Genomic DNA, 72,089 nt, shown 5'->3' with positions numbered 1-72,089 from the left:
ATAGTTTAGGAGATATGAGCAAAACAAGTTTTTCATATAAAAATTTAAATTTTTCAGGATTTGGATGGAATTTTCGATTTTTTGGGGGTGGTCATGGATTAAGCTCCTTTTCGCTCTAGGGCGCATAGTTTAGGAGATATGAGCAAAACAAGTTTTTCATATAAAAATTTCAATTTTTTCAGGATTTGGATGGAATTTTCGATTTTTTGGGGGTGGACATGAATTAAGCTCCTTTTCGCTCTAGGACGCATAGTTTAGGAGATATGAGCAAAACAAGTTTTTCATATAAAAATTTCAATTTTTTCAGGATTTGGATGGAATTTTCGATTTTTTGGGGGTGGTCATGAATTAAGCTCCTTTTTGCTCTAGGACGCATAGTTTAGGAGATATGAGCAAAACAATTTTTTCATAAAAAAATTTCAATTTTTTTACGATTTGGATGGAATTTTCGAATTTTTGGGGGTGGTCATGAATTAAGCTTCTATTCGCTCTAGGACGCATAGTTTAGGAGATATGAGCAAAACAAGTTTTTCATATAAAAATTTCAATTTTTTCAGGATTTGGATGGAATTTTCGATTTTTTGGGGGTGGTCATGAGTTAAGCTCCTTTTCCCTCTAGGACGCATAGTTTAGGAGATATGAGCAAAACAAGTTTTTCATAAAAAAATTCCAACTTTTTAAAGGATTTGGATGGAATTTTCGATTTTTTGGGGGTGGTCATGAATTAAGCTCCTTTTCGCTCTAGGACGCATAGTTTAGGAGATATGAGCAAAACAAGTTTTTCATATAAAAATTTATATTTTTTACGATTTTCATGAAATTTTCGATTTTTTGGGGGTGGTCATGAATTAAGCTTCTTTTCGCTCTAGGACGCATAGTTTAGGAGATATGAGCAAAACAAGTTTTTCATATAAAAATTTAAATTTTTTCAGTATTTGGATGGAATTTTCGATTTTTTGGGGGTGGTCATGAGTTAAGCTCCTTTTCGCTCTAGGACGCATAGTTTAGGAGATATGACCAAAACAAGTTTTTCATATAAAAATTTAAATTTTTTTACGATTTTCATGAAATTTTCTAGGACGCATAGTTTAGGAGATATGATCAAAACAAGTTTTTCATATAAAAATTTAAATTTTTTCAGGATTTGGATGGAATTTTCGATTTTTTGTGGGTGGTCATGAATTAAGCTCCTTTTCGCTCTAGGACGCATAGTTTAGGAGATATGAGCAAAACAAGTTTTTCATATAAAAATTTAAATTTTTTTACGATTTTGATGAAATTTTCGATTTTTTGGGGGTGGTCGTGAATTAAGCTTCTTTTCGCTCTAGGACGCATAGTTTAGGAGATATGAGCAAAACAAGTTTTTCATATAAAAATTTCAATATTTTCAGGATTTGGATGGAATTTTCGATTTTTTGAGGGTGGTCATGAATTAAGCTCCTTTTCGCTCTAGGACGCATAGTTTAGGAGATATGAGCAAAACACGTTTTTCATATAAAAATTTAAATTTTTTTACGATTTTGATGAAATTTTCGATTTTTTGGGGGTGGTCATGAATTAAGCTCCTCTTCGCTCTAGGACGCATAGTTTAGGAGATATGAGCAAAACAAGTTTTTCATATAAAAATTTAAATTTTTTCAGTATTTGGATGGAATTTTCAATTTTTTGGGGGTGGTCATGAATTAAGCTCCTTTTCCCTCTAGGACGCATAGTTTAGGAGATATGAGCAAAATAAGTTTTTCATATAAAAATTCCAATTTTTTCAGGATTTGGATGGAATTTTCGATTTTTTGGGGGTGGTCATGAATTAAGCTTCTTTTCGCTCTAGGACGCATAGTTTAGGAGATATGAGCAAAACAAGTTTTTCATATAAAAATTTAAATTTTTTTACGATTTTGATGAAATTTTCGATTTTTTGGGGGTGGTCATGAATTAAGCTCCTTTTCGCTCTAGGACGCATAGTTTAGGAGATATGAGCAAAACAAGTCTTTCATATAAAAATTTAAATTTTTTTCAGGATGTGGATGGAATTTTCGATTTTTTGTGGGTGGTCATGAATTAAGCTTCTTTTCGCTCTAGGACGCATAGTTTAGGAAATATGAGCAAAACAAGTTTTTCATAAAAAAATTTAAATTTTTTCAGTATTTGGATGGAATTTTCGATTTTTTGGGGGAGGTCATGAATTAAGCTCCTTTTCCCTCTAGGACGCATAATTTAGGAGATATGAGCAAACCAAGTTTTTCATATAAAAATTCCAACTTTTTAAAGGATTTGGATGGAATTTTCGATTTTTTGGGGGTGGTCATGAATTAAGCTCCTTTTCGCTCTAGGACGCATAGTTTAGGAGATATGAGCAAAACAAGTTTTTCATATAAAAATTTAATTTTTTTACGATTTTGATGAAATTTTCGATTTTTTGGGGGTGGTCATGAATTAAGCTCCTTTTCGCTCTAGGACGCATAGTTTAGGAGATATGAGCAAAACAAGTTTTTCATATAAAAATTTCAATATTTTCAGGATTTGGATGGAATTTTCGATTTTTTGAGGGTGGTCATGAATTAAGTTTAGGAGATATGAGCAAAACACGTTTTTCATATAAAAATTTAAATTTTTTTACGATTTTGATGAAATTTTCGATTTTTTGGGGGTGGTCATGAATTAAGCTTCTTTTCGCTCTAGGACGCATAGTTTAGGAGATATGAGCAAAACAAGTTTTTCATATAAAAATTTCAATATTTTCAGGATTTGGATGGAATTTTCGATTTTTTGAGGGTGGTCATGAATTAAGTTTAGGAGATATGAGCAAAACACGTTTTTCATATAAAAATTTAAATTTTTTCAGTATTTGGATGGAATTTTCGATTTTTTGGGGGTGGTCATGAATTAAGCTCCTTTTCCCTCTAGGACGCATAGTTTAGGAGATATGAGCAAAACAAGTTTTTCATATAAAAATTCCAATTTTTTCAGGATTTGGATGGAATTTTCGATTTTTTGGGGGTGGTCATGAATTAAGCTCCTTTTCGCTCTAGGACGCATAGTTTAGGAGATATGAGCAAAACAAGGTTTTCATATAAAAATTTCAATATTTTCAGGATTTGGATGGAAATTTCGATTTTTTGGGGGTGGTCATGAATTAAGCTCCTTTTCGCTCTAGGACGCATAGTTTAGGAGATATGAGCAAAACAAGTAAAATTTAAATTTTTTTTACGATTTTGATGAAATTTTCGATTTTTTGGGGGTGGTCATGAATTAAGCTCCTTTTCGCTCTAGGACGCATAGTTTAGGAGATATGAGCAAAACAAGTTTTTCATATAAAAATTTCAATTTTTTCAGGATTTGGATGGAATTTTCGATTTTTTGGGGGTGGTCATGAATTAAGCTCCTTTTTGCCCTAGGACGCATAGTTTAGGAGATATGAGCAAAACAAGTTTTTCATATAAAAATTTAAATTTTTTCAGGATTTGGATGGAATTTTCGATTTTTTGGGGGTGGTCATGAATTAAGCTCCTTTTTGCCCTAGGACGCATAGTTTAGGAGATATGAGCAAAACAAGTTTTTCATATAAAAATTTCAATTTTTTCAGGATTTGGATGGAATTTTCGATTTTTTGTGGGTGGTCATGAATTAAGCTTATTTTCGCTCTAGGACGCATAGTTTAAGAGATATGAGCAAAACAAGTTTTTCATATAAAAATTTAAATTTTTTCAGTATTAGGATGGAATTTTCGTTTTTTGGGGGTGGTCATGAATTAAGCTCCTTTTCGCGGTAGGAAGCATAGTTTAGGAGATATGAGCAAAACAAGTTTTTCATAAAAAAATGTCAATTTTTTCAGGATTTGGATGGAATTTTCGATTTTTTGGGGGTGGTCATGAATTAAGCTTCTTTTCGCTCTAGGACGCATAGTTTAGGAGATATGAGCAAAACAAGTTTTTCATATAAAAATTTAAATTTTTTCAGTATTTGGATGGAATTTTCGATTTTTTGGGGGTGGTCATGAATTAGGCTCCTTTTCCCTCTAGGACGCATAGTTTAGGAGATATGAGCAAAACAAGTTTTTCATATAAAAATTTATATTTTTTTACGATTTTGATGGAATTTTCGATTTTTAGGGGGTGGTCATGAATTAAGCTTCTTTTCGCTCTAGGACGCATAGTTTAGGAGATATGAGCAAAACAAGTTTTTCATATAAAAATTTCAATTTTTTCAGGATTTGGATGAATTAAGCTCCTTTTCGCTCTAGGACGCATAGTTTAAGTTTTTCATATAAAAATTTAAATTTTTTAGGATTTAAATGGAATTTTCGATTTTTTGGAGGTGGATATGAATTAAGCTCCTTTTCGCTCTAGGACGCATAGTTTAGGAGATATGAGCAAAACAAGTTTTTCATATAAAAATTTCAATTTTTTCAGGATTTGGATGGAATTTTCGATTTTTTGGGGCTGGTCATGAATTAAGCTCCTTTTTGCTCTAGGACGCATAGTTTAGGAGATATGAGCAAAACAAGTTTTTCATATAAAAATTTCAATATTTTCAGGATTTGGATGGAATTTTCGATTTTTTGGGCGTGGTCATGAATTAAGCTTCTTTTCGCTCTAGGACGCATAGTTTAGGAGATATGAGCAAAACAAGTTTTTCATATAAAAATTTAAATTTTTTCAGTATTTGGATGGAATTTTCGATTTTTTGGGGGTAGTCATGAATTAAGCTTCTTTTCGCTCTAGGACGCATAGATTAGGAGATATGAGCAAAACAAGTTTTTCATATAAAAATTTAAATTTTTGTACGATTTTGATGAAATTTTCGATTTTTTGGGGGTGGTCATGAATTAAGCTCCTTTTCGCTCTAGGACGCATAGTTTAGGAGATATGAGCAAAACAAGTTTTTCATATAAAAATTTAAATTTTTTCAGGATTTGGATGGAATTTTCGATTTTTTGTGGGTGGTCATGAATTAAGCTTCTTTTCGCTCTAGGACGCATAGTTTAGGAGATATGAGCAAAACAAGTTTTTCATATAAAAATTTAAATTTTTTCAGTATTTGGATGGAATTTTCGATTTTTTGGGGGTGGTCATGAATTAAGCTTCTTTTCGCTCTAGGACGCATAGTTTAGTAGATATGATTTGTTTGGGGTGGTCACGAATTAAGCTCCTTTTCGCTCTAGGACGCATAGTTTAGGAGATATGAGCAAAACAAGTTTTTCATATAAAAATTTAAATTTTTTTTACGATTTTCATGAAATTTTCGATTTTTTGGGGGTGGTCATGAATTAAGCTCCTTTTCGCTCTAGGACGCATAGTTTAGGAGATATGAGCAAAACAAGTTTTTCATATAAAAATTTAAATTTTTTTACGATTTTGATGAAATTTTCGATTTTTTGGGGGTGGTCATGAATTAAGCTTCTTTTCGCTCTAGGACGCATAGTTTAGGAGATATGAGCAAAACAAGTTTTTCATATAAAAATTTAAATTTTTTCAGTATTTGGATGGAATTTTCGATTTTTTGGGGGTGGTCATGAGTTAAGCTCCTTTTCCCTCTAGGACGCATAGTTTAGGAGATATGAGCAAAACAAGTTTTTCATATAAAAATTTAAATTTTTTCAGGATTTGGATGGAATTTTCGATTTTTTGGGGGTGGTCATGAATTAAGCTCCTTTTCGCTCTAGGACGCATAGTTTAGGAGATATGAGCAAAACAAGTTTTTCATATAAAAATTTAAATTTTTTTACGATTTTGATGAAATTTTCGATTTTTTGGGGGTGGTCGTGAATTAAGCTTCTTTTCGCTCTAGGACGCATAGTTTAGGAGATATGAGCAAAACAAGTTTTTCATATAAAAATTTCAATATTTTCAGGATTTGGATGGAATTTTCGATTTTTTGAGGGTGGTCATGAATTAAGCTCCTTTTCGCTCTAGGACGCATAGTTTAGGAGATATGAGCAAAACAAGTTTTTCATATAAAAATTCCAATTTTTTCAGGATTTGGATGGAATTTTCGATTTTTTGGGTGTGGTCATGAATTAAGCTCCTTTTCGCTCTAGGACGCATAGTTTAGGAGATATGAGCAAAACAAGTTTTTCATATAAAAATTTAAATTTTTTTACGATTTTGATGAAATTTTCGATTTTTTGGGGGTGGTCATGAATTAAGCTTCTTTTCGCTCTAGGACGCATAGTTTAGGAGATATGAGCAAAACAAGTTTTTCATATAAAAATTTAAATTTTTTCAGTATTTGGATGGAATTTTCGATTTTTTGGGGGTGGTCATGAGTTAAGCTCCTTTTCCCTCTAGGACGCATAGTTTAGGAGATATGAGCAAAACAAGGTTTTCATATAAAAATTCCAACTTTTTAAAGGATTTGGATGGAATTTTCGATTTTTTGGGGGTGGTCATGAATTAAGCTCCTTTTCGCTCTAGGACGCATAGTTTAGGAGATATGAGCAAAACAAGTTTTTCATATAAAAATTTAAATTTTTTTACGATTTTCATGAAATTTTCGATTTTTTGGGGGTGGTCATGAATTAAGCTCCTTTTCGCTCTAGGACGCATAGTTTAGGAGATATGATCAAAACAAGTTTTTCATATAAAAATTTAAATTTTTTCAGGATTTGGATGGAATTTTCGATTTTTTGGGGGTGGTCATGAATTTAGCTCCTTTTCGCTCTAGGACGCATAGTTTAGGAGATATTAGCAAAACAAGTTTTTCATATAAAAATTTAAATTTTTTTACGATTTTGATGAAATTTTCGATTTTTTGGGGGTGGTCGTGAATTAAGCTTCTTTTCGCTCTAGGACGCATAGTTTAGGAGATATGAGCAAAACAAGTTTTTCATATAAAAATTTAAATTTTTTCAGTATTTGGATGGAATTTTCGATTTTTTGGGGGTGGTCATGAATTAAGCTCCTTTTCCCTCTAGGACGCATAGTTTAGGAGATATGAGCAAAACAAGTTTTTCATATAAAAATTCCAATTTTTTCAGGATTTGGATGGAATTTTCGATTTTTTGGGGGTGGTCATGAATTAAGCTCCTTTTCGCTCTAGGACGCATAGTTTAGGAGATATGAGCAAAACACGTTTTTCATATAAAAATTTAAATTTTTTCAGTATTTGGATGGAATTTTCGATTTTTTGGGGGTGGTCATGAATTAAGCTCCTTTTCCCTCTAGGACGCATAGTTTAGGAGATATGAGCAAAACAAGTTTTTCATATAAAAATTCCAATTTTTTCAGGATTTGGATGGAATTTTCGATTTTTTGGGGGTGGTCATGAATTAAGCTTCTTTTCGCTCTAGGACGCATAGTTTAGGAGATATGAGCAAAACAGTTTTTCATATAAAAATTTAAATTTTTTTACGATTTTGATGAAATTTTCGATTTTTTGGGGGTGGTCATGAATTAAGCTCCTTTTCGCTCTAGGACGCATAGTTTAGGAGATATGAGCAAAACAAGTCTTTCATATAAAAATTTAAATTTTTTCAGGATGTGGATGGAATTTTCGATTTTTTGTGGGTGGTCATGAATTAAGCTTCTTTTCGCTCTAGGACGCATAGTTTAGGAAATATGAGCAAAACAAGTTTTTCATAAAAAAATTTAAATTTTTTCAGTATTTGGATGGAATTTTCGATTTTTTGGGGGTGGTCATGAATTAAGCTCCTTTTCCCTCTAGGACGCATAGTTTAGGAGATATGAGCAAACCAAGTTTTTCATATAAAAATTCCAACTTTTTAAAGGATTTGGATGGAATTTTCGATTTTTTGGGGGTGGTCATGAATTAAGCTCCTTTTCGCTCTAGGACGCATAGTTTAGGAGATATGAGCAAAACAAGTTTTTCATATAAAAATTTAATTTTTTTTACGATTTTGATGAAATTTTCGATTTTTTGGGGGTGGTCATGAATTAAGCTCCTTTTCGCTCTAGGACGCATAGTTTAGGAGATATGAGCAAAACAAGTTTTTCATATAAAAATTTCAATATTTTCAGGATTTGGATGGAATTTTCGATTTTTTGAGGGTGGTCATGAATTAAGTTTAGGAGATATGAGCAAAACACGTTTTTCATATAAAAATTTAAATTTTTTTACGATTTTGATGAAATTTTCGATTTTTTGGGGGTGGTCATGAATTAAGCTCCTTTTCGCTCTAGGACGCATAGTTTAGGAGATATGAGCAAAACAAGTTTTTCATATAAAAATTCCAATTTTTTCAGGATTTGGATGGAATTTTCGATTTTTTGGGGGTGGTCATGAATTAAGCTCCTTTTCGCTCTAGGACGCATAGTTTAGGAGATATGAGCAAAACAAGGTTTTCATATAAAAATTTCAATATTTTCAGGATTTGGATGGAAATTTCGATTTTTTGGGGGTGGTCATGAATTAAGCTCCTTTTCGCTCTAGGACGCATAGTTTAGGAGATATGAGCAAAACAAGTAAAATTTAAATTTCTTTACGATTTTGATGAAATTTTCGATTTTTTGGGGGTGGTCATGAATTAAGCTCCTTTTCGCTCTAGGACGCATAGTTTAGGAGATATGAGCAAAACAAGTTTTTTATATAAAAATTTCAATTTTTTCAGGATTTGGATGGAATTTTCGATTTTTTGGGGGTGGTCATGAATTAAGCTCCTTTTTGCCCTAGGACGCATAGTTTAGGAGATATGAGCAAAACAAGTTTTTCATATAAAAATTTAAATTTTTTCAGGATTTGGATGGAATTTTCGATTTTTTGGGGGTGGTCATGAATTAAGCTCCTTTTTGCCCTAGGACGCATAGTTTAGGAGATATGAGCAAAACAAGTTTTTCATATAAAAATTTCAATTTTTTACGATTTGGATGGAATTTTCGATTTTTTGGGGGTGGTCATGAATTAAGCTTATTTTCGCTCTAGGACGCATAGTTTAAGAGATATGAGCAAAACAAGTTTTTCATATAAAAATTTAAATTTTTTCAGTATTAGGATGGAATTTTCGTTTTTTTGGGGGTGGTCATGAATTAAGCTCCTTTTCGCGGTAGGACGCATAGTTTAGGAGATATGAGCAAAACAAGTTTTTCATAAAAAAATGTCAATTTTTTCAGGATTTGGATGGAATTTTCGATTTTTTGGGGGTGGTCATGAATTAAGCTTCTTTTCGCTCTAGGACGCATAGTTTAGGAGATATGAGCAAAACAAGTTTTTCATATAAAAATTAAAATTTTTTCAGTATTTGGATGGAATTTTCGATTTTTTGGGGGTGGTCATGAATTAGGCTCCTTTTCCCTCTAGGACGCATAGTTGAGGAGATATGAGCAAAACAAGTTTTTCATATAAAAATTTATATTTTTTTACGATTTTGATGGAATTTTCGATTTTTAGGGGGTGGTCATGAATTAAGCTTCTTTTCGCTCTAGGACGCATAGTTTAGGAGATATGAGCAAAACAAGTTTTTCATATAAAAATTTCAATTTTTTCAGGATTTGGATGAATTAAGCTCCTTTTCGCTCTAGGACGCATAGTTTAAGTTTTTCATATAAAAATTTAAATTTTTTCAGGATTTAAATGGAATTTTCGATTTTTTGGAGGTGGACATGAATTAAGCTCCTTTTCGCTCTAGGACGCATAGTTTAGGAGATATGAGCAAAACAAGTTTTTCATATAAAAATTTAAATTTTTTCAGGAATTTTCGATTTTTTGGGGCTGGTCATGAATTAAGCTCCTTTTTGCTCTAGGACGCATAGTTTAGGAGATATGAGCAAAACAAGTTTTTCATATAAAAATTTCAATTTTTTTACGATTTTGATGGAATTTTCGATTTTTTGGGCGTGGTCATGAATTAAGCTTCTTTTCGCTCTAGGACGCATAGTTTAGGAGATATGAGCAAAACAAGTTTTTCATATAAAAATTTAAATTTTTTCAGTATTTGGATGGAATTTTCGATTTTTTGGGGGTAGTCATGAATTAAGCTTCTTTTCGCTCTAGGACGCATAGATTAGGAGATATGAGCAAAACAAGTTTTTCATATAAAAATTTAAATTTTTGTACGATTTTGATGAAATTTTCGATTTTTTGGGGGTGGTCATGAATTAAGCTCCTTTTCGCTCTAGGACGCATAGTTTAGGAGATATGAGCAAAACAAGTTTTTCATATAAAAATTTAAATTTTTTCAGGATTTGGATGGAATTTTCGATTTTTTGTGGGTGGTCATGAATTAAGCTTCTTTTCGCTCTAGGACGCATAGTTTAGGAGATATGAGCAAAACAAGTTTTTCATATAAAAATTTAAATTTTTTCAGTATTTGGATGGAATTTTCGATTTTTTGGGGGTGGTCATGAATTAAGCTTCTTTTCGCTCTAGGACGCATAGTTTAGGAGATATGATTTTTTTGGGGTGGTCACAAATTAAGCTCCTTTTCGCTCTAGGACGCATAGTTTAGGAGATAAGAGCAAAACAAGTTTTTCATATAAAAATTTCAATTTTTCCAGGATTTGGATGGAATTTTCGATTTTTTGGGGGTGGTCATGAATTAAGCTCCTTTTCGCTCTAGGACGCATAGTTTAGGAGATATGAGCAAAACAAGTTTTTCATATAAAAATTTCAATTTTTTTAGGATTTGGATGGAATTTTCGTTTTTTTGGGGGTGGTCATGAATTAAGCTCCTTTTTGCCCTAGGACGCATAGTTTAGGAGATATGAGCAAAACAAGTTTTTCATATAAAAATTTCAATTTTTTCAGGATTTGGATGGAATTTTCGATTTTTTGGGGGTGGACATGAATTAAGCTCCTTTTCGCTCTAGGACGCATAGTTTAGGAGATATGAGCAAAACAAGTTTTTCATATAAAAATTTAAATTTTTTTACGATTTTGATGGAATTTTCGATTTTTTGGGGGTGGTCATGAATTAAGCTTCTTTTCGCTCTAGGACGCATAGTTTAGGAGATAAGAGCAAAACAAGTTTTTCATATAAAAATTAAAATTTTTTCAGTATTTGGATGGAATTTTCAATTTTTTGGGGGTGGTCATGAATTAAGCTCCTTTTCGCTCTAGAACGCATAGTTTAGGAGATATGAGCAAAACAAGTTTTTCATATAAAAATTTCAATTTTTTCAGGATTTGGATGGAATTTTCGATTTTTTGGGGGTGGACATGAATTAAGCTCCTTTTCGCTCTAGGACGTCCCATAGTTTAGGAGATATGAGCAAAACAAGTTTTTCATATAAAAATTTCAATTTTTTCAGGATTTGGATGGAATTTTCGATTTTTTGGGGGTGGTTGTGAATTAAGCTCCTTTTTGCTCTAGGACGCATAGTTTAGGAGATATGAGCAAAACAAGTTTTTCATAAAAAAATTTCAATTTTTTTACGATTTGGATGGAATTTTCGAATTTTTGGGGGTGGTCATGAATTAAGCTTCTATTCGCTCTAGGACGCATAGTTTAGGAGATATGAGCAAAACAAGTTTTTCATATAAAAATTTAAATTTTTTCAGGATGTGGATGGAATTTTCGATTTTTTGTGGGTGGTCATGAATTAAGCTTCTTTTCGCTCTAGGACGCATAGTTTAGGAGATATGAGCAAAACAAGTTTTTCATATAAAAATTTAAATTTTTTCAGTATTTGGATGGAATTTTCGATTTTTTTGGGGGTGGTCATGAATTAAGCTTCTTTTCGCTCTAGGACGCATAGTTTAGGAGATATGAGCAAAATAAGTTTTTCATATAAAAATTTAAATTTTTTTACGATTTTGATGAAATTTTCGATTTTTTGGGGGTGGTCTTGAATTAAGCTCCTTTTCGCTATAGGACGCATAGTTTAGGAGATATGAGCAAAACAAGTTTTTCATATAAAAATTAAAATTTTTTCAGGATTTGGATGGAATTTTCGATTTTTTGGGGGTGGTCATGAATTAAGCTCCTTTTCGCTCTAGGACGCATAGTTTAGGAGATATGAGCAAAACAAGTTTTTCATATAAAAATTTAAATTTTTTTACGATTTTGATGAAATTTTCGATTTTTTGGGGGTGGTCATGAATTAAGCTCCTTTTCGCTCTAGGACGCATAGTTTAGGAGATATGAGCAAAACAAGTTTTTCATATAAAAATTTAAATTTTTTCAGGATTTGGATGGAATTTTCGATTTTTTGTGGGTGGTCATGAATTAAGCTTCTTTTCGCTCTAGGACGCATAGTTTAGGAGATATGAGCAAAACAAGTTTTTCATATAAAAATTTAAATTTTTTCAGTATTTGGATGGAATTTTCGATTTTTTGGGGGTGGTCATGAATTAAGCTTCTTTTCGCTCTAGGACGCATAGTTTAGGAGATATGAGCAAAATAAGGTTTTCATATAAAAATTTAAATTTTTTTACGATTTTGATGAAATTTTCGATTTTTTGGGGGTGGTCTTGAATTAAGCTCCTTTTCGCTATAGGACGCATAGTTTAGGAGATATGAGCAAAACAAGTTTTTCATATAAAAATTAAAATTTTTTCAGGATTTGGATGGAATTTTCGATTTTTTGGGGGTGGTCATGAATTAAGCTCCTTTTCGCTCTAGGACGCATAGTTTAGGAGATATGAGCAAAACAAGTTTTTCATATAAAAATTTAAATTTTTTCAGTATTTCGATGGAATTTTCGGTTTTTTGTGGGTGGTCATGAATTAAGCTTCTTTTCGCTCTAGGACGCATAGTTTAGGAGATATGATTTTTTTGGGGTGGTCACGAATTAAGCTCCTTTTCGCTCTAGGACGCATAGTTTAGGAGATAAGAGCAAAACAAGTTTTTCATATAAAAATTTCAATTTTTCCAGGATTTGGATGGAATTTTCGATTTTTTGTGGGTGGTCATGAATTAAGCTCCTTTTCGCTCTAGGACGCATAGTTTAGGAGATATGAGCAAAACAAGTTTTTCATATAAAAATTTCAATATTTTCAGGATTTGGATGGAATTTTCGATTTTTTGGGGGTGGTCATGAATTAAGCTTCTTTTCGCTCTAGGACGCATAGTTTAGGAGATATGAGCAAAACAAGTTTTTCATATAAAAATTTCAATTTTTTCAGGATTTGGATGGAATTTTCGATTGTTTGTGGGTGGTCATGAATTAAGCTCATTTTCGCTCTAGGACGCATAGTTTAGGGGATATGAGCAAAACAAGTTTTTCATATAAAAATTTCAATTTTTTTAGGATTTGGATGGAATTTTCGTTTTTTTGGGGGTGGTCATGAATTAAGCTCCTTTTTGCCCTAGGACGCATAGTTTAGGAGATATGAGCAAAACAAGTTTTTCATATAAAAATTTCAATTTTTTCAGGATTTGGATGGAATTTTCGATTTTTTGGGGGTGGACATGAATTAAGCTCCTTTTCGCTCTAGGACGCATAGTTTAGGAGATATGAGCAAACAAGTTTTTCATATAAAAATTTAAATTTTTTTACGATTTTGATGGAATTTTCGATTTTTTGGGGGTGGTCATGAATTAAGCTTCTTTTCGCTCTAGGACGCATAGTTTAGGAGATAAGAGCAAAACAAGTTTTTCATATAAAAATTAAAATTTTTTCAGTATTTGGATGGAATTTTCGATTTTTTGGGGGTGGTCGTGAATTAAGCTCCTTTTCGCTCTAGGACGCATAGTTTAGGAGATATGAGCAAAACAAGTTTTTCATATAAAAATTTCAATTTTTTCAGGATTTGGATGGAATTTTCGATTTTTTGGGGTGGACATGAATTAAGCTCGTTTCCGCTCTTGGACGCATAGTTTAGGAGATATGAGCAAAACAAGTTTTTCATATAAAAATTTCAATTTTTTCAGGATTTGGATGGAATTTTCGATTTTTTGGGGTGGACATGAATTAAGCTCCTTTCCGCTCTTGGACGCATAGTTTAGGAGATATGAGCAAAACAAGTTTTTCATATAAAAATTTCAATTTTTCCAGGATTTGGATGGAATTTTCGATTTTATGTGGGTGGTCATGAATTAAGCTCCTTTTCGCTCTAGGACGCATAGTTTAGGAGATATGAGCAAAACAAGTTTTTCATATAAAAATTTCAATTTTTCCAGGATTTGGATGGAATTTTCGATTTTTTGTGGGTGGTCATGAATTAAGCTCCTTTTCGCTCTAGGACGCATAGTTTAGGAGATAAGAGCAAAACAAGTTTTTCATATAAAAATTTCAATTTTTCCAGGATTTGGATGGAATTTCCGATTTTTTGTGGGTGGTCATGAATTAAGCTCCTTTTCGCTCTAGGACGCATAGTTTAGGAGATATGAGCAAAACAAGTTTTTCATATAAAAATTTCAATTTTTTCAGGATTTGGATGGAATTTTCGATTTTTTGGGGTGGACATGAATTAAGCTCCTTTCCGCTCTTGGACGCATAGTTTAGGAGATATGAGCAAAACAAGTTTTTCATATAAAAATTTCAATTTTTTCAGGATTTGGATGGAATTTTCGATTTTTTGGGGGTGGTCGTGAATTAAGCTCCTTTTTGCTCTAGGACGCATAGTTTAGGAGATATGAGCAAAACAAGTTTTTCATAAAAAAATTTCAATTTTTTTGCGATTTGGATGGAATTTTCGAATTTTTGGGGGTGGTCATGAATTAAGCTTCTATTCGCTCTAGGACGCATAGTTTAGGAGATATGAGCAAAACAAGTTTTTCATATAAAAATTTCAATTTTTTCAGGATTTGGATGGAATTTTCGATTTTTTGTGGGTGGTCATGAATTAAGCTTCTTTTCGGTCTAGGACGCATAGTTTAGGAGATATGAGCAAAACAAGTTTTTCATATAAAAATTTAAATTTTTTCAGGATTTGGATGGAATTTTCGATTTTTTGGGGGTGGTCATGAATTAAGCTTCTTTTCGCTCTAGGACGCATAGTTTAGGAGATATGAGCAAAACAAGTTTTTCATATAAAAATTTAAATTTTTTTACGATTTTGATGAAATTTTCGATTTTTTGTGGGTGGTCATGAATTAAGCTCCTTTTCGCTCTAGGACGCATAGTTTAGGAGATATGAGCAAAACAAGTCTTTCATATAAAAATTTAAATTTTTTCAGGATGTGGATGAAATTTTCGATTTTTTGTGGGTGGTCATGAATTAAGTTTCTTTTCGCTCTAGGACGCATAGTTTAGGAGATATGAGCAAAACAAGTTTTTCATATAAAAATTTAAATTTTTTCAGTATTTGGATGGAATTTTCGATTTTTTGGGGGTGGTCATGAATTAAGCTCCTTTTTGCTCTAGGACGCATAGTTTAGGAGATATGAGCAAAACAAGTTTTTCATATAAAAATTTAAAATTTTCGATTTTTTGGGGGTGGTCATGAATTAAGCTCCTTTTCGCTCTAGGACGCATAGTTTAGGAGATATGAGCAAAACAAGTTTTTCATATAAAAATTTAAATTTTTTCAGTATTTGGATGGAATCTTCGATTTTTTGGGGGCGGTCATGAATTCAGCTCCTTTTCCCTCTAGGACGCATAGTTTAGGAGATATGAGCAAAACAAGTTTTTCATATAAAAATTTAATTTTTTTCAGGATTTGGATGGAATTTTCGATTTTTTGGGGGTGGTCATGAATTAAGCTTCTTTTCGCTCTAGGACGCATAGTTTAGTAGATATGATTTGTTTGGGGTGGTCACGAATTAAGCTCCTTTTCGCTCTAGGACGCATAGTTTAGGAGATATGAGCAAAACAAGTTTTTCATATAAAAATTTAAATTTTTTTACGATTTGGATGGAATTTTCGATTTTTTGGGGGTGGTCATGAATTAAGCTCCTTTTCGCTCTAGGACGCATAGTTTAGTAAGCTCCTTTTCGCTCTAGGACGTATAGTTTAGGAGATATGAACAAAACAAGTTTTTCATATAAAAATTTCAATTTTTCCAGGATTTGGATGGAATTTTCGTTTTTTTGGGGGTGGTCATGAATTAAGCTCCTTTTTGCCCTAGGACGCATAGTTTAGGAGATATGAGCAAAACAAGTTTTTCATATAAAAATTTCAATTTTTTCAGGATTTGGATGGAATTTTCGATTTTTTGGGGGTGGACATGAATTAAGCTCCTTTTCGCTCTAGGACGCATAGTTTAGGAGATATGAGCAAAACAAGTTTTTCATATAAAAATTTAAATTTTTTTACGATTTTGATGGAATTTTCGATTTTTTGGGGGTGGTCATGAATTAAGCTTCTTTTCGCTCTAGGACGCATAGTTTAGGAGATAAGAGCAAAACAAGTTTTTCATATAAAAATTAAAATTTTTTCAGTATTTGGATGGAATTTTCAATTTTTTGGGGGTGGTCATGAATTAAGCTCCTTTTCGCTCTAGAACGCATAGTTTAGGAGATATGAGCAAAACAAGTTTTTCATATAAAAATTTCAATTTTTTCAGGATTTGGATGGAATTTTCGATTTTTTGGGGGTGGACATGAATTAAGCTCCTTTTCGCTCTAGGACGTCCCATAGTTTAGGAGATATGAGCAAAACAAGTTTTTCATATAAAAATTTCAATTTTTTCAGGATTTGGATGGAATTTTCGATTTTTTGGGGGTGGTTGTGAATTAAGCTCCTTTTTGCTCTAGGACGCATAGTTTAGGAGATATGAGCAAAACAAGTTTTTCATAAAAAAATTTCAATTTTTTTACGATTTGGATGGAATTTTCGAATTTTTGGGGGTGGTCATGAATTAAGCTTCTATTCGCTCTAGGACGCATAGTTTAGGAGATATGAGCAAAACAAGTTTTTCATATAAAAATTTAAATTTTTTCAGGATGTGGATGGAATTTTCGATTTTTTGTGGGTGGTCATGAATTAAGCTTCTTTTCGCTCTAGGACGCATAGTTTAGGAGATATGAGCAAAACAAGTTTTTCATATAAAAATTTAAATTTTTTCAGTATTTGGATGGAATTTTCGATTTTTTTGGGGGTGGTCATGAATTAAGCTTCTTTTCGCTCTAGGACGCATAGTTTAGGAGATATGAGCAAAATAAGTTTTTCATATAAAAATTTAAATTTTTTTACGATTTTGATGAAATTTTCGATTTTTTGGGGGTGGGCTTGAATTAAGCTCCTTTTCGCTATAGGACGCATAGTTTAGGAGATATGAGCAAAACAAGTTTTTCATATAAAAATTAAAATTTTTTCAGGATTTGGATGGAATTTTCGATTTTTTGGGGGTGGTCATGAATTAAGCTCCTTTTCGCTCTAGGACGCATAGTTTAGGAGATATGAGCAAAACAAGTTTTTCATATAAAAATTTAAATTTTTTTACGATTTTGATGAAATTTTCGATTTTTTGGGGGTGGTCATGAATTAAGCTCCTTTTCGCTCTAGGACGCATAGTTTAGGAGATATGAGCAAAACAAGTTTTTCATATAAAAATTTAAATTTTTTTACGATTTTGATGAAATTTTCGATTTTTTGGGGGTGGTCATGAATTAAGCTCCTTTTCGCTCTAGGACGCATAGTTTAGGAGATATGAGCAAAACAAGTTTTTCATATAAAAATTTAAATTTTTTCAGGATTTGGATGGAATTTTCGATTTTTTGGGGGTGGTCATGAATTAAGCTCCTTTTCGCTCTAGGACGCATAGTTTAGGAGATATGAGCAAAACAAGTTTTTCATATAAAAATTTAAATTTTTTCAGTATTTCGATGGAATTTTCGGTTTTTTGTGGGTGGTCATGAATTAAGCTTCTTTTCGCTCTAGGACGCATAGTTTAGGAGATATGATTTTTTTGGGGTGGTCACGAATTAAGCTCCTTTTCGCTCTAGGACGCATAGTTTAGGAGATAAGAGCAAAACAAGTTTTTCATATAAAAATTTCAATTTTTCCAGGATTTGGATGGAATTTTCGATTTTTTGTGGGTGGTCATGAATTAAGCTCCTTTTCGCTCTAGGACGCATAGTTTAGGAGATATGAGCAAAACAAGTTTTTCATATAAAAATTTCAATATTTTCAGGATTTGGATGGAATTTTCGATTTTTTGGGGGTGGTCATGAATTAAGCTTCTTTTCGCTCTAGGACGCATAGTTTAGGAGATATGAGCAAAACAAGTTTTTCATATAAAAATTTCAATTTTTTCAGGATTTGGATGGAATTTTCGATTGTTTGTGGGTGGTCATGAATTAAGCTCATTTTCGCTCTAGGACGCATAGTTTAGGGGATATGAGCAAAACAAGTTTTTCATATAAAAATTTCAATTTTTTTAGGATTTGGATGGAATTTTCGTTTTTTTGGGGGTGGTCATGAATTAAGCTCCTTTTTGCCCTAGGACGCATAGTTTAGGAGATATGAGCAAAACAAGTTTTTCATATAAAAATTTCAATTTTTTCAGGATTTGGATGGAATTTTCGATTTTTTGGGGGTGGACATGAATTAAGCTCCTTTTCGCTCTAGGACGCATAGTTTAGGAGATATGAGCAAACAAGTTTTTCATATAAAAATTTAAATTTTTTTACGATTTTGATGGAATTTTCGATTTTTTGGGGGTGGTCATGAATTAAGCTTCTTTTCGCTCTAAGACGCATAGTTTAGGAGATATGAGCAAAACAAGTTTTTCATATAAAAATTTCAATTTTTTCAGGATTTGGATGGAATTTTCGATTTTTTGGGGTGGACATGAATTAAGCTCCTTTCCGCTCTTGGACGCATAGTTTAGGAGATATGAGCAAAACAAGTTTTTCATATAAAAATTTCAATTTTTTCAGGATTTGGATGGAATTTTCGATTTTTTGGGGTGGACATGAATTAAGCTCCTTTCCGCTCTTGGACGCATAGTTTAGGAGATATGAGCAAAACAAGTTTTTCATATAAAAATTTCAATTTTTCCAGGATTTGGATGGAATTTTCGATTTTATGTGGGTGGTCATGAATTAAGCTCCTTTTCGCTCTAGGACGCATAGTTTAGGAGATATGAGCAAAACAAGTTTTTCATATAAAAATTTCAATTTTTCCAGGATTTGGATGGAATTTTCGATTTTTTGTGGGTGGTCATGAATTAAGCTCCTTTTCGCTCTAGGACGCATAGTTTAGGAGATAAGAGCAAAACAAGTTTTTCATATAAAAATTTCAATTTTTCCAGGATTTGGATGGAATTTCCGATTTTTTGTGGGTGGTCATGAATTAAGCTCCTTTTCGCTCTAGGACGCATAGTTTAGGAGATATGAGCAAAACAAGTTTTTCATATAAAAATTTCAATTTTTTCAGGATTTGGATGGAATTTTCGATTTTTTGGGGTGGACATGAATTAAGCTCCTTTCCGCTCTTGGACGCATAGTTTAGGAGATATGAGCAAAACAAGTTTTTCATATAAAAATTTCAATTTTTTCAGGATTTGGATGGAATTTTCGATTTTTTGGGGTGGACATGAATTAAGCTCCTTTCCGCTCTTGGACGCATAGTTTAGGAGATATGAGCAAAACAAGTTTTTCATATAAAAATTTCAATTTTTTCAGGATTTGGATGGAATTTTCGATTTTTTAGGGTGGACATGAATTAAGCTCCTTTCCGCTCTTGGACGCATAGTTTAGGAGATATGAGCAAAACAAGTTTTTCATATAAAAATTTCAATTTTTCCAGGATTTGGATGGAATTTTCGATTTTATGTGGGTGGTCATGAATTAAGCTCCTTTTCGCTCTAGGACGCATAGTTTAGGAGATATGAGCAAAACAAGTTTTTCATATAAAAATTTCAATTTTTCCAGGATTTGGATGGAATTTTCGATTTTTTGTGGGTGGTCATGAATTAAGCACCTTTTCGCTCTAGGACGCATAGTTTAGGAGATAAGAGCAAAACAAGTTTTTCATATAAAAATTTCAATTTTTCCAGGATTTGGATGGAATTTCCGATTTTTTGTGGGTGGTCATGAATTAAGCTCCTTTTCGCTCTAGGACGCATAGTTTAGGAGATATGAGCAAAACAAGTTTTTCATATAAAAATTTCAATTTTTTCAGGATTTGGATGGAATTTTCGATTTTTTGGGGTGGACATGAATTAAGCTCCTTTCCGCTCTTGGACGCATAGTTTAGGAGATATGAGCAAAACAAGTTTTTCATATAAAAATTTCAATTTTTTCAGGATTTGGATGGAATTTTCGATTTTTTGGGGGTGGTCGTGAATTAAGCTCCTTTTTGCTCTAGGACGCATAGTTTAGGAGATATGAGCAAAACAAGTTTTTCATAAAAAAATTTCAATTTTTTTGCGATTTGGATGGAATTTTCGAATTTTTGGGGGTGGTCATGAATTAAGCTTCTATTCGCTCTAGGACGCATAGTTTAGGAGATATGAGCAAAACAAGTTTTTCATATAAAAATTTCAATTTTTTCAGGATTTGGATGGAATTTTCGATTTTTTGTGGGTGGTCATGAATTAAGCTTCTTTTCGGTCTAGGACGCATAGTTTAGGAGATATGAGCAAAACAAGTTTTTCATATAAAAATTTAAATTTTTTCAGGATTTGGATGGAATTTTCGATTTTTTGGGGGTGGTCATGAATTAAGCTTCTTTTCGCTCTAGGACGCATAGTTTAGGAGATATGAGCAAAACAAGTTTTTCATATAAAAATTTAAATTTTTTTACGATTTTGATGAAATTTTCGATTTTTTGTGGGTGGTCATGAATTAAGCTCCTTTTCGCTCTAGGACGCATAGTTTAGGAGATATGAGCAAAACAAGTCTTTCATATAAAAATTTAAATTTTTTCAGGATGTGGATGAAATTTTCGATTTTTTGTGGGTGGTCATGAATTAAGTTTCTTTTCGCTCTAGGACGCATAGTTTAGGAGATATGAGCAAAACAAGTTTTTCATATAAAAATTTAAATTTTTTCAGTATTTGGATGGAATTTTCGATTTTTTGGGGGTGGTCATGAATTAAGCTCCTTTTTGCTCTAGGACGCATAGTTTAGGAGATATGAGCAAAACAAGTTTTTCATATAAAAATTTAAAATTTTCGATTTTTTGGGGGTGGTCATGAATTAAGCTCCTTTTCGCTCTAGGACGCATAGTTTAGGAGATATGAGCAAAACAAGTTTTTCATATAAAAATTTAAATTTTTTCAGTATTTGGATGGAATCTTCGATTTTTTGGGGGCGGTCATGAATTCAGCTCCTTTTCCCTCTAGGACGCATAGTTTAGGAGATATGAGCAAAACAAGTTTTTCATATAAAAATTTAATTTTTTTCAGGATTTGGATGGAATTTTCGATTTTTTGGGGGTGGTCATGAATTAAGCTCCTTTTTGCTCTAGGACGCATAGTTTAGGAGATATGAGCAAAACAAGTTTTTCATATAAAAATTTCAATTTTTTTACGATTTTGATGGAATTTTCAATTTTTTGGGGGTGGTCATGAATTAAGCTCCTTTTCGCTCTAGGACGCATTGTTTAGGAGATATGAGCCAAACAAGTTTTTCATATAAAAATTTCAATTTTTTCAGGATTTGGATGGAATTTTCGATTTTTTGGGGGTGGTCATGAATTAAGCTCCTTTTCCCTCTAGGACGCATAGTTTAGGAGATATGAGCAAAACAAGTTTTTCATATAAAAATTTCAATATTTTCAGGATTTGGATGGAATTTTCGATTTTTTGGGGGTGGTCATGAATTAAGCTCCTTTTCGCTCTAGGACGCATAGTTTAGGAGATATGAACAAAACAAGTTTTTCATATAAAAATTTCAATTTTTCCAGGATTTGGATGGAATTTTCGATTTTTTGTGGGTGGTCATGAATTAAGCTCCTTTTTGCTCTAGGACGCATAGTTTAGGAGATATGAGCAAAACAAATTTTTCATATAAAAATTTAAATTTTTTCAAGATTTGGATGGAATTTTCGATTTTTTGGGGGTGGTCATGAATTAAGCTCCTTTTTGCTCTAGGACGCATAGTTTAGGAGATATGAGCAAAACAAGTCTTTGATATAAAAATTTAAATTTTTTCAGGATGTGGATGAAATTTTCGATTTTTTGGGTGGTCATGAATTAAGCTTCTTTTCGCTCTAGGACGCATAGTTTAGGAGATATGAGCAAAACAAGTTTTTCATATAAAAATTTAAATTTTTTCAAGATTTGGATGGAATTTTCGATTTTTTGGGGGTGGTCATGAATTAAGCTCCTTTTTGCTCTAGGACGCATAGTTTAGGAGATATGAGCAAAACAAGTCTTTCATATAAAAATTTAAATTTTTTCAGGATGTGGATGAAATTTTCGATTTTTTGGGTGGTCATGAATTAAGCTCCTTTTCGCTCTATGACGCATAGTTTAGGAGATATGAGCAAAAATGTCAATTTTTTCATATAAAAATTTCAATTTTTTCAGGATTTGGATGGAATTTTCGATTTTTTGGGGGTGGTCATGAATTAAGCTCCTTTTCCCTCTAGGACGCATAGTTTAGGAGATATGAGCAAAACAAGTTTTTCATATAAAAATTTCAATATTTTCAGGATTTGGATGGAATTTTCGATTTTTTGGGGGTGGTCATGAATTAAGCTCCTTTTCGCTCTAGGACGCATAGTTTAGGAGATATGAACAAAACAAGTTTTTCATATAAAAATTTCAATTTTTCCAGGATTTGGATGGAATTTTCGATTTTTTGTGGGTGGTCATGAATTAAGCTCCTTTTTGCTCTAGGACGCATAGTTTAGGAGATATGAGCAAAACAAATTTTTCATATAAAAATTTAAATTTTTTCAAGATTTGGATGGAATTTTCGATTTTTTGGGGGTGGTCATGAATTAAGCTCCTTTTTGCTCTAGGACGCATAGTTTAGGAGATATGAGCAAAACAAGTCTTTCATATAAAAATTTAAATTTTTTCAGGATGTGGATGAAATTTTCGATTTTTTGGGTGGTCATGAATTAAGCTTCTTTTCGCTCTAGGACGCATAGTTTAGGAGATATGAGCAAAACAAGTTTTTCATATAAAAATTTAAATTTTTTCAGTATTTGGATGGAATTTTCGATTTTTTGGGGGTGGTCATGAATTAAGCTCCTTTTTGCTCTAGGACGCATAGTTTAGGAGATATGAGCAAAACAAGTTTTTCATATAAAAATTTAAAATTTTCGATTTTTTGGGGGTGGTCATGAATTAAGCTCCTTTTCGCTCTATGACGCATAGTTTAGGAGATATGAGCAAAAATGTCAATTTTTTCATATAAAAATTTCAATTTTTTCAGGATTTGGATGGAATTTTCGATTTTTTGGGGGTGGTCATGAATTAAGCTCCTTTTCCCTCTAGGACGCATAGTTTAGGAGATATGAGCAAAACAAGTTTTTCATATAACAATTCCATTTTTGTCAGGATTTGGATGGAATTTTCGATTTTTTGGGGGTGGACATGAATTAAGCTCCTTTTCGCTCTAGGACGCATAGTTTAGGAGATATGAGCAAAACAAGTTTTTCATATAAAAATTTAAATTTTTTCAGGATTTGGATGAATTTTCGGTTTTTTGGGGGTGGTCATGAATTAAGCTCCTTTTCGCTCTAGGACGCATAGTTTAGGAGATATGAGCAAAACAAATTTTTCATATAAAAATTTCAATTTTTTCAGGATTTGGATGGAATTTTAGATTTTTTGTGGGGTGGTAATGAATTAAGCTCCTTTTCGCGGTAGGACGCATAGTTTAGGAGATATGAGCAAAACAAGTTTTTCATATAAAAATTTTAATTTTTTTACGATTTTGATGGAATTTTCGATTTTTTGGGGGTGGTCATGAATTAAGCTCCTTTTCGCTCTAGGACGCATAGTTTAGGAGATATGAGCAAAACAAGTTTTTCATATAAAAATTTCAATATTTTCAGGATTTGGATGGAATTTTCGATTTTTTGGGGGTGGTCATGAATTACGCTCCTTTTCGCTCTAGGACGCATAGTTTAGGAGATATGAGCAAAATAAGTTTTTCATATAAAAATTTCAATATTTTCAGGATTTGGATGGAATTTTCGATTTTTTGGGGGTGGTCATGAATTAAGCTCCTTTTCGCTCTAGGACGCATAGTTTAGGAGATATGAGCAAAACAAGTTTTTCATATAAAAATTTAAATTTTTTCAGAATTTGGATGAATTTTCGATTTTTTGGGGGTGGTCATGAATTAAGCTCCTTTTCGCTCTAGGACGCATAGTTTAGGAGATATGAGCAAAACAAATTTTTCATATAAAAATTTAATTTTTTTCAGGATTTGGATGGAATTTTCGATTTTTTGGGGGTGGTCATGAATTAAGCTCCTTTTCGCTCTAGGACGCATAGTTTAGGAGATATGAGCAAAACAAGTTTTTCATATAAAAATTTCAATTTTTTACGATTTTGATGGAATTTTCGATTTTTTGGGGGTGGTCATGAATTAAGCTTCTTTTCGCTCTAGGACGCATAGTTTTGGAGATATGATCTAAAATTTCAATTTTTTCATATAAAAATTTCAATTTTTTCAGGATTTGGATGGAATTTTCGATTTTTTGGGGGTGGTCATGAATTAAGCTCCTTTTCGCTCTAGGATGCATAGTTTAGGAGATATGAGCAAAACAAGTTTTTCATAAAAAAATTTCAATATTTTCAGGATTTGGATGGAATTTTCGATTTTTTGGGGGTGGACATGAATTAAGCTCCTTTTCGCTCTAGGACGCATAGTTTAGGAGATATGAGCAAAACAAGTTTTTCATATAAAAATTTCAATATTTTCAGGATTTGGATGGAATTTTCGATTTTTTGTGGGTGGTCATGAATTAAGCTCCTTTTTGCTCTAGGACGCATAGTTTAGGAGATATGAGCAAAACAAATTTTTCATATAAAAATTTAAATTTTTTCAGGATTTGGATGGAATTTTCGATTTTTTGGGGGTGGTCATGAATTAAGCTCTTTTTCGCTCTAGGACGCATAGTTTAGGAGATATGAGCAAAACAAGTTTTTCATATAAAAATTTCCATTTTTTCAGGATTTGGATGGAATTTTCGATTTGTTGGGGGTGGTCATGAATTAAGCTCCTTTTCGCTCTAGGACGCATAGTTTAGGAGATATGAGCAAAACAAGTTTTTCATATAACAATTCCATTTTTGTCAGGATTTGGATGGAATTTTCGATTTTTTGGGGGTGGACATGAATTAAGCTCCTTTTCGCTCTAGGACGCATAGTTTAGGAGATATGAGCAAAACAAGTTTTTCATATAAAAATTTAAATTTTTTCAGGATTTGGATGAATTTTCGGTTTTTTGGGGGTGGTCATGAATTAAGCTCCTTTTCGCTCTAGGACGCATAGTTTAGGAGATATGAGCAAAACAAATTTTTCATATAAAAATTTCAATTTTTTCAGGATTTGGATGGAATTTTAGATTTTTTGGGGGGTGGTCATGAATTAAGCTCCTTTTCGCGGTAGGACGCATAGTTTAGGAGATATGAGCAAAACAAGTTTTTCATATAAAAATTTTAATTTTTTTACGATTTTGATGGAATTTTCGATTTTTTGGGGGTGGTCATGAATTAAGCTCCTTTTCGCTCTAGGATGCATAGTTTAGGAGATATGAGCAAAACAAGTTTTTCATATAAAAATTTCAATATTTTCAGGATTTGGATGGAATTTTCGATTTTTTGGGGGTGGTCATGAATTAAGCTCCTTTTCGCTCTAGGACGCATAGTTTAGGAGATATGAACAAAACAAGTTTTTCATATAAAAATTTCAATTTTTCCAGGATTTGGATGGAATTTTCGATTTTTTGTGGGTGGTCATGAATTAAGCTCCTTTTTGCTCTAGGACGCATAGTTTAGGAGATATGAGCAAAAGAAATTTTTCATATAAAAATTTCAATTTTTTCAGGATTTGGATGGAATTTTCGATTTTTTGGGGGTGGTCATGAATTAAGCTCCTTTTCGCTCTAGGACGCATAGTTTAGGAGATATGAGCAAAACAAGTTTTTCATATAAAAATTTAAATTTTTTTACGATTTAGATGGAATTTTCGATTTTTTGGGGGTGGTCATGAATTAAGCTCCTTTTCCCTCTAGGACGCATAGTTTAGGAGATATGAGCAAAACAAGTTTTTCATATAAAAAATCAAATTTTTTCAGGATTTGGATGGAATTTTCGATTTTTTGGGGGTGGTCATGAATTAAGCTCCTTTTCGCTCTAGGACGCATAGTTTAGGAGATATGAGCAAAGAAAGTTTTTCATATAAAAATTTCAATATTTTCAGGATTTGAATGGAATTTTCGATTTTTTGGGGGTGGTCATGAATTAAGCTCCTTTTCGCTCTAGGACGCATAGTTTAGGAGATATGAGCAAAACAAGTTTTTCATATAAAAATTTAAATTTTTTCAGGATTTGGATGGAATTTTAGATTTTTTGGGGGGTGGTCATGAATTAAGCTCCTTTTCGCTCTAGGACGCATAGTTTAAGGCAGGGATCCGGAGCGGAGCGGAGCAAGCCCTTTTTTTGCCGGAGCGGGAGCGGCATTTCTAAAATCCGGAGCGGAGCGGAAGCGGAGCGGTTTCCAAATGAAAAACCGCTCCGCTCCGAATAAAATATTACTTGAATGAAATGTGTAACTTTGAAATTACTTAGTACTTAGCGTAGTGTGAGTAAACGTTTAAAATGTACGATATGTATTTTTGTACGTACGTACATTGGGGAAACACAAAGTGTTTTTTTAGTAATTGTTTTCAAAAACGGCAAATGTCAAAATATATCTCTAGTATGTGTTGTAAAAGTAATAACAGTACTTTCGATCAATTTCATCCCGTATTACTACAAAGATGTTTGTAATGAGCGCCAAATAAATGCAATTAAACGATCTTATTTATATTTAATTTTTTAGTTTTCTACACTGAAAAAAATATTGTCGTGAAGTCAAAGATTTCATGTCCTTAGAATAAGAATACAAATTTTGCTTAACAAGGAAGACGCATTTCTCTAAAATAAAGTTTTTTTCCTTGTCCAAAAGTCAATAAACTTTTGAATGAAGTTGTAATGTCCTTATAGTAAAGTGATTTTACTTAAAAATGTGTATCATAACATGAAAGATAAAATTTTTGAGGTAAGGTCAACGTGACTTTAATAATTAAGAAAAATTCTTTAAAATTAATAAAATTGTATTTAAATTTGTTTCCTTTTTGCATCTTGCCTACAAAGCAAAAAATCGTTAAAAAATAAGACAAGTTTTTCAACACTTTATATTAAAGACGCTTGTTACTTGAAACATAGCATAATTTCTACTGGAAGTCGAGTCTTAATATGGAAAATAAAATTGTCGTCAACTCGTTTTTAAAGGATTTTGATAACAACGTCGCCAAATTTGGCAAAAGGTAATATTTTTCATCGCCCTTCAAGTCTGCAAAATTTCATCCAAATCGGTTCAGATTTAGATATAGCTCTCATATATATGTATCGCCCGATTTTCCCAGATTTAGCTATAGCTCCCATATATATGTACCGCCCGATTTTTCTCGAAGAGGAGCGGAGCGGAGCGTGGAGCGGAGCGGAGCAATTTTTTTTTCTCGGAGCGGAGCGATTTTTTTTTCTCCGGAGCGGGAGCGGAGTGGAGCGAAAAAAATGGACCGCTCCGGATCCCTGGTTTAAGGTGAGTACTATGTTCGTATTTTTCGCCAAAACAGTAAATTAAAAGTGCAAAAATATATATGAAGACGATAACATTTTTATCAAGTCTCTTCAAATTATGGATGGAAAAGATCCAATGTATTGATTGCGAACCATTTAATATTTCGAAATTAATTGACTAAAAAAGTAACGTGAAAATAAGCTGGTTTTCAGCTTGAAAACTGAACATAGTACTCAGCTTTAGGAGATATGAGCAAAACAAGTTTTTCATATAAAAATTTAAATTTTTTCAGGATTTGGATGGAATTTTCGATTTTTTGGGGGTGGTCATGAATTAAGCTCCTTTTCCCTCTAGGACGCATAGTTTAGGAGATATGAGCAAAACAAGTTTTTCGTATAAAAATTCCAATTTTTTCAGGATTTGGATGGAATTTTCGATTTTTTGGGGGTGGTCATGAATTAAGCTCCTTTTCGCTCTAGGACGCATAGTTTAGGAGATATGAGCAAAATAAGTTTTTCATATAAAAATTTCAATATTTTCAGGATTTGGATGGAATTTTCGATTTTTTGGGGGTGGTCATGAATTAAGCTCCTTTTCGCTCTAGGACGCATAGTTTAGGAGATATGAGCAAAACAAGTTTTTCATATAAAAATTTAAATTTTTTTACGATTTGGATGGAATTTTCGATGGGGGTGGTCATGAATTAAGCTCCTTTTCCCTCTAGGACGCATAGTTTAGGAGATATGAGCAAAACAAGTTTTTCATATAAAAATTTAAATTTTTTCAGGATTTGGATGGAATTTTCGATTTTTTTGGGTGGTCATGAATTAAGCTTCTTTTCGCTCTAGGACGCATAGTTTAGGAGATATGAGCAAAACAAGTTTTTCATATAAAAATTTAAATTTTTTCAGGATTTGGATGGAATTTTCGATTTTTTGGGGGTGGTCATGAATTAAGCTCCTTTTCCCTCTAGGACGCATAGTTTAGGAGATATGAGCAAAACAAGTTTTTCATATAAAAATTTCAATTTTTCCAGGATTTGGATGGAATTTTCGACTTTTTGTGGGTGGTCATGAATTAAGCTTCTTTTCGCTCTAAGACGCATAGTTTAGGAGATATGAGCAAAACAAGTTTTTCATATAAAAATTTCAATTTTTTCAGGATTTGGATGGAATTTTAGATTTTTTGGGGGGTGGTCATGAATTAAGCTCCTTTTCGCGGTAGGACGCATAGTTTATGAGATATGAGCAAAACAAGTGTTTCATATAAAAATTTAAATTTTTTCAGGATTTGGATGGAATTTTAGATTTTTTGGGGGGTGGTCATGAATTAAGCTCCTTTTCGCTCTAGGACGCATAGTTTAAGGCAGGGATCCGGAGCGGAGCGGAGCAAGCCCTTTTTTTGCCGGAGCGGGAGCGGAGCGGGAGCGGCATTTCTAAAATCCGGAGCGGAGCGGAAGCGGAGCGGTTTCCAAATGAAAAACCGCTCCGCTCCGAATAAAATATTACTTGAATGAAATGTGTAACTTTGAAATTACTTAGTACTTAGCGTAGTGTGAGTAAACGTTTAAAATGTACGATATGTATTTTTGTACGTACGTACATTGGGGAAACACAAAGTGTTTTTTTAGTAATTGTTTTCAAAAACGGCAAATGTCAAAATATATCTCTAGTATGTGTTGTAAAAGTAATAACAGTACTTTCGATCAATTTCATCCCGTATTACTACAAAGATGTTTGTAATGAACGCCAAATAAATTCAATTAAACGATCTTATTTATATTTAATTTTTTAGTTTTCTACACTGAAAAAAATATTGTCGTGAAGTCAAAGATTTCATGTCCTTAGAATAAGAATACAAATTTTGCTTAACAAGGAAGACGCATTTCTCTAAAATAAAGTTTTTTTCCTTGTCCAAAAGTCAATAAACTTTTGAATGAAGTTGTAATGTCCTTATAGTAAAGTGATTTTACTTAAAAATGTGTATCATAACATGAAAGATAAAATTTTTGAGGTAAGGTCAACGTGACTTTAATAATTAAGAAAAATTCTTTAAAATTAATAAAATTGTATTTAAATTTGTTTCCTTTTTGCATCTTGCCTACAAAGCAAAAAATCGTTAAAAAATAAGACAAGTTTTTCAACACTTTATATTAAAGACGCTTGTTACTTGAAACATAGCATAATTTCTACTGGAAGTCGAGTCTTAATATGGAAAATAAAATTGTCGTCAACTCGTTTTTAAAGGATTTTGATAACAACGTCGCCAAATTTGGCAAAAGGTAATATTTTTCATCGCCCTTCAAGTCTGCAAAATTTCATCCAAATCGGTTCAGATTTAGATATAGCTCTCATATATATGTATCGCCCGATTTTCCCAGATTTAGCTATAGCTCCCATATATATGTACCGCCCGATTTTTCTCGAAGAGGAGCGGAGCGGAGCGTGGAGCGGAGCGGAGCAATTTTTTTTTCTCGGAGCGGAGCGAGGAGCGGAGCGATTTTTTTTTCTCCGGAGCGGGAGCGGAGCGGAGCGAAAAAAATGGACCGCTCCGGATCCCTGGTTTAAGGTGAGTACTATGTTCGTATTTTTCGCCAAAACAGTAAATTAAAAGTGCAAAAATATATATGAAGACGATAACATTTTTATCAAGTCTCTTCAAATTATGGATGGAAAAGATCCAATGTATTGATTGCGAACCATTTAATATTTCGAAATTAATTGACTAAAAAAGTAACGTGAAAATAAGCTGGTTTTCAGCTTGAAAACTGAACATAGTACTCAGCTTTAGGAGATATGAGCAAAACAAGTTTTTCATATAAAAATTTAAATTTTTTCAGGATTTGGATGGAATTTTCGATTTTTTGGGGGTGGTCATGAATTAAGCTCCTTTTCCCTCTAGGACGCATAGTTTAGGAGATATGAGCAAAACAAGTTTTTCGTATAAAAATTCCAATTTTTTCAGGATTTGGATGGAATTTTCGATTTTTTGGGGGTGGTCATGAATTAAGCTCCTTTTCGCTCTAGGACGCATAGTTTAGGAGATATGAGCAAAATAAGTTTTTCATATAAAAATTTCAATATTTTCAGGATTTGGATGGAATTTTCGATTTTTTGGGGGTGGTCATGAATTAAGCTCCTTTTCGCTCTAGGACGCATAGTTTAGGAGATATGAGCAAAACAAGTTTTTCATATAAAAATTTAAATTTTTTTACGATTTGGATGGAATTTTCGATGGGGGTGGTCATGAATTAAGCTCCTTTTCGCGGTAGGACGCATAGTTTAGGAGATATGAGCAAAACAAGTTTTTCATATAAAAATTTCAATATTTTCAGGATTTGGATGGAATTTTCGATTTTTTTGGGTGGTCATGAATTAAGCTTCTTTTCGCTCTAGGACGCATAGTTTAGGAGATATGAGCAAAACAATTTTTTCATATAAAAATTTTAATTTTTTCAGTATTTGGATGGAATTTTCGATTTTTTGGGGGTGGTCATGAATTAAGCTCCTTTTCCCTCTAGGACGCATAGGTTAGGAGATATGAGCAAAACAAGTTTTTCATATAAAAATTCAAATTTTTTCAGGATTTGGATGGAATTTTCGATATTTTGGGGGTGGTCATGAATTAAGCTCCTTTTTGCTCTAGGACGCATAGTTTAGGAGATATGAGCAAAACAAGTTTTTCATATGAAAATTTCAATTTTTTCATGATTTGGATGGAATTTTCGATTTTTTGTGGGTGGTCATGAATTAAGCTCCTTTTTGCTCTAGGACGCATAGTTTAGGAGATATGAGCAAAACAAATTTTTCATATAAAAATTTAAATTTTTTCAGGATTTGGATGGAATTTTCGATTTTTTGGGGGTGGTCATGAAATAAGCTCCTTTTTGCTCTAGGACGCATAGTTTAGGAGATATGAGCAAAACAAGTTTTTCATATAAAAATTTCAATTTTTTCACGATTTTGATGGAATTTTCGATTTTTTGGGGGTGGTCATGAATTAAGCTCCTTTTCGCTCTAGGACGCATAGTTTAGGAGATATGAGCAAAACAAGTTTTTCATATAAAAATTTAAATTTTTTTACGATTTGGGTAGAATTTTCGATTTTTTGGGGGTGGTCATGAATTAAGCTCCTTTTCCCTCTAGGACGCATAGTTTAGGAGATATGAGCAAAACAAGTTTTTCATATAAAAATTTCAATTTTTCCAGGATTTGGATGGAATTTTCGACTTTTTGTGGGTGGTCATGAATTAAGCTTCTTTTCGCTCTAAGACGCATAGTTTAGGAGATATGATCAAAACAAGTTTTTCATATAACAATTCCATTTTTGTCAGGATTTGGATGGAATTTTCGATTTTTTGGGGGTGGTCATGAATTAAGCTCCTTTTTGCTCTAGGACGCATAGTTTAGGAGATATGAGCAAAACAAGTTTTTCATATAAAAATTTCAATTTTTTTACGATTTTGATGGAATTTTCGATTTTTTGGGGGTGGTCATGAATTAAGCTTCTTTTCGCTCTATGACGCATAGTTTAGGAGATATGAGCAAAAATTTCAATTTTTTCATATAAAAATTTCAATTTTTTCAGGATTTGAATGGAATTTTCGATTTTTTGGGGGTGGTCATGAATTAAGCTCCTTTTCGCTCTAGGACGCATAGTTTAGGAGATATGAACAAAACAAGTTTTTCATATAAAAATTTCAATTTTTCCAGGATTTGGATGGAATTTTCGATTTTTTTGTGGGTGGTCATGAATTAAGCTCCTTTTTGCTCTAGGACGCATAGTTTAGGAGATATGAGCAAAACAAATTTTTCATATAAAAATTTAAATTTTTTCAGGATTTGGATGGAATTTTCGATTTTTTGGGGGTGGTCATGAATTAAGCTCCTTTTTGCTCTAGGACGCATAGTTTAGGAGATATGAGCAAAACAAGTTTTTCATATAAAAATTTAAAATTTTTCAGGATTTGGATGGAATTTTCGATTTTTTGGGGGTGGTCATGAATTAAGCTCCTTTTCGCTCTAGGACGCATAGTTTAGGAGATATGAGCAAAACAAGTTTTTCATATAAAAATTTAATTTTTTTCAGGATTTGGATGGAATTTTCGATTTTTTGGGGGTGGTCATGAATTAAGCTCCTTTTCGCTCTAGGACGCATAGTTTAGGAGATATGAGCAAAACAAGTTTTTCATATAAAAATTTAAAATTTTTCAGGATTTGGATGGAATTTTCGATTTTTTGGGGGTGGACATGAATTAAGCTCCTTTTCGCTCTAGGACGCATAGTTTAGGAGATATGAGCAAAACAAGTTTTTCATATAAAAATTTAAATTTTTTTACGATTTTGATGGAATTTTCGATTTTTTGGGGGTGGTCATGAATTAAGCTTCTTTTCGCTCTAGGACGCATAGTTTAGGAGATATGAGCAAAACAAGTTTTTCATATAAAAAATTAAATTTTTCCAGGATTTGGATGGAATTTTCGATTTTTTGTGGGTGGTCATGAATTAAGCTTCTTTTCGCTCTAGGACGCATAGTTTAGGAGATATGAGCAAAACAAGTTTTTCATATAAAAATTTCAATTTTTTCAGGATTTGGATGGAATTTTCGATTTTTTGTGGGTGGTCATGAATTAAGCTCCTTTTCGCTCTAGGACGCATAGTTTAGGAGATGTGAGCAAAACAAGTTTTTCATATAAAAATTTCAATTTTTTTTCACGATTTGGATGGAATTTTCGATTTTTTGGGGGTGGTCATGAATTAAGCTCCTTTTCGCGGTAGGACGCATAGTTTAGGAGATATGAGCAAAACAAGTTTTTCATATAAAAATTTCAATTTTTTTGTGATTTGGATGGAATTTTCGATTTTTTGTGGGTGATCATGAATTAAGCTCCTTTTCGCTCTAGAACGCATAGTTTGGGAAATATGAGCAAAACAAGTTTTTCATATAAAAATTTCAATATTTTTACGATTTTGGATGGAATTTTCGATTTTTTGGGGGTGGTCATGAATTAAGCTCCTTTTCGCTCTAGGACGCATAGTTTAAGGTGAGTACTATGTTCGTATTTTTCACCAAAACAGTAAATTAAAAGTGCAAAAATATATATGAAGACGATAACATTTTTATCAAGTCTCTTCAAATTATGGATGGAAAAGATCCAATGTATTGATTGCGAACCATTTGATATTTCGAAATTAATTGTTAAAAAAAAGTAACCGTGAAAATAAGCTGGTTTTCAGTTTGAAAACTGAACATAGTACTCAGCTTTAGGAGATATAAGCAAAACAAGTTTTTCATATAAAAATTTAAATTTTTTCACGATTTTGATGGAATTTTCGATTTTTTGGGGGTGGTCATGAATTAAGCTCCTTTTCGCTCTAGGACGCATAGTTTAAGAGATATGAGCAAAACAAGTTTTTCATATAAAAATTTAAATTTTTTCAGGATTTGGATGGAATTTTCGATTTTTTGGGGGTGGTCATGAATTAAGCTCCTTTTCGCTCTAGGACGCATAGTTTAGGAAATATGAGCAAAACAAGTTTTTCATATAAAAATTTAAATTTTTTCAGGATTTGGATGGAATTTTAGATTTTTAGGGGGGTGGTCATGAATTAAGCTCCTTTTCGCTCTAGGACGCATAGTTTAGGAGATATGAGCAAAACAAGTTTTTCATATAAAAATTTAAATTTTTTCACGATTTTGATAGAATTTTCGATTTTTTGGGGGTGGTCATGAATTAAGCTCCTTTTCGCTCTAGGACGCATAGTTTAGGAGATATGAGCAAAACAAGTTTTTCATATAAAAATTTAAATTTTTTCAGGATTTGGATGGAATTTTTGATTTTTTGGGGGTGGACATGAATTAAGCTCCTTTTCGCTCTAGGACGCATAGTTTGGGAGATATGAGCAAAACAAGTTTTTCATATAAAAATTTAAATTTTTTCAGGATTTGGATGGAATTTTCGATTTTTTGGGGGGTGGTCATGAATTAAGCTCCTTTTTGCTCTAGGACGCATAGTTTAGGAGATATGAGCAAAACAAGTTTTTCATATAAAAATTTCAATTTTTTTACGATTTTGATGGAATTTTCGATTTTTTGGGGGTGGTCATGAATTAAGCTCCTTTTCGCTCTAGGACGCATAGTTTAGGAGATATGAGCAAAACAAGTTTTTCATATAAAAATTTCAATTTTTTCAGGATTTGGATGGAATTTTCGATATTTTGGGGGTGGTCATGAATTAAGCTCCTTTTCGCGGTACGACGCATAGTTTAGGGGATATGAGCAAAACAAGTTTTTCATATAAAAATTTAAATTTTTTAATGATTTGGATGGAATTTTCGATTTTTTGTGGGTGGTCATGAATTAAGCTCCTTTTCGAGATATAAGCAAAACAAGTTTTTCATATAAAAATTTAAATTTTTTCACGATTTTGATGGAATTTTTGATTTTTTGGGGGTGGTCATGAATTAAGCTCCTTTTCGCTCTAGGACGCATAGTTTAGGAGATATGAGCAAAACAAGTTTTTCATATAAAAATTTCAATTTTTTCAGGATTTGGATGGAATTTTCGATTTTTTGGGGGTGTATATGAATTATGCTCCTTTTCGCTCTAGGACGCATAGTTTAGGAGATATGAGCAAAACAAGTTTTTCATATAAAAATTTCAATTTTTTCAGGATTTGTATGGAATTTTCGACTTTTTGGGGGTGGACATGAATTAAGCTCCTTTTCGCTCTAGGACGCATAGTTTATGAGATATGAGCAAAACAAGTTTTTCATATAAAAATTTCAATTTTTTCAGGATTTGGATGGAATTTTCTTTTTTTTGGGGGTGGTCATGAATTAAGCTCCTTTTCGCTCTAGGACGCATAGTTTAGGAGATATGAGCAAAACAAGTTTTTCATATAAAAATTTCAATTTTTTCAGGATTTGGATGGAATTTTCTTTTTTTTGGGGGTGGTCATGAATTTCCACAGCCTTTAGTATAGATCTGGCTGGGAGAGATAACTCAATTTTGGGCCCTTTATGCTAACTCCTTATGGAGAAAAAAAATTTCAATTTTTTCAGGATCTGGATGGAATTTTCGATTTTTTGTGGGTGGTAATGCATTATGTTCCTTTTCGCTCTAGGACGCATAGTTTAGGAGATATGAGCAAAACAAGTTTTTCATATAAAAATTTCAATTTTTTCAGGATTTGTATGGAATTTTCGACTTTTTGGGGGTGGACATGAATTAAGCTCCTTTTCGCTCTAGGACGCATAGTTTATGAGATATGAGCAAAACAAGTTTTTCATATAAAAATTTCAATTTTTTCAGGATTTGGATGGAATTTTCTTTTTTTTGGGGGTGGTCATGAATTAAGCTCCTTTTCGCTCTAGGACGCATAGTTTAGGAGATATGAGCAAAACAAGTTTTTCATATAAAAATTTCAATTTTTTCAGGATTTGGATGGAATTTTCTTTTTTTTGGGGGTGGTCATGAATTAAGCTCCTTTTCGGTCTAGGACGCATAGTTTAGGAGATATGAGCAAAACAAGTTTTTCATATAAAAATTTCAATTTTTTACGATTTTGATGGAATTTTCGATTTTTTTGGGGGTGGTCATGAATTAAGCTCCTTTTCGCTCTAGGACGCATAGTTTAGGAGATATGAGCAAAACAAGTTTTTTCATATAAAAATTCCATTTTTTTCAGGATTTGGATGGAATTTTCGATTTTTTGTGGGTGGTCATGAATTAAGCTTCTTTTCGCTCTAGGACGCATAGTTTAGGAGATATGAGCAAAACAAGTTTTTCATATAAAAATTTCAATTTTTTCAGGATTTGGATGGAATTTTCGATTTTTTGGGGGTGGTCATGAATTAAGCTCCTTTTCGCTCTAGGACGCATAGTTTAGGAGATATGAGCAAAACAAGTTTTTAAAATTTTTCAGGATTTGGATGGAATTTTCGATTTTTTGGGGGTGAACATGAATTAAGCTCCTTTTCGCTCTAGGACGCATAGTTTAGGAGATATGAGCAAAACAAGTTTTTCATATAAAAATTTCAATTTTTTCAGGATTTGGATGGAATTTTCGATTTTTTGGAGGTGGGCATGAATTAAGCTCCTTTTCGCTCTGGGACGCATAGTTTAGGAGATATGAGCAAAACAAGTTTTTCATATAAAAATTTCAATTTTTTCAGGATTTGGATGGAATTTTCGATTTTTTGGGGGTGGTCATGAATTAAGCTCCTTTTCGCGGTAGGACGCATAGTTTAGGGGATATGAGCAAAACAAGTTTTTCATATAAAAATTTAAATTTTTTAATGATTTGGATGGAATTTTCGATTTTTTGTGGGTGGTCATGAATTAAGCTCCTTTTTGCTCTAGGACGCATAGTTTAGGAGATATGAGCAAAACAAGTTTTTCATATAAAAATTTCAGTTTTTTTACGATTTTGATGGAATTTTCGATTTTTTGGGGGTGGTCATGAATTAAGCTTCTTTTCGCTGTAGGACGCATAGTTTAGGAGATATGAGCAAAACAAGTTTTTCATATAATTTAATTATACAATTATTTTTCGGGCTCTTATGGACAGATATAGATTAAAGAACATGGTTAATAGAGCCATTGAAAAGAAAACGCCAGATACAAATCTATACACCCCTGGACTGTACATGTTTCGGTTCGGGCGAATGAACCTTTCCACAGCCTTTAGTATAGATCTGGCTGGGAGAGATAACTCAATTTTGGGCCCTTTATGCTAACTCCTTATGGAGAAAAAAATTTCAATTTTTTCAGGATCTGGATGGAATTTTCGATTTTTTGTGGGTGGTCATGAATTAAGCTCCTTTTCGCTCTAGGACGCATAGTTTAGGAGATATGAGCAAAACAAGTTTTTCATATAAAAATTTCAATTTTTTCAGGATTTGTATGGAATTTTCGACTTTTTGGGGGTGGACATGAATTAAGCTCCTTTTCGCTCTAGGACGCATAGTTTATGAGATATGAGCAAAACAAGTTTTTCATATAAAAATTTCAATTTTTTCAGGATTTGGATGGAATTTTCTTTTTTTTGGGGGTGGTCATGAATTAAGCTCCTTTTCGCTCTAGGACGCATAGTTTAGGAGATATGAGCAAAACAAGTTTTTCATATAAAAATTTCAATTTTTTCAGGATTTGGATGGAATTTTCTTTTTTTGGGGGTGGTCATGAATTAAGCTCCTTTTCGCTCTAGGACGCATAGTTTAGGAGATATGAGCAAAACAAGTTTTTCATATAAAAATTTCAATTTTTTTACGATTTTGATGGAATTTTCGATTTTTTTGGGGGTGGTCATGAATTAAGCTCCTTTTCGCTCTAGGACGCATAGTTTAGGAGATATGAGCAAAACAAGTTTTTTCATATAAAAATTCCATTTTTTTCAGGATTTGGATGGAATTTTCGATTTTTTGTGGGTGGTCATGAATTAAGCTTCTTTTCGCTCTAGGACGCATAGTTTAGGAGATATGAGCAATACAAGTTTTTCATATAAAAATTTAAATTTTTTCAGGATTTGGATGGAATTTTCGATTTTTTGGGGGTGGTCATGAATTAAGCTCCTTTTCGCTCTAGGACGCATAGTTTAGGAGATATGAGCAAAACAAGTTTTTAAAATTTTTCAGGATTTGGATGGAATTTTCGATTTTTTAGGGGTGAACATGAATTAAGCTCCTTTTCGCTCTAGGACGCATAGTTTAGGAGATATGAGCAAAACAAGTTTTTCATATAAAAATTTCAATTTTTTCAGGATTTGGATGGAATTTTCGATTTTTTGGAGGTGGGCATGAATTAAGCTCCTTTTCGCTCTGGGACGCATAGTTTAGGAGATATGAGCAAAACAAGTTTTTCATATAAAAATTTCAATTTTTTCAGGATTTGGATGGAATTTTCGATTTTTTGGGGGTGGTCATGAATTAAGCTCCTTTTCGCTCTAGGACGCATAGTTTAGGAGATATGAGCAAAACAAGTTTTTCATATAAAAATTTCAATTTTTTCACGATTTGGATGGAATTTTCGATTTTTTGGGGGTGGTCATGAATTAAGCTCCTTTTCGCGGTAGGACGCATAGTTTAGGGGATATGAGCAAAACAAGTTTTTCATATAAAAATTTAAATTTTTTAATGATTTGGATGGAATTTTCGATTTTTTGTGGGTGGTCATGAATTAAGCTCCTTTTTGCTCTAGGACGCATAGTTTAGGAGATATGAGCAAAACAAGTTTTTCATATAAAAATTTCAATTTTTTTACGATTTTGATGGAATTTTCGATTTTTTGGGGGTGGTCATGAATTAAGTTTCTTTTCGCTCTAGGACGCATAGTTTAGAAGATATGAGCAAAACAAGTTTTTCATATAAAAATTGCAATTTTTTTACGATTTTGATGGAATTTTCGATTTTTTGGAGGTGGTCATGAATTAAGCTCCTTTTCGCTCTAGGACGCATAGTTTAGGAGATATGAGCAAAACAAGTTTTTCATATAAAAATTTAAATTTTTTCAGGATTTGGATGGAATTTTCGATTTTTTGGGGGTGGTCATGAATTAAGCTCCTTTTCGCTCTAGGACGCATAGTTTAGGAGATATGAGCAAAACAAGTTTTTCATATAAAAATTTCAATTTTTTCAGGATTTGGATGGAATTTTTTGATTTTTTGGGGGTGGTCATGAATTAAGCTCCTTTTCGCTCTAAGACGTATAGTTTAGGAGGTATGAGCAAAACAAGTTTTTCATATAAAAATTTTAATTTTTTCAGTATTTGGATGGAATTTTCGATTTTTGTGGGTGGTCATGAATTAAGCTCCTTTTCGCTCTAGGACGCATAGTTTAGGAGATATGAGCAAAACAAGTTTTTCATATAAAAATTTAAATTTTTTCAGGATTTGGATGGAATTTTCGATTTTTTGGGGGTGGTCATGAATTAAGCTCCTTTTCGCGGTAGGACGCATAGTTTAGGAGATATGAGCAACACAAGTTTTTCATATAAAAATTTCAATTTTTTCACGATTTGGACGGAATTTTCGATTTTTTGGGGGTGGTCATGAATTAAGCTCCTTTTCGCTCTAGGACGCATAGTTTAGGAGATATGAGCAAAACAAGTTTTTCATACAAAAATTTAAATTTTTTCAGGATTTGGATGGAATTTTCGATTTTTTGTGTGTGGTCATGAATTAAGCTCCGTTTTGCTCTAGGACGCATAGTTAAGGAGATATGAGCAAAACAAGTTTTTCATATAAAAATCTCAATTTTTTCAGGATTTGGATGAAATTTTCGATTTTTTGGGGGTGGTCATGAATTAAGCTTCTTTTCGCTCTAGGACGCATAGTTAAGGAGATATGAGCAAAACAAGTTTTTCATATAAAAATCTCAATTTTTTTCAGGATTTGGATGGAATTTTCGATTTTTTGGGGGTGGTCATGAATTAAGCTCCTTTTCGCTCTAGGACGCATAGTTTAGGAGATATGAACAAAACAAGTTTTTCATATAAAAATTTCAATTTGTCCAGGATTTGGATGGAATTTTCGATGTAAGCTTCTTTTCGCTCTAGGACGCATAGTTTAGGAGATATGAGCAAAACAAGTTTTTCATATAAAAATTTAAATTTTTTCAGGATTTGGATGGAATTTTAGATTTTTTGGGGGGTGGTCATGAATTAAGCTCCTTTTCGCTCTAGGACGCATAGTTTGAGGTGAGTACTATGTTCGTATTTTTCACCAAAACAGTAAATTAAAAGTGCAAAAATATATATGAAGACGATAACATTTTTATCAAGTCTTCGATTTTTTTGGGGGTGGTCATGAATTAAGCTCCTTTTCCCTCTAGGACGCATAGTTTAGGAGATATGAGCAAAACAAGTTTTTCATATAAAAATTCCAATTTTTTCAGGATTTCGATGGAATATTCGATTTTTTGGGGGTGGTCATGAATTAAGCTCCTTTTCGCTCTAGGACGCATAGTTTAGGAGATATGAGCAAAACAAGTTTTTCATATAAAAATTTCAATATTTTCAGGATTTGGATGGAATTTTAGATTTTTTGGGGGTGGTCATGAATTAAGCTCCTTTTCGCTCTAGGACGCATAGTTTAGGAGATATGAGCAAAACAAGTTTTTCATATAAAATTTTCAATTTTTCCAGGATTTGGATGGAATTTTCGATTTTTTGTGGGTGGTCATGAATTAAGCTTTTTTTCGCTCTAGGACGCATAGTTTAGGAGATATGAGCAAATCAAGTTTTTCATATAAAAATTTCAATTTTTTCAGGATTTGGATGGAATTTTCGATTTTTTGGGGGTGGTCATGAATTAAGCTCCTTTTCGCTCTAGGACGCATAGTTTAGGAGATATGAGCAAAACAAGTTTTTCATAAAAAAATTTCAATATTTTCAGGATTTGAATGGAATTTTCGATTTTTTGGGGGTGGTCATGAATTAAGCTCCTTTTCGCTCTAGGACGCATAGTTTAGGAGATATGAACAAAACAAGTTTTTCATATAAAAATTTCAATTTTTCCAGGATTTGGATGGAATTTTCGATTTTTTGTGGGTGGTCATGAATTAAGCTCCTTTTTGCTCTAGGACGCATAGTTTAGGAGATATGAACAAAACAAGTTTTTCATATAAAAATTTCAATTTTTCCAGGATTTGGATGGAATTTTCGATTTTTTGTGGGTGGTCATGAATTAAGCTTCTTTTCGCTCTAGGACGCATAGTTTAGGAGATATGAGCAAAACAAGTTTTTCATATAAAAATTTCAATTTTTTCACGATTTGGATGGAATTTTCGATTTTTTGGGGGTGGTCATGAATTAAGCTCCTTTTCGCGGTAGGACGCATAGTTTAGGAGATATGAGCAACACAAGTTTTTCATATAAAAATTTCAATTTTTTCACGATTTGGACGGAATTTTCGATTTTTTGGGGGTGGTCATGAATTAAGCTCCTTTTCGCTCTAGGACGCATAGTTTAGGAGATATGAGCAAAACAAGTTTTTCATATAAAAATTTAAATTTTTTCAGGATTTGGATGGAATTTTCGATTTTTTGTGGGTGGTCATGAATTAAGCTCCTTTTCGCTCTAGGACGCATAGCTCGATGTTTTTGGGGTGGTCATGAATTAAGCTCCTTATTGCTCTAGGACGCATAGTTTAGGAGATATGAGCAAAACAAGTTTTTCATATAAAAATTTCAATTTTTTCAGGATTTGGATGGAATTTTCGATTTTTTGGGGGTGGTCATGAATTAAGCTCCTTTTCGCTCTAGGACGCATAGTTTAGGAGATATGAACAAAACAAGTTTTTCATATAAAAATTTCAATTTTTCCAGGATTTGGATGGAATTTTCGACTTTTTGTGGGTGGTCATGAATTAAGCTTCTTTTCGCTCTAAGACGCATAGTTTAGGAGATATGAGCAAAACAAGTTTTTCATATAAAAATTTCCATTTTTCAGGATTTGGATGGAATTTTCGATTTTTTGGGGGTGGACATGAATTAAGCTCCTTTTCGCTCTAGGACGCATAGTTTAGGAGATATGAGCAAAACAAGTTTTTCATATAACAATTCCATTTTTGTCACGATTTGGATGGAATTTTCGATTTTTTGGGGGTGGACATGAATTAAGCTCCTTTTCGCTCTAGGACGCATAGTTTAGGAGATATGAGCAAAACAAGTTTTTCATATAAAAATTTCAATTTTTTCAGAATTTGGATGAATTTTCGATTTGTTGGGGGGTGGTCATGAATTAAGCTCCTTTTCGCTCTAGGACGCATAGTTTAGGAGATATGAGCAAAACAAATTTTTCATATAAAAATTTAATTTTTTTCAGCATTTGGATGGAATTTTCGATTTTTTGGGGGTGGTCATGAATTAAGCTCCTTTTTGCTCTAGGACGCATAGTTTAGGAGATATGAGCAAAACAAGTTTTTCATATAAAAATTTCAATTTTTTACGATTTTGATGGAATTTTCGATTTTTTGGGGGTGGTCATGAATTAAGCTTCTTTTCGCTCTAGGACGCATAGTTTTGTAGATATGATCAAAAATTTCAATTTTTTCATATAAAAATTTCCATTTTTCAGGATTTGGATGGAATTTTCGATTTTTTGGGGGTGGTCATGAATTAAGCTCCTTTTCGCTCTAGGACGCATAGTTTAGGAGATATGAGCAAAACAAGTTTTTCATATAACAATTCCATTTTTGTCACGATTTGGATGGAATTTTCGATTTTTTGGGGTGGACATGAATTAAGCTCCTTTTCGCTCTAGGACGCATAGTTTAGGAGATATGAGCAAAACAAGTTTTTCATATAAAAATTTCAATTTTTTCAGAATTTGGATGAATTTTCGATTTGTTGGGGGGTGGTCATGAATTAAGCTCCTTTTCGCTCTAGGACGCATAGTTTAGGAGATATGAGCAAAACAAATTTTTCATATAAAAATTTAATTTTTTTCAGGATTTGGATGGAATTTTCGCTTTTTTGGGGGTGGTCATGAATTAAGCTCCTTTTCGCTCTAGGATGCATAGTTTAGGAGATATGAGCAAAACAAGTTTTTCATATAAAATTTTCAATATTTTCAGGATTTGGATGGAATTTTCGATTTTTTGGGGGTGGTCATGAATTAAGCTCCTTTTCGCTCTAGGACGCATAGTTTAGGAGATATGAACAAAACAAGTTTTTCATATAAAAATTTCAATTTTTCCAGGATTTGGATAGAATTTTCGATTTTTTGTGGGTGGTCATGAATTAAGCTCCTTTTTGCTCTAGGACGCATAGTTTAGGAGATATGAGCAAAACAAATTTTTCATATAAAAATTTAAAATTTTTCAGGATTTGGATGGAATTTTCGATTTTTTGGGGGTGGTCATGAATTAAGCTCCTTTTCGCGGAAGGACGCATAGTTTAGGAGATATGAGCAAAACAAGTTTTTCATATAAAAATTTCAATATTTTCATGATTTGGATGGAATTTTCGATTTTTTGGGGGTGGTCATGAATTAAGCTCCTTTTCGCTCTAGGACGCATAGTTTAGGAGATATGAGCAAAACAAGTTTTTCATATAAAAATTTCAATTTTTTCAGTATTTGGATGGAATTTTCGATTTTTTGGGGGTGGTCATGAATTAAGCTTCTTTTCGGTCTAGGACGCATAGTTTAGGAGATATGAGCAAAACAAGTTTTTCATATAAAAATTTCAATTTTTCAGGATTTGGATGGAAATTTCGATTTTTTGGGGGTGGTCAATTAAGCTCCTTTTCGCTCTAGGACGCATAGTTTAGGAGATATGAGCAAAACAAGTTTTTCATATAAAAATTTCAATATTTTCATGATTTGGATGGAATTTTCGATTTTTTGGGGGTGGTCATGAATTAAGCTCCTTTTCGCTCTAGGACGCATAGTTTAGGAGATATGAGCAAAACAAGTTTTTCATATAAAAATTTCAATATTTTCAGGATTTGGATGGAATTTTCGATTTTTTGGGGGTGGTCATGAATTAAGCTCCTTTTCGTTCTAGGACGCATAGTTTAGGAGATATGAACAAAACAAGCTTTTCATATAAAAATTTCAATTTTTCCAGGATTTGGATGGAATTTTCGATTTTTTGTGGGTGGTCATGAATTAAGCTCCTTTTTGCTCTAGGACGCATAGTTTAGGAGATATGAGCAAAACAAGTTTTTCATATAAAAATTTCAATTTTTTTACGATTTTGATGGAATTTTCGATTTTTTGGGGGTGGTCATGAATTAAGCTCCTTTTCGCTCTAGGACGCATAGTTTAGGAGATATGAGCAAAACAAGTTTTTCATATAAAAATTTCAATATTTTCAGGATTTGGATGGAATTTTCGATTTTTTGGGGGTGGTCATGAATTAAGCTCCTTTTCGCTCTAGGACGCATAGTTTAGGAGATATGAGCAAAACAAGTTTTTCATATAAAAATTTAAATTTTTTCAGGATTTGGATGGAATATTCGTTTTTTTGGTGGTGGTCATGAATTAAGCTCCTTTTCGCTCTAGGACGCATAGTTTAGGAGGTATGAGCAAAACAAGTTTTTCATATAAAAATTTAAATTTTTTCAGGATTTGGATGGAATTTTCGATTTTTTGGGGGTGGTCATGAATTAAGCTCCTTTTCGCTCTAGGACGCATAGTTTAGGAGATATGAGCAAAACAAGTTTTTCATATAAAAATTTCAATATTTTCAGGATTTGGATGGAATTTTCGATTTTTTGGGGGTGGTCATGAATTAAGCTCCTTTTCGCTCTAGGACGCATAGTTTAGGAGATATGAGCAAAACAAGTTTTTCATATAAAAATTTCAATTTTTCCAGGATTTGGATGGAATTTTCGATTTTTTGTGGGTGGTCATGAATTAAGCTCCTTTTTGCTCTAGGACGCATAGTTTAGGAGATATGAGCAAAACAAGTTTTTCATATAAAAATTCCAATTTTTTCAGGATTTGGATGGAATTTTCGATTTTTTGGGGGTGGTCATGAATTAGGCTCCTTTTCGCTCTAGGACGCATAGTTTAGGAGATGTGAGCAAAACAAGTTTTTCATATAAAAAATTAAATTTTTCTAGAATTTGGATGGAATTTTCGATTTTTTGTGGGTGGTCATGAATTAAGCTTCTTTTCGCTCTAGGACGCATAGTTTAGGAGATATGAGCAAAACAAGTTTTTCATATAAAAATTCCAATTTTTTCAGGATTTGGATGGAATTTTCGATTTTTTGGGGGTGGTCATGAATTAAGCTCCTTTTCGCTCTAGGACGCATAGTTTAGGAGATGTGAGCAAAACAAGTTTTTCATATACAAAATTAAATTTTTCTAGAATTTGGATGGAATTTTCGATTTTTTGTGGGTGGTCATGAATTAAGCTTCTTTTCGCTCTAGGACGCATAGTTTAGGAGATATGAGCAAAACAAGTTTTTCATATAAAAAATCCAATTTTTTTAGGATTTGGATGGAATTTTCGATTTTTTGGGGGTGGTCATGAATTAAGCTCCTTTTCGCTCTAGGACGCATAGTTTAGGAGATGTGAGCAAAACAAGTTTTTCATATAAAAATTTCAATTTTTTTCACGATTTGGATGGAATTTTCGATTTTTTGTGGGTGGTCATGAATTAAGCTCCTTTTCGCTCTAGGACGCATAGTTTAGGAGATATGAGTAAAACAAGTTTTTCATATAAAAATTTAAATTTTTTCAGGATTTGGATGGAATTTTCGATTTTTTGTGGGTGGTCATGAATTAAGCTCCTTTTCGCTCTAGGACGCATAGTTTAGGAGATATGAGCAAAACAAGTTTTTCATATAAAAATTTCTATATTTTTACGATTTGGATGGAATTTTCGATTTTTTGGGGGTGGTCATGAATTAAGCTCCTTTTCGCTCTAGGACGCATAGTTTAAGGTGAGTACTATGTTCGTATTTTTCACCAAAACAGTAAATTAAAAGTGCAAAAATATATATGAAGACGATAACATTTTTATCAAGTCTCTTCAAATTATGGATGGAAAAGATCCAATGTATTGATTGCGAACCATTTAATATTTCGAAATTAATTGTTAAAAAAAAGTAACCGTGAAAATAAGCTGGTTTTCAGCTTGAAAACTGAACATAGTACTCAGCTTTAGGAGATATAAGCAAAACAAATTTTTCATATAAAAATTTCAATATTTTCAGGATTTGGATGGAATTTTCGATTTTTTGGGGGGTAGTCATGAATTAAGCTCCTTTTCGCTCTAGGACGCATAGTTTAGGAGATATGAGCAAAACAAGTTTTTCATATAAAAGTTTAAATTTTTTCAGGATTTGGATGGAATTTTCGATTTTTTGGGGGTGGTCATGAATTAAGCTTCTTTTCGCTCTAGGACGCATAGTTCAGGAGATATGAGCAAAACAAGTTTTTCATATAAAAAATTAAATTTTTCCAGGATTTGGATGGAATTTTAGATTTTTTGGGGGGTGGTCATGAATTAAGCTTCTTTTCGTTCTAGGACGCATAGTTTAGGAGATATGAGCAAAACAAGTTTTTCATATAAAAATTCCAATTTTTTCAGGATTTGGATGGAATTTTCGATTTTTTGGGGGTGGTCATGAATTAAGCTGCTTTTCGCTCTAGGACGCATAGTTTAGGAGATATGAGCAAAACAAGTTTTTCATATAAAAATTTCAATTTTTTCAGGATTTGGATGGAATTTTCGATTTTTTGGGGGTGGTCATGAATTAAGCTCCTTTTCGCGGTAGGACGCATAGTTTAGGAGATATGAGCAAAACAAGTTTTTCATATAAAAATTTCAATTTTTTTATGATTTCGATGGAATTTTCGATTTTTTGTGGGTGGTCATGAATTAAGCTCATTTTCGCTTGGGAAATATGAGCAAAACAAGTTTTTCATATAAAAATTGCAATATTTGTACGATTTGGATGGAATTTTCGATTTTTTGGGGGTGGTCATGAATTAAGCTTCTTTTCGCTCTAGGACGCATAGTTTAAGGTGAGTACTATGTTCGTATTTTTCACCAAAACAGTAAATTAAAAGTGCAAAAATATATATGAAGACGATAACATTTTTATCAAGTCTCTTCAAATTATAGATGGAAAAGATCCAATGTATTGATTGCGAACCATTTAATATTTCGAAATTAATTGATTAAAAAAAGTAACCGTGAAAATAAGCTGGTTTTCAGCTTGAAAACTGAACATAGTACTCAGCTTTAGGAGATATAAGCAAAACAAGTTTTTCATATAAAAATTTAAATTTTTTCCGATTTTGATGGAATTTTCGATTTTTTGGGGGTGGTCATGAATTAAGCTCCTTTTCGCTCTAGGACGCATAGTTTATGAGATATGAGCAAAACAAGTTTTTCATATAAAAATTTCAATATTTTCAGGATTTGGATGGAATTTTCGATTTTTTGGGGGGTGGTCATGAATTAAGCTTCTTTTCGCTCTAGGACGCATAGTTTAGGAGATGTGAGCAAAACAAGTTTTTCATATAAAAGTTTAAATTTTTTCACGATTTGGATGGAATTTTCGATTTTTTGGGGGTGGTCATGAATTAAGCTCCTTTTCGCGGTAGGACGCATAGTTTAGGAGATATGAGCAAAACAAGTTTTTCATATAAAAATTCCATTTTTTTTAGGATTTGGATGGAATTTTCGATTTTTTGTGGGTGATCATGAATTAAGCTCCTTTTCGCTCTAGGACGCATAGTTTGGGAAATATGAGCAAAACAAGTTTTTCATATAAAAATTTTTAATATTTTTACGATTTGGATGGAATTTTCGATTTTTTGGGGGTGGTCATGAATTAAGCTCCTTTTCGCTCTAGGACGCATAGTTTAAGGTGAGTACTATGTTCGTATTTTTCACCAAAACAGTAAATTAAAAGTGCAAAAATATATATAAAGACGATAACATTTTTATCAAGTCTCTTCAAATTATAGATGGAAAAGATCCAATGTATTGATTGCGAACCATTTAATATTTCGAAATTAATTGATTAAAAAAAGTAACCGTGAAAATAAGCTGGTTTTCAGCTTGAAAACTGAACATAGTACTCAGCTTTAGGAGATATAAGCAAAACAAGTTTTTCATATAAAAATTTAAATTTTTTCACGATTTTGATGGAATTTTCGATTTTTTGGGGGTGGTCATGAATTAAGCTCCTTTTCGCTCTAGGACGCATAGTTTATGAGATATGAGCAAAACAAGTTTTTCATATAAAAATTTCAATATTTTCAGGATTTGGATGGAATTTTCGATTTTTTGGGGGGTGGTCATGAATTAAGCTTCTTTTCGCTCTAGGACGCATAGTTTAGGAGATATGAGCAAAACAAGTTTTTCATATAAAAGTTTAAATTTTTTCAGGATTTGGATGGAATTTTCGATTTTTTGGGGGTGGTCATGAATTAAGCTCCTTTTTGCTCTAGGACACATAGTTTAGGAGATATGATCAAAACAAATTTTTCATATAAAAATTTCAATTTTTTTACGATTTTGATGGAATTCTCGATTTTTTGGGGGTGGTCATGAATTAAGCTTCTTTTCGCTCTAGGACGCATAGTTCAGGAGATATGAGCAAAACAAGTTTTTCATATAAAAAATTAAATTTTTCCAGGATTTGGATGGAATTTTCGATTTTTTGGGGGGTGGTCATGAATTAAGCTTCTTTTCGTTCTAGGACGCATAGTTTAGGAGATATGAGCAAAACAAGTTTTTCATATAAAAATTCCAATTTTTTCAGGATTTGGATGGAATTTTCGATTTTTTGGGGGTGGTCATGAATTAAGCTCCTTTTCGCTCTAGGACGCATAGTTTAGGAGATATGAGCAAAACAAGTTTTTCATATAAAAATTTCAATTTTTTTATGATTTCGATGGAATTTTCGATTTTTTGTGGGTGGTCATGAATTAAGCTCATTTTCGCTTGGGAAATATGAGCAAAACAAGTTTTTCATATAAAAATTTCAATATTTGTACGATTTGGATGGAATTTTCGATTTTTTGGGGGTGGTCATGAATTAAGCTCCTTTTCGCTCTAGGACGCATAGTTTAGGAGATATGAGCAAAACAAGTTTTTCATATAAAAATTTCAATATTTTCAGGATTTGGATGGAATTTTCGATTTTTTGGGGGTGGTCATGAATTAAGCTCCTTTTCGCTCTAGGACGCATAGTTTAGGAGATATGAGCAAAACATGTTTTTCATATAAAAATTTAAATTTTTTCAGGATTTGGATGGAATTTTAGATTTTTTGGGGGGTGGTCATGAATTAAGCTCCTTTTCGCTCTAGGACGCATAGTTTAAGGTGAGTACTATGTTCGTATTTTTAACCAAAACAGTAAATTAAAAGTGCAAATTATATATGAAGACGATAACATTTTTATCAAGTCTCTTCAAATTATAGATGGAAAAGATCCAATGTATTGATTGCGAACCATTTAATATTTCGAAATTAATTGATTAAAAAAAGTAACCGTGAAAATAAGCTGGTTTTCAGCTTGAAAACTGAACATAGTACTCAGCTTTAGGAGATATAAGCAAAACAAGTTTTTCATATAAAAATTTAAATTTTTTCACGATTTTGATGGAATTTTCGATTTTTTGGGGGTGGTCATGAATTAAGCTCCTTTTCGCTCTAGGACGCATAGTTTAGGAGATATGAGCAAAACAAGTTTTTCATATAAAAATTTCAATATTTTCAGGATTTGGATGGAATTTTCGATTTTTTGGGGGTGGTCATGAATTAAGCTCCTTTTCGCTCTAGGACGCATAGTTTAGGAGATATGAGCAAAACATGTTTTTCATATAAAAATTTAATTTTTTTCAGGATTTGGATGGAATTTTAGATTTTTTGGGGGGTGGTCATGAATTAAGCTCCTTTTCGCTCTAGGACGCATAGTTTAAGGTGTGTACTATGTTCGTATTTTTAACCAAAACAGTAAATTAAAAGTGCAAATTATATATGAAGACGATAACATTTTTATCAAGTCTCTTCAAATTATGGATGGAAAAGATCCAATGTATTGATTGCGAACCATTTAATATTTCGAAATTAATTGACTAAAAAAAGTAACCGTGAAAATAAACTGGTTTTCAGCTTGAAAACTGAACATAGTACTCAGCTTTAGGAGATATAGGCAAAACAAGTTTTTCATATACAAATTTAAATTTTTTCACGATTTTGATGGAATTTTCGATTTTTTGGGGGTGGTCATGAATTAAGCTCCTTTTTGCTCTAGGACGCATAGTTTAGGAGATATGAGCAAAACAAGTTTTTCATATAAAAATTTAAATTTTTTTACGATTTTGATGGAATTTTCGATTTTTTGGGGGTGGTCATGAAATAAGCTTCTTTTCGCTCTAGGACGCATAGTTTAGGAGATATGAGCAAAACAAGTTTTTCATATAAAAATTTAAATTTTTTTACGATTTTGATGGAATTTTCGATTTTTTGGGGGTGGTCATGAATTAAGCTTCTTTTCGCTCTAGGACGCATAGTTTAGGAGATGTGAGCAAAACAAGTTTTTCATATAAAAAATTCAATTTTTCCAGGATTTGGATGGAATTTTCGATTTTTTGGGGGTGGTCATGAATTAAGCTCCTTTTCGCTCTAGGACGCATAGTTTAGGAGATATGAGCAAAACATGTTTTTCATATAAAAATTTAAATTTTTTCAGGATTTGGATGGAATTTTAGATTTTTTGGGGGGTGGTCATGAATTAAGCTCCTTTTCGCTCTAGGACGCATAGTTTAAGGTGAGTACTATGTTCGTATTTTTAACCAAAACAGTAAATTAAAAGTGCAAATTATATATGAAGACGATAACATTTTTATCAAGTCTCTTCAAATTATGGATGGAAAAGATCCAATGTATTGATTGCGAACCATTTAATATTTCGAAATTAATTGACTAAAAAAAGTAACCGTGAAAATAAACTGGTTTTCAGCTTGAAAACTGAACATGGTACTCAGCTTTAGGAGATATAGGCAAAACAAGTTTTTCATATAAAAATTTAAATTTTTTCACGATTTTGATGGAATTTTCGATTTTTTGGGGGTGGTCATGAATTAAGCTCCTTTTCGCTCTAGGACGCATAGTTTAGGAGATATGAGCAAAACAAGTTTTTCATATAAAAATTTAAATTTTTTCAGGATTTTGATGGAATTTTCGATTTTTTGGGGGTGGTCATGAATTAAGCTTCTTTTCGCTCTAGGACGCATAGTTTAGGAGATATGAGCAAAACAAGTTTTTCATATAAAAATTTCAATTTTTTCAGGATTTATGATTTCGATGGAATTTTCGATTTTCTGTGGGTGGTCATGAATTAAGCTCATTTTCGCTCTAGGACGCATAGTTTGGGAAATATGAGCAAAACAAGTTTACATATAAAAATTTCAATATTTGTACGATTTGGATGGAATTTTCGATTTTTTGGGGGTGGTCATGAATTAAGCTTCTTTTCGCTCTAGGACGCATAGTTTAAGGTGAGTACTATGTTCGTATTTTTCACCAAAACAGTAAATTAAAAGTGGAAAAATATATATGAAGACGATAACATTTTTATCAAGTATCTTCAAATTATGGATGGAAAAGATCCAATGTATTGATTGCGAACCATTGATTGTATTGATTGCGAACCATTTAATATTTCGAAATTAATTGATTAAAAAAAGTAACCGTGAAAATAAGCTGGTTTTCAGCTTGAAAACTGAACATAGTACTCAGCTTTAGGAGATATAAGCAAAACAAGTTTTTCATATAAAAATTTAAATTTTTTCACGATTTTGATGGAATTTTCGATTTTTGGGGGGTGGTCATGAATTAAGCTCCTTTTCGCTCTAGGACGCATAGTTTAGGAGATATGAGCAAAACAAGTTTTTCATATAAAAATTTCAATATTTTCAGGATTTGGATGGAATTTTCAATTTTTTGGGGGTGGTCATGAATTAAGCTCCTTTTTGCTCTAGGACGCATAGTTTAGGAGATATGACCAAAACAAGTTTTTCATATAAAAATTTAAAATTTTTTACGATTTTGATGGAATTTTCGATTTTTTGGGGGTGGTCATGAATTAAGCTTCTTTTCGCTCTAGGACGCATAGTTTAGGAGATATGAGCAAAACAAGTTTTTCATATAAAAAATTCAATTTTTCCAGGATTTGGATGGAATTTTCGATTTTTTGTGGGTGGTCATGAATTAAGCTTCTTTTCGCTCTAGGACGCATAGTTTAGGAGATATGAGCAAAACAAGTTTTTCATATAAAAATTCCAATTTTTTCAGGATTTGGATGGAATTTTCGATTTTTTGGGGGTGGTCATGAATTAAGCTCCTTTTCGCTCTAGGACGCATAGTTTAGGAGATATGAGCAAAACAAGTTTTTCATATAAAAATTTCAATTTTTTCACGATTTGGATGGAATTTTCGATTTTTTGGGGGTGGTCATGAATTAAGTTCCTTTTCGCGGTAGGACGCATAGTTTAGGAGATATGAGCAAAACAAGTTTTTCATATAAAAATTTAAATTTTTTTATGATTTGGATGGAATTTTCGATTTTTTGTGGGTGGTCATGAATTAAGCTCCTTTTCGAGATATAAGCAAAACAAGTTTTTCATATAAAAATTTCAATTTTTTCACGATTTTGATGGAATTTTTGATTTTTTGGGGGTGGTCATGAATTAGCTCCTTTTCGCTCTAGGACGCATAGTTTAGGAGATATGAGCAAAACAAGTTTTTCATATAAAAATTTCAATTTTTTCAGGATTTGGATGGAATTTTCGATTTTTTGGCGGTGGACATGAATTAAGCTCCTTTTCGCTCTAGGACGCATAGTTTAGGAGATATGAGCAAAACATGTTTTTCATATAAAAATTTAAATTTTTTCAGGATTTGGATGGAATTTTAGATTTTTTGGGGGGTGGTCATGAATTAAGCTCCTTTTCGCTCTAGGACGCATAGTTTAAGGTGAGTACTATGTTCGTATTTTTAACCAAAACAGTAAATTAAAAGTGCAAATTATATATGAAGACGATAACATTTTTATCAAGTCTCTTCAAATTATGGATGGAAAAGATCCAATGTATTGATTGCGAACCATTTAATATTTCGAAATTAATTGACTAAAAAAAGTAACCGTGAAAATAAACTGGTTTTCAGCTTGAAAACTGAACATTGTACTCAGCTTTAGGAGATATAGGCAAAACAAGTTTTTCATATAAAAATTTAAATTTTTTCACGATTTTGATGGAATTTTCGATTTTTTGGGGGTGGTCATGAATTAAGCTCCTTTTCGCTCTAGGACGCATAGTTTAGGAGATATGAGCAAAACAAGTTTTTCATATAAAAATTTAAATTTTTTCAGGATTTGGATGGAATTTTCGATTTTTTGGGGGTGGTCATGAATTAAGCTCCTTTTTGCTCTAGGACGCATAGTTTAGGAGATATGAGCAAAACAAGTTTTTCATATAAAAATTTAAAATTTTTTACGATTTCGATGGAATTTTCGATTTTTTGGGGGTGGTCGTGAATTAAGCTTCTTTTCGCTCTAGGACGCATAGTTTAGGAGATATGAGCAAAACAAGTTTTTCATATAAAAAATTCAATTTTTCCAGGAGTTGGATGGAATTTTCGATTTTTTGTGGGTGGTCATGAATTAAGCTTCTTTTCGCTCTAGGACGCATAGTTTAGGAGATATGAGCAAAACAAGTTTTTCATATAAAAATTCCAATTTTTTCAGGATTTTGATGGAATTTTCGATTTTTTGGGGGTGGTCATGAAATAAGCTTCTTTTCGCTCTAGGACGCATAGTTTAGGAGATATGAGCAAAACAAGTTTTTCATATAAAAATTTAAATTTTTTTACGATTTTGATGGAATTTTCGATTTTTTGGGGGTGGTCATGAATTAAGCTTCTTTTCGCTCTAGGACGCATAGTTTAGGAGATGTGAGCAAAACAAGTTTTTCATATAAAAAATTCAATTTTTCCAGGATTTGGATGGAATTTTCGATTTTTTGGGGGTGGTCATGAATTAAGCTCCTTTTCGCTCTAGGACGCATAGTTTAGGAGATATGAGCAAAACATGTTTTTCATATAAAAATTTAAATTTTTTCAGGATTTGGATGGAATTTTAGATTTTTTGGGGGGTGGTCATGAATTAAGCTCCTTTTCGCTCTAGGACGCATAGTTTAAGGTGAGTACTATGTTCGTATTTTTAACCAAAACAGTAAATTAAAAGTGCAAATTATATATGAAGACGATAACATTTTTATCAAGTCTCTTCAAATTATGGATGGAAAAGATCCAATGTATTGATTGCGAACCATTTAATATTTCGAAATTAATTGACTAAAAAAAGTAACCGTGAAAATAAACTGGTTTTCAGCTTGAAAACTGAACATGGTACTCAGCTTTAGGAGATATAGGCAAAACAAGTTTTTCATATAAAAATTTAAATTTTTTCACGATTTTGATGGAATTTTCGATTTTTTGGGGGTGGTCATGAATTAAGCTCCTTTTCGCTCTAGGACGCATAGTTTAGGAGATATGAGCAAAACAAGTTTTTCATATAAAAATTTAAAATTTTTCAGGATTTTGATGGAATTTTCGATTTTTTGGGGGTGGTCATGAATTAAGCTTCTTTTCGCTCTAGGACGCATAGTTTAGGAGATATGAGCAAAACAAGTTTTTCATATAAAAATTTCAATTTTTTCAGGATTTATGATTTCGATGGAATTTTCGATTTTCTGTGGGTGGTCATGAATTAAGCTCATTTTCGCTCTAGGACGCATAGTTTGGGAAATATGAGCAAAACAAGTTTACATATAAAAATTTCAATATTTGTACGATTTGGATGGAATTTTCGATTTTTTGGGGGTGGTCATGAATTAAGCTTCTTTTCGCTCTAGGACGCATAGTTTAAGGTGAGTACTATGTTCGTATTTTTCACCAAAACAGTAAATTAAAAGTGGAAAAATATATATGAAGACGATAACATTTTTATCAAGTATCTTCAAATTATGGATGGAAAAGATCCAATGTATTGATTGCGAACCATTGATTGTATTGATTGCGAACCATTTAATATTTCGAAATTAATTGATTAAAAAAAGTAACCGTGAAAATAAGCTGGTTTTCAGCTTGAAAACTGAACATAGTACTCAGCTTTAGGAGATATAAGCAAAACAAGTTTTTCATATAAAAATTTAAATTTTTTCACGATTTTGATGGAATTTTCGATTTTTGGGGGGTGGTCATGAATTAAGCTCCTTTACGCTCTAGGACGCATAGTTTAGGAGATATGAGCAAAACAAGTTTTTCATATAAAAATTTCAATATTTTCAGGATTTGGATGGAATTTTCAATTTTTTGGGGGTGGTCATGAATTAAGCTCCTTTTTGCTCTAGGACGCATAGTTTAGGAGATATGAGCAAAACAAGTTTTTCATATAAAAATTTAAAATTTTTTACGATTTTGATGGAATTTTCGATTTTTTGGGGGTGGTCATGAATTAAGCTTCTTTTCGCTCTAGGACGCATAGTTTAGGAGATATGAGCAAAACAAGTTTTTCATATAAAAAATTCAATTTTTCCAGGATTTGGATGGAATTTTCGATTTTTTGTGGGTGGTCATGAATTAAGCTTCTTTTCGCTCTAGGACGCATAGTTTAGGAGATATGAGCAAAACAAGTTTTTCATATAAAAATTCCAATTTTTTCAGGATTTGGATGGAATTTTCGATTTTTTGGGGGTGGTCATGAATTAAGCTCCTTTTCGCTCTAGGACGCATAGTTTAGGAGATATGAGCAAAACAAGTTTTTCATATAAAAATTTCAATTTTTTCACGATTTGGATGGAATTTTCGATTTTTTGGGGGTGGTCATGAATTAAGTTCCTTTTCGCGGTAGGACGCATAGTTTAGGAGATATGAGCAAAACAAGTTTTTCATATAAAAATTTAAATTTTTTTATGATTTGGATGGAATTTTCGATTTTTTGTGGGTGGTCATGAATTAAGCTCCTTTTCGAGATATAAGCAAAACAAGTTTTTCATATAAAAATTTCAATTTTTTCACGATTTTGATGGAATTTTTGATTTTTTGGGGGTGGTCATGAATTAGCTCCTTTTCGCTCTAGGACGCATAGTTTAGGAGATATGAGCAAAACAAGTTTTTCATATAAAAATTTCAATTTTTTCAGGATTTGGATGGAATTTTCGATTTTTTGGCGGTGGACATGAATTAAGCTCCTTTTCGCTCTAGGACGCATAGTTTAGGAGATATGAGCAAAACATGTTTTTCATATAAAAATTTAAATTTTTTCAGGATTTGGATGGAATTTTAGATTTTTTGGGGGGTGGTCATGAATTAAGCTCCTTTTCGCTCTAGGACGCATAGTTTAAGGTGAGTACTATGTTCGTATTTTTAACCAAAACAGTAAATTAAAAGTGCAAATTATATATGAAGACGATAACATTTTTATCAAGTCTCTTCAAATTATGGATGGAAAAGATCCAATGTATTGATTGCGAACCATTTAATATTTCGAAATTAATTGACTAAAAAAAGTAACCGTGAAAATAAACTGGTTTTCAGCTTGAAAACTGAACATTGTACTCAGCTTTAGGAGATATAGGCAAAACAAGTTTTTCATATAAAAATTTAAATTTTTTCACGATTTTGATGGAATTTTCGATTTTTTGGGGGTGGTCATGAATTAAGCTCCTTTTCGCTCTAGGACGCATAGTTTAGGAGATATGAGCAAAACAAGTTTTTCATATAAAAATTTAAATTTTTTCAGGATTTGGATGGAATTTTCGATTTTTTGGGGGTGGTCATGAATTAAGCTCCTTTTTGCTCTAGGACGCATAGTTTAGGAGATATGAGCAAAACAAGTTTTTCATATAAAAATTTAAAATTTTTTACGATTTCGATGGAATTTTCGATTTTTTGGGGGTGGTCGTGAATTAAGCTTCTTTTCGCTCTAGGACGCATAGTTTAGGAGATATGAGAAAAACAAGTTTTTCATATAAAAATTTAAATTTTTTTATGATTTGGATGGAATTTTCGATTTTTTGGGGGTGGTCATGAATTAAGCTCCTTTTCGAGATATAAGCAAAACAAGTTTTTCATATAAAAATTTCAATTTTTTCACGATTTTGATGGAATTTTTGATTTTTTGGGGGTGGTTATGAATTAAGCTCCTTTTCGCTCTAGGACGCATAGTTTAGGAGATATGAGCAAAACAAGTTTTTCATATAAAAATTTCAATTTTTTCAGGATTTGGATGGAATTTTCGATTTTTTGGGGGTGGACATGAATTAAGCTCCTTTTCGCTCTAGGACGCATAGTTTAGGAGATATGAGAAAAACAAGTTTTTCATATAAAAATTTCAATTTTTTCAGGATTTGGATGGAATTTTCGATTTTTTGGGGGTGGACATGAATTAAGCTCCTTTTCGCTCTAGGGCGCATAGTTTAGGAGATATGAGCAAAACAAGTTTTTCATATAAAAATTTAAAATTTTTTACGATTTGGATGGAATTTTCGATTTTTTGGGGTGGTCATGAATTAAGCTCCTTTTTGCTCTAGGACGCATAGTTTAGGAGATATGAGCAAAACAAGTTTTTCATATAAAAATTTCAGTTTTTTTACGATTTTGATGGAATTTTCGATTTTTTGGGGGTGGTCATGAATTAAGCTTCTTTTCGCTGTAGGACGCATAGTTTAGGAGATATGAGCAAACCAAGTTTTTCATATAATTTAATTATACAATTATTTTTCGAGCTTTTATGGACAGATATAGATTAAAGAACATGGTTAATAGAGCCATTGAAAAGAAAACGCCAGATACAAATCTATACACGCCTGGACTATACATGTTTCGGTTCGGGCGAATGAACCTTTCCACAGCCTTTAGTATAGATCTGGCTGGGAGAGATAACTCAATTTTGGGCCCTTTATGCTAACTCCTTATGGAGAAAAAAAATTTCAATTTTTTCAGGATTTAGATGGAATTTTCGATTTTTTGTGGGTGTTCATGAATTAAGCTCCTTTTCGCTCTAGGACGCATAGTTTAGGAGATATGAGCAAAACAAGTTTTTCATATAAAAATTTCAATTTTTTCAGGATTTGGATGGAATTTTCGATTTTTTGGAGGTGGACATGAATTAAGCTCCTTTTCGCTCTAGGACGCATAGTTTAGGAGATATGAGCAAAACAAGTTTTTCATATAAAAATTTCAATTTTTTCAGGATTTGGATGGAATTTTCGATTTTTTGGGGGTGGTCATGAATTAAGCTCCTTTTTGCTCTAGGACGCATAGTTTAGGAGATATGAGCAAAACAAGTTTTTCATATAAAAATTTCAATTTTTTTAGGATTTGGATGGAATTTTCGATTTTTTGGGGGTGGACATGAATTAAGCTCCTTTTCGCTCTAGGACGCATAGTTTAGGAGATATGAGCAAAACAAGTTTTTCATATAAATATTTCCATTTTTTTAGGATTTGGATGGAATTTTCGATTTTTTGGGGGTGGAAATGAATTAAGCTCCTTTTCGCTCTAGGACGCATAGTTTAGGAGATATGAGCAAAACAAGTTTTTCATATAAAAATTCCATTTTTTCCAGGATTTGGATGGAATTTTCGATTTTTTGTGGGTGGTCATGAATTAAGCTTCTTTTCGCTCTAGGACGCATAGTTTAGGAGATATGAGCAAAACAAGTTTGTCATATAAAAATTTCAATTTTTTCAGGATTTGGATGGAATTTTCGATTTTTTGGGGGTGGTCATGAATTAAGCACCTTTTCGCTCTAGGACGCATAGTTTAGGAGATATGAGCAAAACAAGTTTTTAAAATTTTTCAGGATTTGGATGGAATTTTCGATTTTTTGGGGGTGAACATGAATTAAGCTCCTTTTCGCTCTAGGACGCATAGTTTAGGAGATATGAGCAAAACAAGTTTGTCATATAAAAATTTCAATTTTTTCAGGATTTGGATGGAATTTTCGATTTTTTGGGGGTGGTCATGAATTAAGCTCCTTTTTGCTCTAGGACGCATAGTTTAGGAGATATGAGCAAAACAAGTTTTTCATATAAAAATTTCAATTTTTTTACGATTTTGATGGAATTTTCTATTTTTTGGGGGTGGTCATGAATTAAGTTTCTTTTCGCTCTAGGACGCATAGTTTAGAAGATATGAGCAAAACAAGTTTTTCATATAAAAATTGCAATTTTTTTACGATTTTGATGGAATTTTCGATTTGTTGGGGGTGGTCGTGAATTAAGCTCCTTTTCGCTCTAGGACGCATAGTTTAGGAGATATGAGCAAAACAAGTTTTTCGTATAAAAATTCCAATTTATTCAGGATTTGGATGGAATTTTCGATTTTTTGCGGGTGGTCATGAATTAAGCTTCTTTTTGCTCTAGGACGCATAATTTAGGAGATATGAGCAAAACAAGTTTTTCATATAAAAATTAAATTTTTTCAGTATTTGGATGGAATTTTCGATTTTTTGGGGGTGGTCATGAATTAAGCTCCTTTTCGCTCTAAGACGCATAGTTTAGGAGATATGAGTAAAACAAGTTTTTCATATAAAAATTTAAATTTTTTCAGGATTTGGATGGAATTTTCGATTTTTTGTGTGTGGTCATGAATTAAGCTCCTTTTTGCTCTAGGACGCATAGTTTAGGAGATATGAGCAAAACAAGTTTTTCATATAAAATTTCAATTTTTTCAGGATTTGGATGAAATTTTCGATTTTTTGGGGGTGGTCATGAATTAAGCTTCTTTTCGCTCTAGGACGCATAGTTTAGGAGATATGAACAAAACAAGTTTTTCATATAAAAATTTCAATTTTTCCAGGTTTTGGATGGAATTTTCGATTTTTTGTGGGTGGTCATGAATTAAGCTTCTTTTCGCTCTAGGACGCATAGTTTAGGAGATATGAGCAAAACAAGTTTTTCATATAAAAATTTCAATTTTTTCAGTATTTGGATGTAATTTTCGATTTTTTGGGGGTGGTCACGAATTAAGCTCCTTTTCGCTCTAGGACGCATAGTTTAGGAGATATGAGCAAAACAAGTTTTTCATATAAAAATTTCAATTTTTTCAGGATTTGGATGGAATTTTCGATTTTTTGGGGGTGGACATGAATTAAGCTCCTTTTCGCTCTAGGACGCATAGTTCAGGAGATATGAGCAAAACAAGTTGTTCATATAAAAATTTCAATTTTTTTTCAGGATTTGGATGGAATTTTCGATTTTTTGGGGGTGGTCATGAATTAAGCTTCTTTTCGCTCTAGGACGCATAGTTTAGGAGATATGAGCAAAACAAGTTTTTCATATAAAAATTTCAATTTTTTTCAGGATTTGGATGGAATTTTCGATTTTTTGGGGGTGGTCATGAATTAAGCTCCTTTTCGCTCTAGGACGCATAGGTTAGGTTAGGTTAGGTTAGGTGGCAGCCCGATGTATCAGGCTCACATAGACTATTCAGTCCATTGTGATACCACATTTGTGAACTTCTCTCTTATCACTGAGTGCTGCCCGATTCCATGTTAAGCTCAATGACAAGGGACCTCCTTTTTATAGCCGAGTCCGAACGGCGTTCCACATTGCAGTGAAACCACTTAGAGAAGCTTTGTAACCCTCAGAAATGTCACCAGCATTACTGAGGTAGGATAATCCACCGCTGAAAAACTTTTGGTGTTCGGTCGAAGTAGGAATCGAACCCACGACCTTGTGTATGCAAGGCGGGCATGCTAACCATTGCACCACGGTGGCATAGTTTAGGAGATATGAGCAAAACAAGTTTTTCATATAAAAATTTCAATTTTTTCAGGATTTGGATGGAATTTTCGATTTTTTGGGGGTGGTCATGAATTAAGCTCCTTTTCGCTCTAGGACGCATAGTTTAGGAGATATGAGCAAAATAAGTTTTTCATATAAAAATTTCAATTTTTTTCAGGATTTGGATGGAATTTTCGATTTTTTGGGGGTGGTCATGAATTAAGCTCCTTTTCGCTCTAGGACGCATAGTTTAGGAGATATGAACAAAACAAGTTTTTCATATAAAAATTTCAATTTTTCCAGGATTTTGATGGAATTTTCGATTTTTTGGGGGTGGTCATGAATTAAGCTCCTTTTCGCTCTAGGACGCATAGTTTAGGAGATATGAGCAAAACAAGGGTTTCATATAAAAATTTCAATGTTTTTACGATTTGGATAGAATTTTCGATTTTTTGGGGGTGGTCATGAATTAAGCTCCTTTTCGCTATAGGACGCATAGTTTAGGAGATATGAGCAAAACAAGTTTTTCATATATAAATTTCAATTTTTTCAGGATTTGGATGGAATTTTCGATTTTTGGTGGGTGGTCATGAATTAAGCTTCTTTTCGCTCTAGGACGCATAGTTTAGGAGATATGAGCAAAACAAGTTTTTCATATAAAAATTTCAATTTTTTCAGGATTTGGATGGAATTTTCGATTTTTTGGAGGTGGACATGAATTAAGCTCCTTTTCGCTCTAGGACGCATTGCTTAGGAGATATGAACAAAACAAGTTTTTCATATAAAAATTTCAATTTTTCCAGGATTTGGATGGAATTTTCGATTTTTTGGGGGTGGTCATGAATTAAGCTCCTTTTCGCTCTAGGACGCATAGTTTAGGAGATATGAGCAAAACAAGTTTTTCATATAAAAATTTAAATTTTTGCAGGATTTGGATGGAATTTTCGATTTTTTGGGGGTGGTCATGAATTAAGCTCCTTTTCGCTCTATGACGCATAGTTTAGGAGATATGAGCAAAACAAGTTTTTCATATAAAAATATAAATTTTTTTCAGGATTTGGATGGAATTTTCGATTTTTTGGGGGTGGTCATGAATTAAGCTCCTTTTCGCTTTAGGACGCATAGTTTAGGAGATATGAGCAAAACAAGGTTTTCATATAAAAATTTCAATGTTTTTACGATTTGGATGGAATTTTCGATTTTTTGGGGGTGGTCATAAATTAAGCTCCTTTTCGCTCTAGGACGCATAGTTTAGGAGATATGAGCAAAACAAGTTTTTCATATAAAAATATAAATTTTTTTCAGGATTTGGATGGAATTTTCGATTTTTTGGGGGTGGTCATGAATTAAGCTCCTTTTCGCTCTAGGACGCATAGTTTAGGAGATATGAGCAAAACAAGTTTTTCATATAAAAATTTCAATTTTTGCAGGATTTGGATGGAATTTTCGATTTTTTGGAGGTGGACATGAATTAAGCTCCTTTTCGCTCTAGGACGCATAGTTTAGGAGAAATGAACAAAACAAGTTTTTCATATAAAAATTTCAATTTTTCCAGGATATGGATGGAATTTTCGATTTTTTGTGGGTGGTCATGAATTAAGCTTCTTTTCGCTCTAGGACGCATAGTTTAGGAGATATGAGCAAAACAAGTTTTTCATATAAAAATTTAAATTTTTTCAGGATTTGGATGGAATTTTCGATTTTTTGGGGGTGGTCATGAATTAAGCTCCTTTTCGCTCTAGGACGCATAGTTTAGGAGATATGAGCAAAACAAGGTTTTCATATAAAAATTTAAATTTTTTCAGGATTTGGATGGATTTTTCGATTTTTTGGGGGTGGCCATGAATTAAGCTCCTTTTCGCTCTAGGACGCATAGTTTAGGAGATATGAGCAAAACAAGTTTTTCATATAAAAATTTAATTTTTTTCAGGATTTGGATGGAATTTTCGATTTTTTGGTTGTGGACATGAATTAAGCTCCTTTTCGCTCTAGGACGCATAGTTTAGGAGATATGAGCAAAACAAGTTTTTCATATAAAAATTTCAATTTTTTCAGGATTTGGATGGAATTTTCGATTTTTTGGGGGTGGTCATGAATTAAGCTCCTTTTCGCTCTAGGACGCATAGTTTAGGAGATATGAGCAAAACAAGTTTTTCATATAAAAATTTCAATTTTTGCAGGATTTGGATGGAATTTTCGATTTTTTGGGGGTGGTCATGAATTAAGCTCCTTTTCGCTCTAGGACGCATAGTTTAGGAGATATGAGCAAAACAAGTTTTTCATATAAAAATTTAAATTTTTGCAGGATTTGGATGGAATTTTCGATTTTTTGGGGGTGGTCATGAATTAAGCTCCTTTTCGCTCTATGACGCATAGTTTAGGAGATATGAGCAAAACAAGTTTTTCATATAAAAATATAAATTTTTTTCAGGATTTGGATGGAATTTTCGATTTTTTGGGGGTGGTCATGAATTAAGCTCCTTTTCGCTTTAGGACGCATAGTTTAGGAGATATGAGCAAAACAAGGTTTTCATATAAAAATTTCAATGTTTTTACGATTTGGATGGAATTTTCGATTTTTTGGGGGTGGTCATAAATTAAGCTCCTTTTCGCTCTAGGACGCATAGTTTAGGAGATATGAGCAAAACAAGTTTTTCATATAAAAATATAAATTTTTTTCAGGATTTGGATGGAATTTTCGATTTTTTGGGGGTGGTCATGAATTAAGCTCCTTTTCGCTCTAGGACGCATAGTTTAGGAGATATGAGCAAAACAAGTTTTTCATATAAAAATTTCAATTTTTGCAGGATTTGGATGGAATTTTCGATTTTTTGGAGGTGGACATGAATTAAGCTCCTTTTCGCTCTAGGACGCATAGTTTAGGAGAAATGAACAAAACAAGTTTTTCATATAAAAATTTCAATTTTTCCAGGATATGGATGGAATTTTCGATTTTTTGTGGGTGGTCATGAATTAAGCTTCTTTTCGCTCTAGGACGCATAGTTTAGGAGATATGAGCAAAACAAGTTTTTCATATAAAAATTTAAATTTTTTCAGGATTTGGATGGAATTTTCGATTTTTTGGGGGTGGTCATGAATTAAGCTCCTTTTCGCTCTAGGACGCATAGTTTAGGAGATATGAGCAAAACAAGGTTTTCATATAAAAATTTAAATTTTTTCAGGATTTGGATGGATTTTTCGATTTTTTGGGGGTGGCCATGAATTAAGCTCCTTTTCGCTCTAGGACGCATAGTTTAGGAGATATGAGCAAAACAAGTTTTTCATATAAAAATTTAATTTTTTTCAGGATTTGGATGGAATTTTCGATTTTTTGGTTGTGGACATGAATTAAGCTCCTTTTCGCTCTAGGACGCATAGTTTAGGAGATATGAGCAAAACAAGTTTTTCATATAAAAATTTCAATTTTTTCAGGATTTGGATGGAATTTTCGATTTTTTGGGGGTGGTCATGAATTAAGCTCCTTTTCGCTCTAGGACGCATAGTTTAGGAGATATGAGCAAAACAAGTTTTTCATATAAAAATTTCAATTTTTTCAGGATTTGGATGAATTTTCGATTTTTTGGGGGGTGGTCATGAATTAAGCTCCTTTTCGCTCTAGGACGCATAGTTTAGGAGATATGAGCAAAACAAGTTTTTCATATAAAAATTTAAATTTTTTCAGGATTTGGATGGATTTTTCGATTTTTTGGGGGTGGCCATGAATTAAGCTCCTTTTCGCTCTAGGACGCATAGTTTAGGAGATATGAGCAAAACAAGTTTTTCATATAAAAATTTAATTTTTTTCAGGATTTGGATGGAATTTTCGATTTTTTGGTTGTGGACATGAATTAAGCTCCTTTTCGCTCTAGGACGCATAGTTTAGGAGATATGAGCAAAACAAGTTTTTCATATAAAAATTTCAATTTTTTCAGGATTTGGATGGAATTTTCGATTTTTTGGGGTGGTCATGAATTAAGCTCCTTTTCGCTCTAGGACGCATAGTTTAGGAGATATGAGCAAAACAAGTTTTTCATATAAAAATTTCAATTTTTTCAGGATTTGGATGAATTTTCGATTTTTTGGGGGGTGGTCATGAATTAAGCTCCTTTTCGCTCTAGGACGCATAGTTTAGGAGATATGAGCAAAACAAGTTTTTCAAATAAAAATTTCAATTTTTTCAGGATTTGGATGGAATTTTCGATTTTTTGGGGGTGGTCATGAATTAAGCTCCTTTTCGCTCTAGGACGCATAGTTTAGGAGATACAGGGATCCGGAGCGGTCCATTTTTTTCGCTCCGCTCCGCTCCCGCTCCGGAGAAAAAAAAACCGCTCCGCTCCTCGCTCCGCTCCGAGAAAAAAAAAATCGCTCCGCTCCGCTCCACGCTCCGCTCCGCTCCTCTTCGAGAAAATTATAGTACAAACATTGTATTATTTGTTCAATTGAGTTTTATTTTATTTAGAAAAATCGGGCGGTACATATATGGGAGCTATAGCTAAATCTGAACCGATTTCGATGATTTTTTGCACATATAGTTAGTGCTATAGAAGATTACATTTCGCCAACTTTGAGTAAGATCGGTTGATAATAAGGGTTTTATGACCTAATTTGACAAAATCGGGCGATACATATATATGGGACCTATATCTAAATCTGAACCGATTTCGATGAATTTTTCAGACCTAAAGGGTGATACAGAAGATTATTTTGTGCTAAATTTGACGACGATCGGTTAGTAAAAAAAGTGCAACGTGACCCATTTGTCGAAATCGGGCAATACATATATATGGGAGCTATATCTAAATTTGATCCGATTTCTTCCAAATTCAGTAACGTTCGTTCTTGTGCCCAAAAAAACTCCCTGTACCAAATTTCATCAAAATCGGTTAATAATTGCGACCGAAATCCTGTAAACAACAAATACATGGACAGACGGACGGACGGACGGACGGACGGACGGACGCCAAGCGCTAGATCGACTCAGGAGGTGATTCTGAGTCGATCGGTATATATTTTATGGGGTCTAAAATCAATATTTCTGGTAGGCAAATTTTTTGGCAGATCAAACTTATTATACCCTAACCACTATGTGGTTTAGGGTATAATGACTTTAAAACAATGTGTTGAAATATTTTATTAATTTTGAAGATTTTTTCAGAAATATTAAATCCATTTTGACTTCATTAAAGGAAGCATTCTAGGAAGCATATGTTAATTTTTCATTTTTTTAGATTTTTTTCGTCAGTTGTTATCAAAATCCTTTAAAAACGAGTTAACGAGTTATTTTTTTTCCATATTAAGACTCGACTTCCAGTAGAAATTATGATATGCTTTGTAGGCAAGATGCAAAAAGGAAACAAATTTAAAGACAATTTTATTAATTTTAAAGAATTTTTCTTAATTATTAAAGTCAAAAATTTTATCTTTCATGTTATGATACACATTTTTAAGTAAAACCACTTAATTATAAGGACATTACAACTTCATTCAAAAGTTTATTGCCTTTTGGACAAGAAAACAAGTATATACAGCACTAAGTTCGGCCGGGCCGAACCTTAAATACCCACCACCATGAACCAAATATTAGGGTTTCCTTTGAAATTTTAGGAGGGCTTGAGGACTTGAGGACACTTCCCGAAGATAAATTTAAAGATTTCACCTATGAGGACTATATCAGATTCTGGATTTATAAGAACCACTTTTGTTTGAGTTTTAGAGGAATCATTAACATCTCTTGTAAGTGTGCAAGAAAATTATAAAATAACGTCTTGATTTGAAATCTTAAATATGTAGAAGTAAAATCTGGAAATTTTACATTGAGTTTCAAGCAATTCAAGTGAAGTCGGTCTATATGGAGGCATTACCAAATGGACCGAGCCTAAAATACCAGAATATTTACAATTTCAGGCAAATCAGATAAAAATTACGGTTTCTAGAAACCCAAGGAGTTAAATCGGGAGATCGTTCTTATGGGGGCTATACTAAAACATGGACCGCTACTCGCCGTTTTCGGCACACCTCTTTATGACCCGAAAATACCTCTAGATTTCCAATTTCAGGCAAATAGGATAAAAACTTCGGATTCTAGAAGCCCAAGAAGTAAAATCGGGAAATCGGTCTATATGGGGGCTATACCAAAATATGGACCGATACTCACCATTTTCAGCACACCTCTTTATGGTCCGAAAATACCCCTAGATTTCCAATTTCAGACAAATTGGATAAAAAATACGCTTTCTATAAGCCCAAGACCCCAAATCGGGAGGTCGTTTTATATGGGGACCATACCAAAACATAGACCGATACTCACCATTTTTGGCACACGTATTTGTGGTCCTACAATACCTCTAGATTTCCAATTTCAGGTAAATTGAATAAAAACTGCGGTTTCTATAAGCCCAAGAAGTAAAATCGGGAGATCGGTCTATATGGGGGCTATACCAAAATATGGACCGATACATACAATTTTTGGCACACGTATTTGTGGTCCTACAATACCTCTAGATTTCCAATTTCAGGTAAATTGAATAAAAACTGCGGTTTCTATAAGCCCAAGAAGTAAAATCGGGAGATCGGTCTATTGGGGGCTATACCAAAACATGGACCGATACTCACCATTTTTGGCACACCTCTTTATGGTCATAAGATACCACTAGATTTCAAATTTCAGGCAAATTGGATAAAAACTACGATTTCTACAAGCCCATGAACCCAAATCGGGAGGTCGGTTTATATGGGGACTATATCAAAACCTGGACCGATATAGCCCATCTTCGAACTTGACCTGCCTGCAGACAAAAGACGAGTTTGTGCAAAATTTCAGCACGATTGCTTCATTATTGAAGACTGTAGCGTGATTACAACAGACAGACGGACAGACGGACATCGTTATATCGTCTTAGAATTTCTCCCTGATCAAAAATATATTTTATATAGTCGGAAATCGATATTTCGATGTGTTACAAACGGAATGACAAACTTATTATACCCCCGTCACCATTCTATGGTGATGGGTATAAAAAACTTTATTTTAGAGAAATGCGTCTTCCATGTTAAGCAAAATTTGCATTCTTATTCTAAGGACATGGAATCTTTGACTTCACGACAATATTTTTTTCAGTGTAGAAAACTAAAAAATTAAATATAAATAAGATCGTTTAATTGCATTTATTTGACGTTCATTACAAACATCTTTGTAGTAATACGGGATGAAATTGATCGAAAGTACTGTTGTTACTTTTACAACACATACTAGAGATATATTTTGACATTTGCCGTTTTTGAAAACAATTACTAAAAAACACGTTGTGTTTTCCCCAATGTACGTACGTACAAAAATACATATCGTACATTTTAAACGTTTACTCACACTACGCTAAGTACTAGCTAAATTTGAAATTACCTACACAGTGTAATTTCAAAGTTACACATTTCATTCAAGTAATATTTTATTCGGAGCGGAGCGGTTTTTCATTTGGAAACCGCTCCGCTCCCGCTCCGCTCCGGATTTTAGAAATGCCGCTCCCGCTCCGCTCCCGCTCCGGCAAAAAAAGGGCTTGCTCCGCTCCGCTCCACGCTCCGCTCCGCTCCGCTCCGAATCCCTGAGGAGATATGAGCAAAACGAGTTTTTCATATAAAAGTTTCATTTTTTTCAGGATTTGGATGGAATTTTCGATTTTTTGTGGGTGGTCATGAATTAAGCTTCTTTTCGCTCTAGGGCACATAGTTTAGGCGATATGAGCAAAACAAGTTTTTCATATAAAAATTTCAATTTTTTCAGGATTTGGATGGAATTTTCGATTTTTTGGGTGTGGGCATGAATTAAGCTCCTTTTCGCTCTAGGAGTTTTTCGCTCCTAGTTTAGGAGATATGAACAAAACAAGTTTTTCATATAAAAATTTCAATTTTTTCAGGATTTGGATGGAATTTTCCATTTTTTGGGGGTGGTCATGAATTAAGTTCCTTTTCGCTCTAGGACGCATAGTTTAGGAGATATGAGCAAAACAAGTTTTTCATATAAATATTTAAATTTTTTCAGGATTTGGATGGAATTTTCGATTTTTTGGGGGTGGTCATGAATTAAGCTCCTTTTCGCTCTAGGACGCATAGTTTAGGAGATATGACCATATAAAAATTTCGCTCTAGGACGCATAGTTTAGGAGATATGAGCAAAACAAGTTTTTCATATAAAAATTTCAATTTTTTTCAGGATTTGGATGGAATTTTCGATTTTTTGGGGGTGGTCATGAATTAAGCTCCTTTTCGCTCTAGGACGCATAGTTTAGGAGATATGAACAAAACAAGTTTTTCATATAAAAATTTCAATTTTTCCAGGATTTGGATGGAATTTTCGATTTTTTGGGGGTGGTCATGAATTAAGCTCCTTTTCGCTCTAGGACGCATAGTTTAGGAGATATGAGCAAAACAAGGGTTTCATATAAAAATTTCAATGTTTTTACGATTTGGATAGAATTTTCGATTTTTTGGGGGTGGTCATGAATTAAGCTCCTTTTCGCTATAGGACGCATAGTTTAGGAGATATGAGCAAAACAAGTTTTTCATATATAAATTTCAATTTTTTCAGGATTTGGATGGAATTTTCGATTTTTGGTGGGTGGTCATGAATTAAGCTTCTTTTCGCTCTAGGACGCATAGTTTAGGAGATATGAGCAAAACAAGTTTTTCATATAAAAATTTCAATTTTTTCAGGATTTGGATGGAATTCTCGATTTTTTGGAGGTGGACATGAATTAAGCTCCTTTTCGCTCTAGGACGCATTGCTTAGGAGATATGAACAAAACAAGTTTTTCATATAAAAATTTCAATTTTTCCAGGATTTGGATGGAATTTTCAATTTTTTGGGGGTGGTCATGAATTAAGCTCCTTTTCGCTCTAGGACGCATAGTTTAGGAGATATGAGCAAAACAAGTTTTTCATATAAAAATTTAAATTTTTGCAGGATTTGGATGGAATTTTCGATTTTTTGGGGGTGGTCATGAATTAAGCTCCTTTTCGCTCTAGGACGCATAGTTTAGGAGATATGAGCAAAACAAGTTTTTCATATAAAAATATAAATTTTTTTCAGGATTTGGATGGAATTTTCGATTTTTTGGGGGTGGTCATGAATTAAGCTCCTTTTCGCTTTAGGACGCATAGTTTAGGAGATATGAGCAAAACAAGTTTTTCATATAAAAATTTTAATTTTTTCAGGATTTGGATGGAATTTTCGATTTTTTGTGGGTGGACATGAATTAATCTCCTTTTCGCTCTAGGACGCATAGTTTAGGAGATATGAGCAAAACAAGTTTTTCATATAAAAATTTCAATTTTTTTACGATTTTGATGGAATTTTCGATTTTTTGGGGGTGGTCATGAATTAAGCTCCTTTTCGCTCTAGGACGCATAGTTTAGGAGATATGAGCAAAACAAGTTTTTCATATAAAAATTTCAATTTTTGCAGGATTTGGATGGAATTTTCGATTTTTTGGAGGTGGACATGAATTAAGCTCCTTTTCGCTCTAGGACGCATAGTTTAGGAGAAATGAACAAAACAAGTTTTTCATATAAAAATTTCAATTTTTCCAGGATTTGGATGGAATTTTCGATTTTTTGTGGGTGGTCATGAATTAAGCTTCTTTTCGCTCTAGGACGCATAGTTTAGGAGATATGAGCAAAACAAGTTTTTCATATAAAAATTTAAATTTTTTCAGGATTTGGATGGAATTTTCGATTTTTTGGGGGTGGTCATGAATTAAGCTCCTTTTCGCTCTAGGACGCATAGTTTAGGAGATATGAGCAAAACAAGGTTTTCATATAAAAATTTCAATGTTTATACGATTTGGATGGAATTTTCGATTTTTTGGGGGTGGTCATGAATTAAGCTCCTTTTCGCTCTAGGACGCATAGATATGAGCAAAACAGGAGATATGAGCAAAACAAGTTTTTCATATAAAAATTTAAATTTTTTCAGGATTTGGATGGAATTTTCGATTTTTTGGAGGTGGACATGAATTAAGCTCCTTTTCGCTCTAGGACGTATAGTTTAGGAGATATGAACAAAACAAGTTTTTCATATAAAAATTTCAATTTTTCCAGGATTTGGATGGAATTTTCGATTTTTTGTGGGTGGTCATGAATTAAGCTTCTTTTCGCTCTAGGACGCATAGTTTAGGAGATATGAGCAAAACAAGTTTTTCATATTAAAATTTCATTTTTTTCAGGATTTGGATGGAATTTTCGATTTTTTGGGGGGTGGTCATGAATTAAGCTCCTTTTCGCTCTAGGACGCATAGTTTAGGAGATATGAGCAAAACAAGTTTTTCATATAAAAATTTAAATTTTTTCAGGATTTGGATGGATTTTTCGATTTTTTGGGGGTGGCCATGAATTAAGCTCCTTTTCGCTCTAGGACGCATAGTTTAGGAGATATGAGCAAAACAAGTTTTTCATATAAAAATTTAATTTTTTTCAGGATTTGGATGGAATTTTCGATTTTTTGGTTGTGGACATGAATTAAGCTCCTTTTCGCTCTAGGACGCATAGTTTAGGAGATATGAGCAAAACAAGTTTTTCATATAAAAATTTCAATTTTTTCAGGATTTGGATGGAATTTTCGATTTTTTGGGGGTGGTCATGAATTAAGCTCCTTTTCGCTCTAGGACGCATAGTTTAGGAGATATGAGCAAAACAAGTTTTTCATATAAAAATTTCAATTTTTTCAGGATTTGGATGAATTTTCGATTTTTTGGGGGGTGGTCATGAATTAAGCTCCTTTTCGCTCTAGGACGCATAGTTTAGGAGATATGAGCAAAACAAGTTTTTCATATAAAAATTTAAATTTTTTCAGGATTTGGATGGATTTTTCGATTTTTTGGGGGTGGCCATGAATTAAGCTCCTTTTCGCTCTAGGACGCATAGTTTAGGAGATATGAGCAAAACAAGTTTTTCATATAAAAATTTAATTTTTTTCAGGATTTGGATGGAATTTTCGATTTTTTGGTTGTGGACATGAATTAAGCTCCTTTTCGCTCTAGGACGCATAGTTTAGGAGATATGAGCAAAACAAGTTTTTCATATAAAAATTTCAATTTTTTCAGGATTTGGATGGAATTTTCGATTTTTTGGGGGTGGTCATGAATTAAGCTCCTTTTCGCTCTAGGACGCATAGTTTAGGAGATATGAGCAAAACAAGTTTTTCATATAAAAATTTCAATTTTTTCAGGATTTGGATGAATTTTCGATTTTTTGGGGGGTGGTCATGAATTAAGCTCCTTTTCGCTCTAGGACGCATAGTTTAGGAGATATGAGCAAAACAAGTTTTTCAAATAAAAATTTCAATTTTT

Source organism: Haematobia irritans, chromosome 3 (assembly GCF_050003625.1).
Source record: "Haematobia irritans isolate KBUSLIRL chromosome 3, ASM5000362v1, whole genome shotgun sequence".
NCBI classification, from domain to species: Eukaryota; Metazoa; Arthropoda; class Insecta; order Diptera; family Muscidae; genus Haematobia; species Haematobia irritans.
Note: the sequence above shows the minus strand (reverse complement) of the source record.